Below are 72,089 nucleotides of genomic sequence, written 5' to 3'. Positions count from 1 at the left end.
TCATTCATTTCTTGATATCTGAATATGGCAATTTCGTAGTTTGTCAAGTTTTGTGGCTGTTTAAAGTGGGAGAAAGAGTTCTGTGGGAATTATGCCTTCATAGGTAGTAGCTAAAACAGATACCTTTGAAGCAAGTAGCAGGAAATTCCAGTTCCATATTTAATACATGAAGAGACTTTTTGTTTGATTCCATTAGTTAGGAGGGGGTGATCTGATGACTCAACTCATCACTCAACCCAAGGCTTCCATCTTCCCTGTGCTTGGTGAGCTCCTATGTCCTGAGAAATTTCTCATACAGCAGGGACCATGAGAAAATGAGGGGCATCTTCTTCTGAGATGATACCCTTTACCAACCATGAAACACTCAAATAACAATGTGCACCATGCTTGCACAGCTGTGATCCTCATCTTTCCCATTTTCAGATGAACCATACCAAATGAAATTTTGGGCCCATGTGGTTGCCACATTCAAAGACATTCAGTTCAGCATTGTTTTTACTGTCTTCGTAGAAGAATGTCTTCATTCATTATAATAATAACCTTTTCAGAGGATGTGACCACTGGTAGATTTTCCATGCTCAAGTGAATGGCTCCATATCCGTACACGTTTGAGCCATGCTAATTGAGCTCAAAGGGTTATTAAAGCAAAAACAAAAACAAAACATGAAGTTAGGAGGGGTATTTTGGAGGGGACATTGGAGAATAGTTGCTTAGGAAGGACTGTGAGCACAGAAAGCCTGCCAGTGGCCACATCCTCAAAAAAGAATGATTCTCCCTTGCCTAGCAACTACTGATGGCCAGCAGCTACTCAGCATTGTCTACCCCATATGCTTATTTTGGCTTGCTTGATCTTGTGTAGGTAAACACAGCTATTTTGAGTTCACGAGTGTGGCAGTAACATCATGTCCAGGTGACAGGATTACAGAACTTCTCCTTGTCCTTTGGTTCTTAAATTCTTTGTAATTTTTAAAAATGTATATGTGCATTGGTATTTTGGCCCACATGTGTATCTGTGTGAGGATGTCAGATCACAGTTGGGAGATGCTATGTAGGTGTTGAGAATTGAACCCAGGTCTTCTGGAAGAGCAGCCAATGCTCTTAACTGCTGAGCTATCTCTCTATGGTTCTTATATTCCTTCTGCCTTTTCTTCCTTCATGTTTCCTGAGTCTAAGTGATTGTGGGATTAATATAGATGCCCCATTTAAGGCTAAGCATTCAGCACATTGACTATTTATGTATCTCTCCAGTGACTGCTGTCTGCTGCAAGTTTCTCTGACCAGGGTTGAGAGCTGCCCATGTCTAAGGGTATAAGCATAAATATTTAGAAGACAATTTGATTGCATGACCATTCACCAAAATAACAATGGCAGGTTTATCTTAAGGCCTATCTATTCCCCAGCCATAGGCTTTTGCTTTTTTTAACATACCAGGCAAGAAATGCTCTACTAGCCTGAAGATAGACCTTAAAAAGTAATCCCACACTAGCTCAGAATTGAGTATAATAAAGGGTTATTTATTTAGGGGTAGACTCACAGACCACAGTCCTCTGAATGAGTGGGGAACAGGAACTGAATCCAGCAGCCGGAAGAGAACACGCTCAAGCTTTATGGCTGCATTTACAATATAAGAGACCATGCCCTATTGGCAGAAGGAGTTCCCACAGCTCCTCCCCCTTTTGTCTAAATAAGAGAATCCTAAACCTAGTACAAAACTATATACAATAAGAAGAAATATCGAGTATAAAAATTAAAATCGTAACCAGCATAAACAATATCAAGCAAGAAACATGCTAAATGTCTCAATAATTATTCTATCATAAGGAGTCTAAGTCTTGTATTAGAAATAACTTAGGTCATGAGAGAAAAGTAACAATGACTATCTAATCTTCAACCCCATCAAAGACCTGAGAAGGGAAATAATATTACTTGAGCAAACAGGAAGTACAACTAAACAAGTTCCAAAATGTGTAATAAATGACAGAGACAACTGGCTACCTGGGCAATCAGCCAAAGTCTCTTTTGCAACATTGGAGCAACCAACTTTGGCTAAAGCCTAGAGTAACTGACAGACATTTTCAGAGGCAGGAAAATTTTCAAAACCATCTTACCCTGTCTTGGCAAGGTTTGATAGTCTTTTATTTTTGTATCCTGCTTGTCCTGTTCAGACATTGTGCATTTTGTCAGTGGTCAAGGTATGAGCAGTTCCTTGCCCAAAGGCCAGTTTTGCCAAGAGGAAAATAAGTGGAGTGTCTTCGGTGTTCAACATTCTCTTGGGAATATATCAGTGCTGCTAGGAGCAATTGTGTCTCACATCAACAGAACCCTAATTTATTTAAATGCCATGTTCTACAGTTCTTTGAAGTAGTTGAAGATTATCTATCTATGTAGAATACAATCTCTATGTATCTAAAGAATCTGTTTAGTCTAACTATAAGTATAACAAACATAGATGACTATTGATTATAATTCTTAATACCTATATAACCTAAGGACTAAGATTTCATATTAGAATATTATACCATAAACAACTGTGTAACAAATGAGGACAATGGCCTCAAAATGTAAGCAATGTATAAGTGGTATAGGAGGTCCTTCTGTTTATGTATTGCTTTCATTGGTTAACGAATAAAGAAACTACCTTGGCCTTTTGATAGGGCAGTACTTGGGTAGGCGGGGAAGACAGAGCTGAATGCTGGGAGGAAGAAAGCAGAGTGAGAGACATCATGGATCCTCCACCTGAGATGGACACTGGTTAGAATCTTTCCTGGTAAGCAACTGCTACGTGGAGATATACAGATTAATGGAAATGGGTTAAATTAACATGTGAGAGTTAGCCAAAAAGAGGCTAGAGATAATGGGTCAAGCAGTGATTTAATTAATACAATTTCTGTGTGGTTATTTAGGGGCTAAGCAAGCCGGGCAGCTGGGGTGAACAAGCAGCCCCTCTCCTTGCAACATATAAGTCTCTTGATTAGGGATAGAAATATACAGTGAAATATGATAAATATATCCTAAAATTATATCAATATACAAAATGTCTTAAGCAGAGGTAGAAGCATGCATGCATGCATACAATAAGATAGAATAACTTTGCCGAGGTGTACAAATATTTTATTTATTTTTTATTTTTTTTTGTTTTTTTTCTTGTACAAATATTTTAAATAGAAATAGGAACATATTCAATACAATTTGAATTTGAATCAATATATAAGAATCTATACCTGTTGGTAGAGGCTGCTTATTTGTTTCTGGGCTGCCCAGACTCCCAAAATAATCACACAGAAACTATATTATTTGCAATACTTTCTGAAAAATAGCTTGAGTGTATTGCCAGTTAGCTCTTAAATCTAGAATTAACCCATTTCCATTATTTTATATTTTACCATGAGGTTCATGGCCTACCAGCAAGGTTCCCGCTGGCAGCTCTCATCCTTCCCCTCTGGAGGATTCATGGTGTCTCTCATTCCACCTACACTATATATCTCTTCCAGCCTGGCTATGTTCTGTTAAGCCATTGGCTGAGAGCAGCTTCTTTATTCATTAACCAATAAAAGCAACACATATAGAGAAGGACTTCCCACAACATCTCCCCTTTTCTGTTAAAATAAAAAAGGAAGGTTTTAACTTTAACATAGAAAAGTTACATATACCAAAACAGGTATCAAGCAAGAATTATAGTTACAATATTTATATTATCTTTTATCATAACTAAGAAAAACTATAATTATAACTATCTATTCTTCAACTTCATCAAAGACTCCAGAATGATATATTACCTAAGTAAACAGGAAGTGCATTGTAAACAACTTCCAGAACTCTAGAATGGACAGAGACATCTCACTACCCAGACAGTCATCCAAAGTTCTTCTGTATCATTGGAGCATCCATATTCAGCCTACAGGCCCATAGTATCTAGCAGACTTTTCCACAAAGCAGGAAATTTCAATGACAGTTCTGCCTACATTGGCAGTTTGTCAGTCACTTTCTTCCACATCCTGCAGAATGTCTGGCAGACTCTTTCATAAAGCAGGAACACTAAAGGACTGTCTCACCTTCTTTAGGCAACTTCAGCAGTCACTTTCCTGTGAGTTCTTCATGTCCAGTTCATACAGTATACCATCAAGCTGTCCATCCAAGAGCAGTTTCTTGCCCAAATGGCTAGCAAACTCCAAGAGGAGTCTCTTCAATGCACATCATCCTTTTGAAGTAGATTGGTCCTGCCAGGAACAGATGTGTCTCATTGTCATGAAAAGTCCTAAGCTCTTAAAATATTTTAAATGCCATATTCTGAAGGCCTCTGAAAGATTTGAAGAATATCTATCCAACTGAAATATATATATATATATATATATATATATATATATATATATCTTGAAAACCTAACCAACATGACTACATGCTTCACTATTATAATTGATTATCTATTAACTGTATTTCTTAATTATACATTACATTTTTAAATGAACTGCACAATAGCAGAAATATACATATAATAAAATTGACCTAAAATTTGTATCAATAGACCAAGTTTCATACCAATGCAAATCTATATAGCCTATCGCACTTTAAATATAAACAAACATTTATAAATAATATTTTGGAATTTGGGTGTAGTTCTTTCTAAACTACTTCCTGCTTTTTGTTGGGCCAAGTAATTTTTCAGGGGGGAGGTTATGGTGACCTTTCAGGGGATCTTGGTCAATCAAACCACATTAGTCAGGAAGGATTCTATAGATTCTCATCTTCTGTGGAAACAAAAGCAGACCGTCTTTTCCAAAACAACAAATCCTTAGACCCAAATTCTGAAGTCACCTGTAAAATATATATGTTGGTTTAGCTTAGCAATCCCCAGAATCAAATATTTCCCTGAAGCCGAAAAATTCAAAGAAAACACAATAATACACAAAATACAGACTCCCTGTGTTTATTCTATCTTTATATGGCTTATTTTTCTTTCTCCTTTTAATATATGATGTTCTGTACTGTGTCTCTTTAAAGACTTTGCTTTATTTTTTAAACCATTTATTTCTTTTTATAACTATATGCTTTTTCTTCTCTCTCCCAAGGCTACATACATTTTTTTAAACACAGTGTGTCTCATTTAGAGGTCTTTTATGTCTGAATATGTTCTTATTGTATATTTGTAGTTATTTTCTGACCAGGACCACTTTTTAAAATGCTAAGTGTGCATGGCTAGGGTCAACCAAGCCCTGCCTTCTTGCTCTGCCCAGTCAATAATGGCAGAGGTCTTTTCATTGCCTCTGAACTGCCTGGAGGGAGCCGTGCTCACCACCTCAACTCTAGTAACCAGCTGTCCCATGCTGCCATCAAGTAATTTGTAGCACTCTATCCACAAACCCCATTCAAGTGATAGGCCTCCTGAAAGAGCCAGAGTTCATGCTGGCAGCATAGCCTAGGAAGCTGCCATTTAGAAACTGCACAGGTTTTTTTTTCTACTGCTGAATCAGGAAGATCTCTTCTAAAGGAGCTGCAGCCAGCAAACAGAGCTCATCTGAAAACAAATGTGGCTGAACTTTGTTTTTTAGTGTCTAGAAATCCTTTCTGAGCCCTCTCAGGTTTTATGTGGATTTAACTAGCACTAATTAGCCATTGTACATTGCCTATAAATAATTGCTCACAAGTATTGACTTTACTACTCACTATTATTATTAGTGTGAGTAAGCTCACACTAATCTATCTATTATCTTATTCTGCTGTGGGACAATGGTCTTGTCCCTGTAAAGATTTGTTTCTTGTACTTATTTAATAAAATGCTGATTGGCCAGTAGCCAGGCAGGAAGTAGAGGCAGGGCAACCAGTCAGAAAGTAGAGGCAGGTGACCAGAACAGGAGAATTCTGGGAAGAGAAAAGGCTCAGTCTGCAGTCATCACCCAGACAAAGAGGAATCAAGACAAGAAAGACTCACTGATGGAAGGTACCAAGCCATGTGACTAACACAGACAAGAATTATGAGTTAATGTAGGATGTAAGATTTAATAAGAAGCCTGCACTAAAAGCCCAACCAGTTTATAATCAATGTAAGCCAACGTGTGCTTTTTGGGGATTGAATAGCTGTGAAACCAGGCAGGACAGAACTATTGTCAACAAATGGTGCCAATGTGGACAACTGCATCCACATAAAACCTGAGAGAGTTTGGGAAATAATTCTAGACACAAAAGAACAGAGTTAAGTGTAGCTTCTTGGTAGCAGCATTTTCTAAGGTGGGCTCTGTTTGCTAGATGCAAGCACATCTTATTTAAGAGAGGCTTCCTGACTCAGCTTTAGCTGCAAAAAACCTTGCAGCCCTTTTAAGAAGATCTGTCACACAATCCTGTACAATAGAAGAACTTCTGGAGGCATCATAATCACTGACTCCAAACTCTACTACAGAGCTACAGTACTGAAAACAGCCTGGTATTGGTATAAGAACAGACAGGAGGAACAATGTAACTGAATCGAAGACCCAGATATTGATCCACATACCTTCAAACACCTGATTTTTGACAAAGAAGCAAAAAATATCAAATGGAAAAATGTAACAAGAGGGCCTGCTTGTTGAGGTCTCTGTCCTACCCAGTTCCCACAGCTGGTAAGCCCCAAAGAAATAATGTAGAAAGTGCTACATTAATGATAAACTGATTGGCCCAGGCTTCTTATTAACTCTTATAACTTATATCAACCCATTATTCTTATCTATGTTAGCCACATAGCTCAGTACCTTTTTCAGCAGGGCAGGTCACATCCTGCTTCTTCGATGTCTGGACAAGACTGCAGAGAGAGCTTCCTTCTTCCCAGAATACTCCTGTTCTCATTGCCCCACCTCTACTTCTTGTCTGGTTGTCACACCTATACTTCCTGCCTGGCTACTGGCCAATCAGTGTTATTTAAAACATAATTGCCAGAATACAGGACTGTCCCACACCAGAAAAAAAGAAAGCATATTTAACAAATGATGCTGGCATAACTGGATATCAACATGTAGAAGAATGAAAATAGACCTATATCTATCACCATGCACAAAACTCAAGTCCAAATGGATCAAAGACCTCAACATAAAGCCAGCCACACTTGATGTGGGACAATTGTCTATATTCTGTCAATTATATTTTAAATAAACGCTGATTGGCCAGTAGCCAGGCAGGAAGTATAGGTGGGACAACCAGACAGGAAGTAGAGGGGGGGGTCAATAAGAATAGGAGAATTCCTGGAAGGAGGAAGCCCATTTCTCTGCAGTCCTGTCCAAACACCGAAGAAGCAAAATGTAACTACGCCACTGAATAAAGGTACCAAGCCATGTGGCTAATATAGACAAGAATAATGGGCTAATATAAGTTATAAGAGAAAATAAGAAGCCTGAGCTAATGGGCCAATCAGTTTATAATTAATGTAGACTTCTGTGTGATTCTTTGGGACCTAACGACTGTGGAAACCAGGCAGGACAGAAATTCAGTCAACATACACCATATCTTATAGAAGAGAAAGTGGGAAGTACACTTGAAAGCATTAGCACAGGAGACCACTTCCTAAATAAAACCCCAGCAGCACAGACACTGAGAGAAACAATTAATAAATGGGACCTCCTGAAACTGAAAAGCTCTGTAAAGCAAAGGACACGGTCAACGAGGCAAAATGACAACCTACAGAATGGGAAAAGATCTTCACTAACCCCACATCAAACAGAGGTCTGATCTCCAAAATATACAAAGAACTCAGGAAATTGGTCATCAAAAGAATGACTAACCCAATAAAAAGAATGAAGTACAGACCTAAACAGAGAACTCTCAACAGAGGAATCTAAAATGGCTGAAAGGAAATGTTCAACATCCTTAGTCATCAGAGAAATGCAAATCAAAACAACTCTGAGATTGCATCTTACGCCTGTAAGAATGGCCAAGATAAAAAACACTGATGACAGCTTATGCTGGAGAGGTTGTGGGGAAAAGGGAACACTCCTGCATTGCTGGTGGGAATGCAAGATGGTACAGCCCCTTTGGATGTCAGTGTGGCGATTTCTCAGAAAATTAGGAAACAACCTTCCTCAAGACCCAGTAATACCAGTTTTGGGTATATATCCAAAGGATGCTCAATCGTGCCACAGGGACATGCTCAACTATGTTCATAGCAGCATTATTTGTCATAGCCAGAAACTGGAAACAAACTAAATGCCCCTCGACCAAAGAATGGATGAGGAAAATGTGGTACATTTACACAATGGTGTACTGACTGGTTCTTCCTCCATTGTAGTGTATGATAAATTTTGTAGGGTTTTTTTTGGTTTTGGTTTTGGTTTTTCAAGACAGTATCTCAGGTTTCAGTTACTGTGAAGAGACACTATGACCACAGCAACTCTTATAAAGAAAAACATTTAATTCATGCTGGCTTACACTTTAGAGGTTTAGTCCATTATCATCATGATGGGAAGTATAATGGCATGCACACAGACATGGTGCTGGAGAAGGAGCTGAGTGTTCTTACGTCTTGATATGCAGGCAGCAGGAAGTGCCTGAGCCAATAGACCTGGCTTGAGCTTCTGAGACTTCAAAGCTTACCCCAGGGGCCTATGGGGGATGTTTTCATTCAAACACCACAGTCTCCATGTGAGTCTGACTTCCAAGTTCTTAAGTTTGAACTTTGTTTCTTCTTCCAGACTTACTTTGTTTTTCCAGACAGAGTTCTCACTATGTATCATGATGGCTTGAACTCACAAAGATTCACCTGTCTCTGCCTCCCTGTTCTAGGATGAAAGGCATGTGCCACCATGCCCAGCAACTCAAAATCATTTATTTCTGGTGTTTTGAAGTTTTGTGAGGATGTATCTTGATGTGGATATCTTGAGGTTTTTCTTTAGCACTGACTGGCATTTCCAACATGAAAACATGTCTTCTAGATATGAAAAGTTTTCTTAAATTACTTCTTTGGTGATTTTCTTCTCTTTGTTTAAATAATTCTCTTTTCCTATAATTTCTATGTTTGGATGCCAGCACACTTTTTAAAATCTAATTGCTTTGTATTTTGTTTTCCCAGTCTCTTTGTGTTCCATCATTTTAGAAATGTCATCTGTTGTAGAATATTATTTTAAGATGCTTTACATTTGTTTGTGCTAGGGCACATTTGTTTTACTGATACAAAAATGATGACAGAAGTTACAAGATAATCCCACACTGGTTCAGAATTATGTATAATAAAGGGTTATTTATTTAGGGGTAGACTCACAGATCACAGTCCTATATTACAGTCCTGTGCATGAACGAGGAACAGGAACTAAATCTAGCACTCAGAAGTGAGAGAGAGCCAGCCCCATGTTTTACATATGCATTTATAATATAAGAGACCATGCCCAAACAAGCTGGTATTTTAAAGGCTATTAACTGAAGGAGCTCCCACAGCACCTCTCTTTTTTCTTTAACTGAAGGTGCGTGGTTGATCGGCAGTTATGATTCACCAGACTAGCTTTAATATATATAATTCAGTTTTAATAAAGGAAAGGAAAGGTTCCAGCGAGGAGCGCAGGAAAACAAAGAGCAGGTGGGCTGCAGGCCCGCAAGATTTTATAAGTCAATATTAGCCTAAGGGGGACACGCCTTTAGCCAAAGGGGGACACGCCTTTAGCCAAAGGGGGACACGCCTTACAAAATAAGGTTTTTGGCTAGGCTTCCCCTTCATCTCCCCCTTTTGTCTAAATAAGACAGAACCAAACCAAACACAACTATATTCAATAGGAACAAATGATAAATATAAAATTACAAACAACAAATAATATTAAGAAGAAACATATAACAAAAGTTTTACTAAACATTCTATTTCAAGGAGTCTAAATAATGTAGAGGGTAACTACAATTATCTAATCTTCAACCCCATCAAAGATCTGAGAAGGGAAGTAATATTACTTAAGCAACCAGGAAGTACAAACAAGAAACTTCCAAAATGTGCAACAAATGACAGAGACAACTAACTACCTGGGCAGTCACCCAAAGTTTCGTTTTGCAATGTTGAGGCAACCAACTTTGGCTAAGGCCTAACACAACTGACATAACATTTTTCAAAGGCAAGGAACTTTTTGTAGAACTGTCCTACCCTGTCTTGGCAAGATAAGACAATCCTGTTTTATCCACTTATGGATATTCTGTATCTTTGTCAGTAGTTGAGGTATGGGCTTTTCTTTGCCCAAAGGCCAGTCCCAGGCAGAGAAGGCTGTTGGTCTTAGAGCGGTGGCCTGAGCAGTGGTGGTGGCCCATGTGGTGGCAGGCAGTGGGCTCTGGGAGCAGCCAGCCCCAGGCAGAGATGGCTGCCGGTCCCTGAGCAGTGGCTGGTCCCAGGCAGGGAGACACATGGTGGGCTGGCAGAAGACAGAGACATGGTGAGGTTGAATATTTATTCAGGGGAGTTATGAAGGGGGAAGGAGGAGAGAGGGGGGGGACAGAGACAGAGACAGAGAGAGAGACAGAGAGACAGAGAGAGACAGAGAAGGGGAAGCAGGGAAGTGGGGAGAGAGGCAGAAGCGTAGCTGCCTCTCCGAGAGGAAGATGGAAAAGAGAGCAAGCTCAGGCATGGGGGAAATGGGCGTGGCTTGTCTCTTAAAGGGACAGGGACCAAAACCATAACACCCTACACTTCAAATAGCATCATAGATTTTGAAGTCTGAACTATTTTCAACAAAAACACTTTAAAACTTACTGTGTGTTTCACCGGCATTCAAGTGTTCATTCGGGTCTTCAAACATGATAACTCCATAAGTCTAGAAGTCATTTCACATATTTTTTATGGAACCCACCATTCTCAACCAGCAGGTTCTGGGTACTATGTGTTGATTTTACTTAGAAGGAAAATTCAATAGGAAATGACTGCCCTGATTATCAGAAAGACATCTTTCCAACCCTTTAACATATCCATAGTCTAACTTCAACTTCAACTTACTTATGTATTTTGAGTGCTCCATTGTTAACAGAGATTTCTGCCCCACCAGGTCCCACATCCATTGAATCCCAAATAAACACACAGAGGCCTACATTAATTATAAACTGACTGGCCCAGTAGCTCAGGTTTCTTATTAACTCTTATAACTTATATTAGCCCATAATTCTTGTCTGTGTTAGCCACATGGCTTGGTACCGTTTTCAGCGAAGCAGTCACATCTTGCTTGCTCTGTGTCTCACTTTCTATGTGTCTGGGTCAGGACAGCAGACTGACTCTTTCTCTTCCCAAAATTCCCCTGTTTTCATTACCCTGCCTCTACTTCCTGCCTGGTTGTCCCACCTATACTTCCTGCCTGGCTACTGGCCAATCAGCATTTTATTAAACAAGTACAAGAAACAAATCTTTACAGGGTAAAACCATTGTTCCACAGTGCTCCATCAAGTGCTCTACCAAAGATCCTGAAGAAAGGAAATTAGTTTACTTCCTTGAATGAAGTTTCATTAGTTCACTAGAAACCAGAAAGTCCCAACTGGAATGCACCTTAATCAATTTGGTCTATTAATAATTGGATTTTTCAGGAGCTTATATTAAAAGATTATGTTGATCTCAAGGCCATCTGTCTTACAAGTGGCTAAAGAAGTGTTCTCTTGATTGCAGAGAACACGGAATGAAAACTAAAGAAATGAATGAAATCTATTGCGGTATTGTAATCAAGAAGGAGAAGCATGTGCTATGGCTTCTTGCTACAAGTCCAAGAGTGCCCTGAGTGTGCACGGCCCCATTGAGGGCCATCAAGACTCAATCCTTAAACTTTTTGCAGGATGGAAGTTAATAATTTAAGGAAATCGTCACTGAAGGAAAGTGCTAACTGCATGTTAAGTCTTTGTGAAAAGCACCCTTTGATAGTTTCTTCTGCTGGGTGTTGTGTCTTTGTTAGGGTTCTGTTGCTGCAATAAAACACCATGCCCTGACCAAAAGCAGCTTGGGGAGGGAAGGGTGTATTGCATCTTATAACACAGGTTACCCTCCATCACTGAGGAAAAGCAGGGCAGGAACTAAAAGCAGGAACTCAATCAGAAGCCATGGAGAAACTGGCTTGTTTTCCATAGCATGCTTACTCTGTTTTATTATACAAATCAGGACTCCCTACCCAGGGGTGGCACTGCCCCAGAGGGCTATGCTCTTTTCTGCATGAGTCATTAAGCAAGAAAATGTTCTACAGACTTGCCTAAAGGGAATCTGATGGAAGTGTTTTCTTAATTGAGGTTTCTCTTCCCAGATAACACTACTTTGTGTCAAGCTGATAAAAAAAAAAAACAGGAAAATTGATCTCTTATGACCCTGACACACAAATACTTTACTATTACTAATAAACCATAGTACTTCCCTTCCTTTGTTTATCCCCAAGATCTTGTGTTAATATCTACACCACAATATAAAACATAAATAAAAAGTCCCATGAATTTAAATTTTTCAACCCTTTAAAAGTCCAAATTCTCTTTAAAAACACAATGTCTCTTTTAAAAGTCCAAAGTCTCTCAACTGTGGCTCCTATGAAATCAAAACAGGTTAAATATTTTCTTACTCCAAGAGGGAAAACCAGGGCACAGTTACATTCAAATCAAAGTGAAACTGAAGTCCAAGAGCGCTCATGAGCTGGGACTCATGATCTTCTGGGCCCTAAAGGACTCTCTGGCTGTGGCATCCACAGCACACATAGCACATGTCACAGGCGCAGGCTGGCTACGTTCTGCATCTGCTGGTGTCCTTGAAGGCCTATGGTACTGACATCTCCAAAACTGGGGTCTCTGCTGGAACTGGACCAACTTTCATCTGTGTCCTCTCCTGGACTCTCACAGTGCTAAGCCTCAGCTGTTTCCCATAACTCCTTCATGGTTTCAAAACCATTACCACCCGGAAGACACTTACACACAACCAAATTTAGCTGCCAGTACAAGGTACAGACCTGGCTATAGCTGGACCACAGCTTCTGGGTGCTGACACTGATGGACACTTCCCAGATGATGTTGCCTCAGTGATGCTGGACTATATGTGCTTCCCTGATGCTCTAGAAAGTCAGAAGAGGACAGCAGATCTCCTGGGACTAGAATTATAGATGGTTGTGAGCTGCCCTGTGGGTACCAGGGATCAAACGTAGGTCCCTTTTTTTTAAATAGTAACAAGTGCTCTTCTCTAGCTCCTAGATTCTTAATTCAAAATATGGAATGGCCCTGATAGTGCCTTTAAAAGACTCTCAAACTTCCCTCCGAACTTCAAAAGCCAGAGTTTCATTATCTGCATCGTTCTCAGTATTATCTTCTATGTTCCCACAACATCTCAGTAAGCTCTGAACACTCAATGGCTCTTCTAGTCCAAAGTCCCAAAGTCTTTCCACGATCATTCATCAAACGTGGCCAGGTCTGTCACAGCAATATCCCATGAACCTTGTACCAATTTCTATCTTAGTTAGTATTTCCATTACTATGATAAAACACCATGACCAAAAGCAACTTGGAGAGGGAAGTCATATATTTATTTAGCGTATATATCCTGGGTCACTGTCCATTGAAGGAAGTCAAGGGAAGAACTGAATCAGAAGCCACGGAAGAATGCTGCTTACAGGCTTGCTTTCTGTGGCTTGTTCAGATTGCTTTATTATACAACTTAGGACACTCTGCCAATGATGACACTGTCCCCAGTAGGCTGGGCCCTCCCACACGGAATCATTGATCAAGAAAATACCCTACAGAGTTGCCTACAGGCAATCTGATGGAAGTATTTTCTCAGTTGAGGTTTATCTTTCCAGATAACTCTAGCTTGTGTCAGGCTGGCAAAAATCCAACCAAAACATGCTGGATAGTTTGGTTTCTAGACTGACAAGTGCCATCAGGCCATAGTAGAAATTGTCTGAGAGACTGAGTATAGTGGTTTGAATGAGAATGTCCCCCACAGGCTCAAATATTGAATAATCGGTCCTTGGTTGGTAACAGTTTGGGTAGGTTTGGAAGATGTGACTTTATGTCACTGGGAGGGTGATGGACTTTGAGTTTTAAAACCTGAACTATTTTTCTCTTCACTTCTTCTGCTTCCTGCATGGGGTTGGAGATGTGAACTCAGCTGCCCTGATGCCACACTTCCACACCAGGAAGTTTATCGAAGCCGTAGAAAATTAGCTAAGATACTGAGAAACTAATCCAAGATTGAGAGATCGAGGCTGAATTGGGACTGTCTCTCATTGTACTATATCCACTATTCCCAAGTCTGCTACAACTGTGAATGATATTGTTGCCACTCCTGAAGGACTGTGAGGGTGGTGGCAATTGCAACTTGGGTCTCACAATTTCTGGAGACTTGCGAGTTGTCAATCAAGCAGGAACTATAAACCAAGCAGTTGCTAATGATGTAGGAGGGTCTTCTATCTATCTGTTGCTTTCATTGGTTAATTAATAAAGAAAACTGCTTGGCCTGATAGGTCAGAACATAGGTAGGCAGGGAAGACAGAACAGGATTGTGGGAGAAAGAAAGCAGAGACAGGCAGACGCCATGCTTCTCCTACCCAAGACAGATGGTGGTTAGACTCATGCCTGTAAGCTAGTCAAGTGGCAATATACATTAATAGAAATGGGTTAATCAAGATGTGAGAGTTAGCCAATAAGAGGCTGGAGCTAATGGGCCAGGCAGTGTTTAAATGAATACAATTTTTGTGTTGTTATTTTGGGTGTAAAGCTAGCCGTGTGGGAGCCGGGCGGGACTAAAAGCAGGCCTGCTCGTCTCATTACAGCGATTGGCGGCCCAACATGGCCAATTAAATCCACTTAAAAAACCTGAGAGAGCTTAATTTTAAATGCAGAAAAAAAAAACAGAGTTTAACACAGCTTTTTGTTGTTTGCTAGGTCGTGCTGTAGAGAGATTTTCTGATTCAACAAAAGCAATAGAAAAAAATCTGTGCCATTTTAAAACGCGGCTTCCTGGGCCCTGCTGCTGGTGCAAACTCCAGCTATGGAGCATTTCTGGGCTGAGACTTTATGTGCCCACTTGGGGTCAGGAATAAATTAGCTGAGACCATGCCCGTGGCTCAGCTCTTCCTGCCTGAGTAGGCAGCGGGATCAGATCTACTACAAAGTGGCGGTTTTGAAATGCCAGTTTCTGGGTTGTGCTGCCATTGTGATCTCTGTCTGGCTCCTGCGGGAGACAGAGCTTTTGAATTTGGAGTAAAAGTGCTATGCATTTGTTTGATGGCAGCTAGACTCGCTGTGTGCCTAAAAGGGGGACATTGCCTGCTGTGGCCCAGAGGCACAAGCAGCTCCATGCTAGTGGTGCAATGTGCATGGCTCAGAGGCACGAGCAGCTCCGCCATGTTGGACTGGGCGGGGCAAGCCCACAATACCTGTTTTTGACCTAGGAATGTCACAGCTTAGATTCTTAAATGCTTAGCAATTTAAAAGCACAAAACAAAAATGTTTCTGGATGGTAAAAAAATTATAGACAATGCAAGAGGATAGATTCAGACATTAAAGGCCTCTAAATGGGTCATAGTGTTAGACATACGTAGGCTTGGGGGAGAGAAGAAAAAGAATATAGAGAATAAAGTTAATGTGTTAAAAAGGGGTAAAGTCTTTAAAGAGACAGAGTATAGACAGTTATAGATTAAAAGAAATAAAGAAAAATAAGACACCTAAAAATGGAAAATTCAGAGAGTTTGGATTCTATATATTGTATTTTGTTTGAATGTTTTGACTGTGAAGGAGCTAAATTCAGAGAGACATTTTATTATGTGGGCTGCTAAGCTGATCCAACATGTATGTTCTAAAGGTATCATGATTTCCAAATTTGGGTCTAAGGATATGATGCTTTGGTCTTCTTTTGTTTTCACAGAGGATGAAACCCTATGGATTGCTTCTATCCCAATATGGTATGATAGACCACGCCCTCCTGAAAGGTTGCTGTGAACACCTTCAGAAAATTACTTCACTCAACTGCCGACTGAGATGAACCTGGCACACTGGTTATACCATAAAAGACCTGATTAACAGTGCCCCTATACAGCAGGAAGAAGTTTGGAGAGAAATAACTATGTCCATATTCCCAAATGTTGTTTATAAATGTTCTTTTACATTTAAAGGAGGATATGATATAGATATGAATAATTTATATTGGTATAAATTTTATTATACATATATGTATTTCTGATCTTGATTAAGGTATTGTGATTGTATAGTTCATTTAAAAATGTAATGTATAATTACGAAATATAGGTTGTTAATGGATAATCATCAATAATAATCAAGCTTGAAGTCATGTCAGTTATATTTTCTAGATATATAGAGATATATTTCAGTTAAATAGGCATCCTTCTTATCTTTCAAAGACTACAGAATATGGCATTTAATGTTTTAATAATTTAGGGCTTTTCATGACAATGAAACATGTTTGCTCCTGGCAGCATCAATCTACTTCAAGAGGAAGATGGGCATTGAAGAGGCTCCTTATGGAGTTTGATAGTCATTTGGGCAAGAAACTGCTCTTGCCTGAACTGTTGCATAAACTGGATACAAAGAACCCACAGAGAGAGGACTGCTGAACTTGCCTAAAGGTGAGATAATCCTTTGGGGTTCCTGTTTCATGAAAGAGTCTGCGAGACATTCTGAAGGACATAGTAGAAAGTGACTGAAGTGTCTTTGAAATTTCCTGCTTCATGGAAATGTCTGCTGGATGCTATGAGCCTGTAGGCTGAAGATGGATGCCCCAACGGTACAAAAGAACTTTAGGTGACTGTCCACACAGTGAGATGTCTCTGTCATTTCTAGAGTTTGGAAGTTGTTTATTTCTTGTTTCCTTAAGTAATATTATATCCTTCTGGAGTCTTTGATGGAGTTGAAGAATAGATAGTTATAGTTTTCCTTAGTTATGATAAAAGATAAAATAGATATAAATAATGCAACTGTAATTCTTACTTGATAACCGTTTTGTTATATATAATTTTACTATGTTAAAGTTAAAGTCTTCCTTTTTGTTTAAACAGAAAAAGGGGAAATGATGTAGGAGGGTCTTCTATCTATTTGTTGCTTTCATTGGTTAATTAATAAAGAAAACTGCTTGGCCTGATAGGTTAGAACATAGGTAGGCAGGGAAGACAGAATAGGATTGTGGGAGAAGAAAGCAGAGACAGGCAGACGCCATGCTTCTCCTACCCAAGACAGATGGTGGTTAGACTCATGCCTGTAAGCCACAGTCAAGTGGCGATATACATTAATAGAAATGGATTAATCAAGATGTGAGAGTTAGCCAATAAGAGGCTGGAGCTCTTGGGCCAAGCAGTGTTTAAATGAATACAATTTGTGTGTTGTTATATCGGATGTAAAGCTAGCCATGCAAGAGCTGGGCGGGACTAAAAGCATGCCTGCTCTCCTCATTACAACACTGGAGGTCCCTCTGGCTGTCCTCAAGGCAACTGCAACTATGTCCAGAGATGACTTCATGTCAGCTGTGGATGCTCCAAAGAGACTTTATTTCAGTCAGAGAAACCACTGCAATTAACCACAGCCTCTGCTGTAGCATTGGCTTAGGAAACTATGCTTTGACATGACACCTTGATGTGAGCCTTAGATGACCTTACTCAGTTACTCCAGACTTCATGACAGTATACAGGAGATGTCTTTACTGCAAGCTGGCCCTGTGCAGTCAAACTCCAGGTGTTTTGTTTTGTTTTCAAGACAGGGTTTCTCTGTAGCTTTGGAGCCTGTCCTGGAACTAGCTCTTGTAGACCAGGCTGGCTTCAAACTCAAAGATCCGCCTGCCTCTGCCTCCAGAGGTATGGGATTAAAGGCGTGCACCACCACCACAGCCCGGCCCTCCAGGTGGTTTTAAGGTCTACTTGTAGTCTTTTATCATGGGTAGGGTGGGCTGAGTTGGTTGCATGAAAAGATGAGTCCAGAGCTGCTAGCTCAGGGCACAGCACCCCGCAGAAGGTAGAGGGCTGTCAGAGACCACGGGGAGCTGAGACTGTGAAGGGCGGAAGTGTTGGGAAAGTATGATATAGAGAAGAACAGAACGCGCATAAGGTAAAAACACGATAGAATGCTGAGACTGGAAAAACTGCAAGCTGCAGCTGCTGCTGGAGTCCCGAAAATCACTGAGTTGCTATCTCTGGCTGCTGAGGAAGCACCCATGAGCTGAAAGCCCGGACACCATAAAGCCAACACACAAGCAGCTGGGAGTGTTGACTCAACAGCTATTAAAGCCAAAGCTGTAACCTTGAGATCCAAGGGTTCTCAACTGGTGGCTACCGACACAAAGGAACACATTTTGCCTATTCCACACAGCCTGAAGGTGGCCCACACCACAAGGCTGGCCACCCTAAACTCTACCCAATAAAGTGACGGGCATCATTGCCTGGGACCACTCTGCCCTCGGCGCTCGGGTGTCCAAGCTGCACCATCCTTCAGTACTGGTATTCCCAGGAAAATTCAAGACCAGACCAGTATCCTCACAGCCTCCTACTCTTGGAAGGGATACAAGTTGGTCTAGACAGTATTCTCCGCGGCCTGTCTGCATGCACTGCGGGAGCAGGGTAAAGGTGCTAATGCTGGCAACCGCTGGATCCTCAAGATGCAGTCTTTGGGACACCCAGGGGTGGGCGGGCCTCCGTGGCTAGTCCCCGGTTGCCGGGTAACGGGTTGACGCTTCCATCTCCCCCACCCCACCCACCACCCCGCACCACCCACCTCGCGGCCCGCTCTGGCGCCTGCGTACTACATCCCTTTCGCCCCACCGTCCCTCTACTCCCGGTTACGTAAGCTTAAGCTTCACCACGTCCAGCAAGGCACATCTGCGGGCGGAAGTGCATATTGCGGAAGCGGAAGTGAGCTTGCAGGAGACTGCGGATCTGGAATTTCGTTGACGCGTCTGCAGCTACTGCAGTGATCCACTAGGTAGGCCGTGCTGGGGGACTCGGCCCTCGGTCTCGGCTGTCGCACCTCCCCAGCCCGGGACTCCTCCCTGCATCCAGTCCACGCCCCTCCGCGCCCTTCGCCCTGACTGCTCGGCCCTGTCTGCTCCTGCAACCCCGGCTGGTGCGGTCTGGGAGGAGGGGCCAGGCAGCCGCCCTCCTGCAGGTGGAGCGGGGAGGCAGCTCTTCCCGAACCCAGCGCCGATCGCCGAGGACCAGCGAGGCAGAGTCTCAGGTTCGGGGGAAGGAGGAGCTGGTACCTGCAAACCCGCGGTAGGGGAGCTGTGGGGTGCGAGGTGATGGCGAGGCGAAGGGGCTGGGCCTCAGCTGTGTTGCGTTCCTCTAGGGAGGGGGTCATCCTTTAGGTTTAGGCTTTTTCTAGATGAGCTCTCAGACCTGTTACCCACGGCAACGTCCTTCAAGAAGCCTCTCACTGTTTTCCCCATCTCCCATCCATTAGTGGGTAATCCCTGACCTTGATTGACGTTAGTATAGTGTGGGAGCCCTGGCTACCCTTTCCTTAGCCGTTTTTTGAAAGGCACCACCAACAGATGCATATTTTTTCTTGCCATCTTCCCAGTTTAAAAGAAAAAAAAATAATTTTGTTCAGCCAATCTTCCAAACGTTGGTATCTGTGAACATCTTTGGCTCGAGAAAGCATACATGGATAACATTTGAGGTCATTTGTTTTCATCTTTCAGAGAGTCTATCTCTCTCCAAAATGAAATCTGGGAATATTTATAGACCTGATAATGAAAAGTTCACGAATTCAGGTTTTGGGATCTCTTTGCTTACATGGGCAGCTTTCATGGCACTGGGAACGCAATAACTCTCTGTTCATAATTGACATTCTTTTAAAAAAAAGTGTCTTCAAACTATATATCATAGACCCCTTACAACTTGGAATTTGCCTTTTCTTGCTGCTTTGCAAACATTCTTGTCCTTTTCTTTCCCTCCCCATTTCCTCTGCCTTCAAAGCAGTGCTTGATTTTTTGAAGGTAGGGGTTGGTCATTGGGTAGAACATTGTAACTTCTGTATTGCAGGTATCAGATTAATTTAATTTCTCAGTTGACCCTACCTTGGTAAAAAGAATATATTCCACATAATGCTATCAGCTGTTGTTATAGAACTTAATGTCAAGTATAAATATTTTTCATTTTATTAGACATTATTTCTCTACTTTTCTCTCTTCAGCTATTATGGGAATCTGTAAACTGTGAATGGGTTCTTCAGCTTACTTTATACACCTGCCCTTGGTTTGATTAATTTATTTTTTTCAGATAGGCATTGGTCCTAACATATGGGAGACGTTATGGAGTCTGTTGTGATGTGACAGACGGTGATGTCATTGTCTCAAAAGGCTCTCCCTATTGGTAGTGATTCTCAGACCGTCTCAGACTGTATTTTGAGCCATGGTCCTTCTGTCTAGTAAGAGTAGGAGTGAGCTGTCCTCGTCTCCACATTTATTTACCGCTTATGTACCTGAGAACACTTTCCCATTATATAGCTGTAAAATTTCCCCCGTTTATTTGTACACTTTTTTTATCCAGTCATCCTGTAATAACTTCTTTAGGAAACTAAGATCCTCCTCGCATGGTCTTAACAATAAGGAAAAACAATAATAATTTAAACAATATCCATTGCTGTCTTTTTTCCTTATGCTTTATATTAAAATGTACAATCTGTGTGTTGTGTGTGAGACACTTTCTGAAAAAGTGTAAACAAATGCCTGTTGAGGTTCCTTACAGAAACATGGGTGACCAAAGGCAGCTCTGTAACCAAAAGCCAGCCCACTCCAGCACGAGTAATGACTCAGGAAAACTGCGTCCGTGAAACTCGTTCCACAATTGTAGGCACCTGGGCTGTTTGGACAGTATCTTCCCCTGAGCAGTAACTGCTTTCGTAACTTTGGGACAGGTCCTTGTGGATGTTGTAAGACTGGGGAGCTTCCCGAGTCTTCCCTCTTCCTTTCAGGAAGGAATTGGGTTCTACGAATATTTAGCAGTTGACGAACCTTTAAATGTCAAAAGATGTATTCTAATGCCATAGGTCCCCATTCCTTTTTCTAAGTGTGTGCGTCTGTGTTGATGTGTGTATGTGTATGTATGTGTGTATGTATGTGTGTATATATGTGTGTATGTGTTGTATGTGTATGTATATCTGTGCATGTGTATGCATGTGTATATGTCTATGTATGTGTATATATGTATATATCTGTGTATGTGTGTATATGTTTGTATGTGTGGGTGTATGTGTATGTATGTGTGTATCTATGTATGTGTGTATATGTATGTATATGTGTATGTATGTGTGTATGTCTAGGTATGTGTATGTATCTGTGTATGTGTATATCTGTGTGTGTGAGGGGGGGGGTCACTTTCCCCAGGTAGTTTGTGACACACAGTGTGAGAAACGCCCGGTGGGAAAACTAGGAAGGGGTGAAGCGGTACCTGCCCTGTTAAACAGCAGGCTTTCCGTCATAGGCTAAGGAAGGAGCAGAAACATGTGAATAGAACCAAAGCAGTGTACTGACCCCAGCGTCCTGGAAAATAAGGATAATATTTCAAGGAATTCGTTGTTGTCTTAGCTGCTTTAGTAGAAAACACTCGAAACAAACAAGGAACAACAAAACTCCCTCTTACTGGCAGTGGACGTCAGTCCAGAAAAGGATGGAGGATTCGTGTTGTTCCTCTCACTCTGTCTTCACGTGTGTTGTTTGCTGTGTTATGAGTGATGCTGAAGGCTTCTGTAGTAGCTGGCTATGGACCGTGTGGCTGTTACTTGTGTCTTAATGGATGAGTCTCTTGGGTCCTAGCTCCCAGTGAAGAGCAGGTGAGAAGGGGCATTTTCTCACTACACAGAAATGTGGTCTCTGAATGGGTAAGATTTAGATCTGTCTGTTCATCCCCAGTAAGCTGTGAGAGGCCTTCTCCTCCAGAGCTAGGTGTAGACCAATGGTCTAGGGTTTGCGAAGTGTGTCTGTGTGCTGCTATCTTTCTCTTCTGACTGTTGTCTGCATATATTCCTTTCACAAAACCTTATCTTCTTCATACTGTGCTGGATAATATTAAGGCAAAAACCACCCTTTTCCAGAAATGAATGTAAGTTGTCAGGGGTTGAGATGTAATTCAGTGGCAGGACGTCTACCTACGTAGGTGAGACCCAGAACTACACCAACATGGCAACAACAACAGGAAGTACAACCTTCCTGAATGTGGGACCAGACGCAGGGGTCGAAGAGATACCCTGATAGTTGAGATAATCGTGTCACCGGGTTCAGTAGACCTACTGCTGTAGCTCAGATGCTGTCATTACAGTGTGAGGATAGATCCTTGACGTGCGTGTGCATGTGTGTGCATGCATGTGTGTGCGTGTGTATGCATGTGTGTGTGCATGTGTGTGTGTGTGTGTGTGTGTGAGAATGCCCAACTCTGGCTGGCTGGTGAGTGCACTAAGATGAGATCGTCTCTCTGTCCTAGATCTTCAAGAGGCATTATTCTGTGTTGCTTTTTGTATATTAAGGATTTGTTGTTGTTAATATTTTATCAAAGGACTTAGTGGCTTGATGCCATGTTTAAACAAAAAATAGGAAAAATATATTAAGATCCAAGATTTTTTGTGGAATTTTTTCTACTCTTGATGAATGTCTTTCATTTATATATAAAGACATGTATAAGTACATCTTACTCTGGTGGTACTTTCTTAGATTTTGAGTTCTGACCCTTAAACTACATTGTATCTATATTTCATTTCTTTCATATTCATTATCTCAAATGATGCAACTGTTTAGCATTGTACCTTTTTATGCAGCTTCTTTTAACGCCGTTATTGAGGGTACTTGACAGGTATACCTGCATAGTTTGAAATGTTTTAACATTTGTGTTAAATGTGTATACCATCATAGTGATAGTAGTATCCGTACCTGAAATTTCCGAAGTATATCCTCAGGGCATGCCTCCTTCTCGTCTGCCTCCATCAGACACACTGTGAGATCACAGACCCACCACATGCCTGGTCAACTAGAAGGGAGCTCAGCCCCTTAAGCCAATCCTTCAGAAAACCTTGAGTAATAATTTTACTTTTATTTAGTGCCTTTATGTCTTATGACTCCTGGAAAGTAGGCTAGGTCACATATGGAACTAACCCCCCAAAACAAACAAACAACAAAACCAGAAACAACATTACAATTAGAAACTCCCTTTGTTTCTTTTAGACGATTAAATATTGTCTGTGTCTGCTTTGATGAGTGTCACATGTCTATAAATAATGTCATAGTTACTAATTATGGATTTCTTTTTCTTTTTTTTTTTCAGATTCATAAAACCAATTATGGGGGTGAGAGGTTTGCAGGGTTTTGTGGGAAGTACCTGCCCACATATATGTACGGTAGTAAATATCCAAGAGATGGCAGAGCGCCACCGAACCAAGTACCCTGGGTGTACCCCTACCATCGTGGTGGATGCCATGTGCTGCCTCCGATACTGGTACACACCGGAGTCTTGGATCTGTGGTGGTCAGTGGCGAGAATACTTTTCGGCTTTGAGAGATTTTGTCGCAGCCTTCACATCTGCCGGCATCAAGTTGATATTCTTCTTCGATGGCATGGTGGAGCCGGGTAAGAGAGATGAATGGGTAAAGAGAAGACTTAAGAACAATAGGGAGATATCCAAGATTTTCCACTATATCAAGTCAAAACGAGAGCAACCAGGCAGAAACATGTTCTTCATTCCCTCCGGGCTGGCCATATTTACACGGTTTGCTCTGAAGACACTGGGCCAGGAAACTTTCTGTTCGTTACAGGAGGCAGACTATGAGGTGGCTTCTTATGGTCTCCAGCACAACTGTCTTGGGATCCTCGGGGAAGACACCGATTACTTAATTTATGACACTTGCCCCTACTTTTCAATTGGCGATCTCTGCCTGGAGACTCTGGAAACCATCATGCTGTGCCGTGAGAAACTCTGTGAGAGTCTCGGCCTCCGTGTGTCAGACCTCCCTCTGCTAGCCTGTCTGCTCGGCAACGACATCACCCCGGAGAGCATGTTCGAAAGCTTCCGGTACAAGTGCCTGTCCTCCTATGCTTCTGTGACAGAGAATGCTGGCAAGAAGGGAAATATTATCCTAGCTGTCTCAGACTATATCTCCAGAGTTCTTCACTTGTGTCAGGGCGAGAAAAAGATAGAAGACATGTTACCCTTGGGGCCAAACAAAGCTCTTTTTTATAAGGGGATCGCAGCGTATCTCTTGCCAGGGCAAAAATCTCCATGGTTAGTTCTAAAACCCAAAGGCATGATAACAGACAAGCAAGTGGTGAACCCTGAATCTAAGCAAGAAGTTCCTATGTGTTTAGATCCTGAATCCAAACAAGAAGTTCCCGTGCATACTAATCCTGAGTCCATGCAAGAAGTTCCCATGTGCCCAGATCCTGAATCCAACCAAGAAGCTTCCATGTGTGCAGATCCCGAATCCAACCAAGAAGCTTCCATGTGTGCAGATCCCGAATCCAACCAAGAAGCTTCCATGTGCACAGATCCTGAATCCAAACAAGAAGTTCCCGTGTGTACAGATCCTGAATCCAAGCAAGAAGTTTCCATATATACATACCCAGAGGTCAAGCAAAAATTACCTTTAGAAACAGGGCCTGAATTTAATTCAGAAGTACTCGTGTGTACACACCCTGAAGCTAAACAAGAAGATGACAGGGATATGGAGCCTGAAATAAAACAAGTGACCATGGATTCTGACTCCGAAATCTTAAAGGTACGTGGACGGGCTTCCCCCACCTTCAGTTGCAGTGTCCCTGTTTGAAAGTTTGCCTACCAATGGGCTTGCTCCTGAGAGTTTATTGATTATCTGCAGAGGACTGTAGGAAGATCCAGACGAGAAACCTTGAGTCTAGTTAGGAGGATGTCACTATATACATGAAGTCATAGTGTAAGTACGCTTGAGATTGTCTCTTAAATCTGCTAGGGAAGAGCTGTTGGAATTCTAAGGAAGGAATGCTGTGGGTTAAGGTATAAAGAGGTTTCCCAGTGGAGTCAGGCCTTCAGGAAGACGACATTTGCTTTGAATAAATCAAATGTGGGGTTGTGAGAACCCTACAGATGTAGTGATTAAATAAGTGTCACTTTGAGTTATGCTGGTAAACTGTCCAGGCAAGAGCCTAGGGCTTGGGGAGAGGGAAACTTGGAAAAGGTAGAGTGTGATCATACAGTAAAAGTAGTTAAATGCCAGGAGTCTGGGCTGATTCCAGGCTAACATTCTGTAGGCTTTGGAGAGTTCTTTTTGGTGGACAGTCACTGTTCAATCTATGCAAGGTTCGTGCTAGGCACAGGGTTTATCTCATGATGTCATCCCCAGCCCCACCATCATGGCTTCACTCTTCCTAAGCTTGTGCTCACCCTTGAGTTACATCTCCAGTCCTGTTACCTTGATTGTACTAATAAGGTAGATGCCCACAAGAATGTCCACAGATTGCAAGCTCAGAACCAAGGATAATTTTATCCACAGCTTTGAGTACTACATTGCATTACCACCGTCCAAGCTCCAGACCTAGGAATCCTGTCTCACTTTTGAGACAGGGTCCCACTGGATAGCCCTGGCTGTCCTGGAACTGTGTAGACCAGGCTGCCTTTGAACTCACAGAAATCCACCTGCCTCTGTCTTCCAGGCTCTAGGATTAAAGTCACTCACCACCATGTTTGGCTTTCTCACTTTTCATAACCAGTCCTTCTCAGTCTTGTTATATCTGTTAAATGAGTTTTCAGTGTGTGCAGGATCCACTTCTTCCAGCTTCCTTTTCCTAGTTCCAGCTACCGCTTGTGGAAATTGCTATCTTAATTGTCAAGAAATCCCCCCGAGCAGACTTTTGCCCTTTGTAGTTCATTTGTCATGCTGTGTGAAGAAATAAAGCCTCAGATTTCTCAGTCTATAAGGGTTCTTGTTTGTTGAAAGCAGTGCTCATATTCACACAGGTCTGTGGAGGTGGAGGCTCTTGGCTCCCTTCTGACCTGAGGGCAGAGGTGCCCAAGGCCCATGACATCCGGTACTGAGGCCAGGATGGAGCCTCTGGATCTGACCCCAAGCTCACGTTCACATCCATCTTTGCTGGCCACTTGGAGATGAAGTGTAGTCAGGAGGTCCAGGAGCACAGAAGTGAATAGTACCCCATTAGCTGCTCTTTCTGGTCTCGTGTGCCATTTGAGGTGTCCCGGAGGGAGGTCACAGTGGCTTGGTTACCGATTCTGCAGCCACTCAGCTCTCTTATGTCTAGTTTGTCCCTGCTCATTCTCTGTCTTTCGTTGCCACTGTCTGGGTCCTGTATGTGTTCTCTGTGACTCAGGGTCAGTTTGTGAGGGCCCTTCTGCCTCCCTCCAAGCTCACAGCCTGGGTAACCCTCTAGTTCCTGCAGGTGGGATGGTCTGACAGCCTAGGTTTAGACCACACAAGGAACCTCATTCATTAGGAAAAAACTTAGTGCTTGATTTCAGTACCTAGTGAAGTAGTACTGTATATTTTTAAATAATATGTGATGGGATTGGATGTTTGCTTTTGAAAGCCTGGTTATATACTCTAAAGAATGAATTTAAACTCACTACTGCAAAATCTCAAGTAAGAAAACCTTGGGCAAATGAGCTAGAATCCAGAAATGTCGGCTGGAGAAGCAGCTCCATCATACTTTTTGATTTGGGGGTTTCTCACCCTAGTTTAAGAACTAAAATACCCTGCCATTAGGTAGTTAGTGGCAGCTCTGCGATCCAAAGGTCTGACCTCAGATGGGATGTAGCTCAGCAGTACAGCATACACTTAGTAAGGCCTTAGATCTAAACCCTGACCAAGAAAAATATATAAAGATCTGATGTCGAGATTTGAATTTATGTTTTCAGTGCAAAGAAAAAAATACGGAAAAGAACTTGGGTTCAGAAGTGATCATGACTTATTTCTGTTAGAATTTTCAATCTTTCTACCTGAGCCTCCCAAGTGCTAGCCTTGCAGGCGTGTGCTGCTGTGATTGGCTTGCACCTGTTTGCAAAGTGAGTCATCCTGGTACAGTACAGCAGCTAAGGGAGGCGAAGGGCCACGTGCAGGAAGGTGATTAACTGAATTCCACTGTAGAGCAGTATAGTGTCGCCCCTATGACATGTGCACACAGTGAGATATGGACCTGAAGTTCCGTTCCCAGTAGGAAAGAGACAATTAGAAGCCATTCTCTTTTTATACGTCTTAGAAGCCTTCAGTAGAAGAATATGTAGGATGAAGGCTTAAATACTCCACCGAGAGACAGAGAATAGGTGAACATGTTTCCCTTCCAAGAGGGGAAAGTGATCAGGAATGTGAATCCTATAGAGGTCAAGAAATAGAGCCTGGTCTCTGCCGAGCCCGCCAGACTGTGATAGCCAGCTCTAATCCCAGTCTTGCACATGGCCCTGCTTAATCATGGGGGGAGTCATAAAATAAACAGGCATGAAGGCACAAGAGATATTTGTGGAGAGTGGAGTTTGGGCAGGGGTGGTATGGAGGTAGGAAGTGAAACCATGTAAGCTGCATATGTCGAGGTATAAAACATGTATTAAAGATCTTTGTTTTGAAAAGGGCTTGGGCCGTGCATCTTTGGTGATTAGGGACAGTTGCTACAGCACAGGTGTAGGTAGGATCTGCAAAGGGACAGTAGGGAAGAGGGGTCAAAAAACCTCACAGGCAAAGACAAATGATCTACCAGTGTGGTAGATCTTGTGTTATATTTAATGATGGACTTAATTATGTTGCCCTTGTAGTGAAGTCTTGCAAACCTGTCTAACAGGCATCTAGAATTCCAGTTTGTAGGATTTAACCACATGTTGCTAAATAAAACTTTTGGTGGAAAGGCTTGATGTGGAACAGTGGCAGGCATGGCCACAACTACAGGTACACGCCTCTGTCAGAAGTCTAGAAATCAGACTGAACCTTGTGTACTTTTCATTGTACTGGATAACCACAGTACATAGCAGGCAAGGTGAAAACAAAGAGCATGTAGGTGGTATTACTATGACTGATTTAAGAATCATAAGTACATAACTGGAAACATGACACCTTCAGGAGGGGGTGTTATATCTCAAAGTACACACAGTTGCCAAAATTAGCAATTTACTGGAAGAATATGTAATTCATTATTATTTCTTAGGCAAATTTGTAAAAAAAAATATAAATCTCTCTGAATTAAAGGCTGGGGATGTTGGCACATGCATTTAATCCTATGATCTCTGTAAAAAGTCAGCTGTCAATGCTCTGAATCGCTGAGCTGTCTTTCCACCCCTGAGCTTCTCATTTTCAAGGAAGAACACACCAATTGGTTGTCCAGTGCCAAACTGTCTCCCAGAAAACATATATAAGAACATTTTGTGAACTCGATAGGTTATATTTAAGAATATATATGTATATACAAATACATATAGGCATACAATAGAAGTTAATGAAGAAAGAGGCCTTATATTTGAAGACAAGTGGGGAAGGGTATATAGGGGTTTTGGAGGGAAGGAAGAGAAAAGAGAAACTTTGTAATTAAATTACAGTCACAAACAAAAACAACTAAAATCTGGTAGTAGGATTGCCTTGATTTAAAGAAATACAGCAGCAGAGTAAGCATCATGTTGAGTGTCAGGAAAAAGAGCAGGTAGTTGCTTAGCCCAGAGTAAACATTTGATGTTTACTGACACTGTAAGCAGGCAGCTTGGTTAGGCACAGTCTGTGTATCTGCTCATTTAAACTGCACAATGATCAGTGGCTTTTTAAATAAAACTTGTGTTATGAATAAATCAATGAGTAGGGTGATTCAGACTCAGGTCTCAACAGTGAATCTATATAACTGGTTCTAGTTAGGTGCATATAAATTAGATCTGAAAATTGATAGCCCAAGTTATAATAAAACATTTTAAATGCTTTTTGGTAGACACTTTGGATTTAAAATTTTGAATAATATTGTTGACAGAGCCTAGACTTTATTCCCACAATAAAGAGATGTGTTCTCTATAGGGAAAAAAGTCTACATTGTAGGTGATTATAGACCTTTGATCTAAACTGCATATTTAATGAGAAAATAGAGTTTAAATCACATCTTATGGCTTGCCGTGTAATGTGCAAAGGACAAATTCAGTTATTGAAGCCAGGAGCAATGGAACATAAGAAAAAATGAGAGAGGGAGAAAAGTTGAACAAACAAATGAATACATACAGTTTCGAACACCAAGGTGTTTTATCTGAGAAGTAAGAGTTGAGTCCCGTGAGCAAAGGGTGGTTAGTTGTAGGTGGGAAGGAGGAATGGGTTTGTAAAGAAGGGAGGTCGTGATGGAGGTAAGCTCAGGAGGGTTAGGAAGCCATACTCAGAAGGACGAGGGATTTGTGCTTCTGGAGACAGCGGTGTCCCCTGAGACGAGTAATTGCAGTTCCTATAAGAGCAAAATGGTGTGCACGGAGATAAAGGACCAGGCGTGTCACGGGAAAGGTTGTGGTAGCCATTCAGATGTCTTACACAGAGAGAAGACAACATGATGGCCATCTGAATGAGTTGCTGGTAAGAGGAGAAGCTGTGCTGTGGACTCACTTAGGAGCCCGTCCTCACAACCCTAGCAGAAAACAGTGAGCATGTTTATGGGGACACCTCAAGTAGACATAATAATAATACGGTAAGTGTAAGATTGGTAGATTGGAGGCCACAGGAGAAGGGTAACAAATAAACTTTTGGATTTGTTACTACAAAAGAGAGAAAACATAAATACCCCTTGATGTCGTATGTTTGAATGATAGTTTCTCACTTGAGTATCTTAGATAAACTGATAACTGGTATGGACTGTTTCTGTTTGAAAGTTTGTGTGTTTTAAGGAGAAGTCTGTTTGTTTAATCTTGAGCAGGTTGCCAGGATGCATCACGTCCACTCAGAGAGCTACCTGGTGTACAACATCATGAGCACTGGGGAGATAGAGTGCAGCAACACCCTGGAGGATGAGCTGGACCAAGCCCTGCCCAGCCAAGCCTTCACCTACCGCCCTATCCGGCAGCGAGTGTACGCACTTCTGCTTGGGAACTGGAAAGGTGAGCGCCGGCTGGCCCTTTAGAGTGATTCCGTTCCAGTCGGATTCTGAGAAATGGAGACAGATGTGTTCTTGTGTAGGAGGTCCTTCTGTATTTGTATTGCATTTATTGGTTGAATAAAGAAACTGCCTTGGCCTTTTGATAGGGCAGACTTAGATAGGTGGAGTAGACAGAACAGAATGCTGGGAAGAAGGGCAGTGTGGCAGACACCATGATTCTCCTACCCTAGAGGGATGCTGGTTAGACTCATGTCAGTAAGCCACAGTCAAATGGCGATACAGATTATTAGAAATGGGTTGAATCAAGAGGTGAGAGTTAGCCAATAAGAGGCTAGAGCTTATGGGCCAAGCAGTAATTTAATTAATACAATTTCTGTGTGATTATTTCGGGGTTAAGCTAGCTGGGGGGCCAGGAAGAACAAGCAGCCTACTCCTTGTACAACAGAGTTCTCAAAGGACAAGCCAACAACAGGTTTTGTTTGTAAAATCTGTACTTGAGAATGCTGTCAAAGATTAATGCTACAATACATTACTATCCAATTAGCACAGTCATTAGTGGGAATCACACTGTCACTATGAAATGTCATGTTATATAGCTTAGAAGGATTTGTGCTTTTGACAAAATGAAAACCCTTTCCTGCTGTGTGGTGTGTTTTTATGGTACTATCTATATACCCCACGAATAAGATTTTCATAAAACGATTATATAAAATTTAATATTTTTAAAAATATAAACAGATGTCCTTTAGCATTTTATAATATGTTTACATTTTTCCTAAAGTATTTTATATTGTGAACATAGCAGAAACAGTAGCTAAGGACCATGGATGACCAGAGCAGTAAAAATGAGAAGATCTTAAACAGCAGGGTTTTTGTAACTCACAAAAGGGTGTCTGTGTCTATTTCTCTGAACACCATTATTTCCAGATAACAGTATTGTTAATATTTCTTCAAGAAAATAAACCTGACATAATTTAAAGATGGGGTACAAATATCACATTGAAAAGTCAATGTTCTTTTCGGGGTAGATGAGTATAGCAGTTTCTATGAAAGCAGAACGGTATACAAAGAACAAAGACAATTCAAGAGTTCCTAGGAAAACCAGAAGTGTCATGGTGAAGGCTGTGGAAGCCATTCAGATGTCTTACACAGGGAAGCAGATCCATGTGTTTCCAGGAAGAGAATATAGTGGTCGTAAGAATGAGGAGTTGTAAAGGGGAGTGTGTTTGGTAGATTAATACCACTTTGTGTGTTTCAGAGTCTTCAAATTCCAGGCCTTCAAACTTCACCAGTGTAGGTGGAGTTTTCCTGTCCCAAACAGCCGTTCCCGAATAACCAATTATAAATATTTGGTCAATAGCTCAGGCTTATTACTAACTAGCTCTTACAACTTAAGTTAACCCATTTCTATTAATCTATGTATTACCCTGTGGCTCGTAGCCTGTCCTCCAGCATGTCTTGCTTCCTCTGTGTCTCCTGGAATCTCCACTGACTCCACACTCTTCCTCCCAGTGTTCTCAATTTGACTGTCCTGCCTATACTTCCTGCCTGGCTATCAGCCAGTCAGTTCTTTATAAGTCAATGAGAGTGGTATATATTCACAGTGTACAGAGGGGTTAATCCACAACACACCACTTCCGGGATGGCAAGTATGTGCCACCATTTCTCCTGACCTAATACCTCTCTTTTTAATTGAAATGTTTTTGGCTAATTGCATTTAATGTACTTGTTATTAACTTTATTATTTTACAGTATACCTTTGGAATTTTAGGACTCCCCCTCCTTTTTAAAAATGTATATGGGTGTTTTATATGTATTACATTGTGCCTGGGGTCTGTGGAGGGCAATAAGGGCATTGGATCCTCTCGAACTGGATTTACAGACAGTTGTGAGCAGCCATGTGGGGGCTGGGAATCAAAACTGGGTGCTCTGGAAGGGCAGCCAGTGTTCTAACCACTGAGCACCTCCCCAGCCCCTCCCCCTTTCTGTGTGTGTGTGTGTGTGTGTGTGTGTGTATTGTCTGTCTTTCCCATACAGTTTTACCTTCAGTTAATACCAGGCCATTTTTTGTGTAGCCTAAAAGCTTTTCATTACTCAGTACTTTTGCTGTTGTTTATGGCTTCTGTATATGTTCTAGCACTGCTGAATTTGAAATGCAGATTCATATAATGGCACAGCAAAAGATTTCTGTGACCTTCACCCAGCATCCCCCAAAGATGGCATTATATGTGACTTTAGGGTAACATAGAAACCAGGAAACTAATGCTAGTATAGTTAACTAAGCATCAGATTTTCATTCTAAACTACCTTACCTGGGCCAAAGCAATGTCTTAGTGACTTGTTCTGCACTGGTGTAAATCCAGTGATAACTGTGTGTGCTTTGAATGTATGTTTATCTTTCCTGGAATGTTGGCATTTCTTAGCATTTCTTAGAGAAAGTAGCCATAATGGTTGAACTGCTTGCTCAGGTGGGAGATTTGGATTCTTAGTATCAGTAGGTGAGCGTCAATGGCCACATTAGCTTGCCTGTCTTGAAGAGCCCATCCATGTACCATGCAGATTGGAGGATGGGGGCCAGCACTAGAGCCCAGCTTATACTTTCCCAGCCTTTGGCCAGAGGATCTGAAGCCACACACACTGAATTTGTGTGAGGTGTTTATTACCCTTCATGGCCTCCTGGGAACACTAGGGTGTCTGGCTGTTCCAGGGGGAGCTTCCCCAGGAAGTATAGACTGGTTTTGCTTTATGTGTACTTATGCAGTGTTCACACTACTCCCTCTGACCATTCTTTGCTCTGATTCCCTCTCTTTCTTTTTTCTCCCTAATAGCAATCATAACATAAATAAGAATATCTTAAACAATTTTTACTCATGACCCCTTTTCATGAGAATTTTTCCCATGACCCCGAGTATATAAAAATGTGTACACATGAAGGGTTTGATATTAATAATAAATTTACTTTAAAACAATTCTTGGCACACATGTAATCTTAACCTTTGTTAACACAGCACATAGCACTGACATGCTAATTTGATATGTATATACTGAGAAGTGGCAGTAAGAAAATATTAAAAGTCTTGGTTTTCCACAGTTAAACCGTTGTGTTTCTGTGGCACCAGAAAACTCTGTGTGCACAGTGAACACACTGCTGTTCATGACATACAGTAGTCTTGAATCTCAGCTGATGTGTTTTGAGGAGTATTGTTGGCATCGCATGGTATAAAGGCATGTGTGTGTGTGGTACAAAATACACACGTCTTGTGTTCAAGGTTACACTGAAGTCATACTGTGCAACATGGGAATGCTCCAGAAACACCCCAGATTTATACTGTATTTGGTTTTTAATTAATTTTGGTTCTTGAGTATATGGTGGTTAGTGTTCATTGTCAACAGAATCTGAAGTCACCTGGGAGGCAGGACTCTGACCATGTCTGTGGGGACCATTGTGGGGGGGAACTCTGACCATGTCTGTGGGGACCATTGTGGGGGGGGAGAGACTCTGACCATGTCTGTGGGGACCGCTATGGGGGGAACTCTGACCATGTCTGTGGGGACCATTGTGGGGGAGGCGGGACTCTGAACATGTCTGTGGGGACCGTTATGGGGGGGAGGGACTCTGACCATGTCTGTGGGGACCATTGTGGGGGGGAACTCTGACCATGTCTGTGGGGACCTTTGTGGGGGGGAGGGACTCTGACCATGTCTGTGGGGACCTTTGTGGGGGGGAGGGACTCTGACCATGTCTGTGGGGACCATTATGGGGGGGGGACTCTGACCATGTCTGTGGGGACCGTTAGGGGGGAGGGACTCTGACCATGTCTGTGGGGACCATTGTGGGGGAGGCGGGACTCTGAACATGTCTGTGGGGACCGTTATGGGGGGGAGGGACTCTGACCATGTCTGTGGGGACCGTTAGGGGGGAGGGACTCTGACCATGTCTGTGGGGACCATTGTATGAGGGAGGACTCTGACCATGTCTGTGGGGACCATTGTGGGGGGGAGGGACTCTGACCATGTCTGTGGGGACCAGTGTGTGGGGGAGGACTCTGAACATGTCTGTGGGGACCATTATGTGGGGGAGGACTCTGACCATGTCTGTGGGGACCATTGTTGGGGGGGGGGACTCTGACCATGTCTGTGGGGACCGTTGTTGGGGGGGGGACTCTGACCATGTCTGTGGGGACCAGTGTGGGGGAGGCGGGACTCTGACCATGTCTGTGGGAACTATTGTGGGGAGGCGGGACTCTGATCATGTCTGTGGGGACTGTTGTTGGGGGGGGGGGGGCTCTGACCGTGTCCATGCAGACTGTTGTGATGACTTCAGTTGATGTAGGAAGACCTGTTGACTGTCAGTGAAGCAATCCCCAGGGTCGTGTGTGAGCACATCCTACCCTGCCTTCCCACTTTGCTCCCCCTCTACTTTCCACTGTTGTGGAAATGTTTAGTAAGAGCTGCTGCGTTAGGAGAGTCCTTTTTGGTCTCAAATATTTTTTATGTATCAAAGATGTATTTGTATGTATGATCTTGGCACCATGTATATGCCTGGTGTCTGTCTGTGGAGGTCACAAGAAGGGTTGGATCCCCTGAAAATGGAGTCGTAGGTGTTTGAGAGTGGCCATGTGAGTGCTGGGAATTGAACCCAGGTTCTCTGTAAGAACAAGTGCCTTTCGAGACAGGGTTTCTCTGTAGCTTTAAAGCCTGTCCTGGAACTCACTCTGTAGACCAGGCTGGCCTCCAACTCACAGAGATCTGCCTGCCTCTGCCTCCTGAGTGCTGGGATTAACGGCATGTGCCACTACTACCCGGCAGAACAAGTGCTTTTAACCACCAACCCATCTCTCCAGTCCACTCCTGGGCTTGAAGTCAGTATTTGAAATCACTTTGAAAACTTACATTAGACTTTTCAAAAGCAAAAGTTCTTCTGTATGTTTGGTGAGTAATTATTGTAAAATTTCATTTGGCTCAGGTTTTTCTGGTTTTATTTTCTCCTTTTTAGCAAAGCGGTGTGAAAGAAATGGATGGGCCATGTTAAACTGGAGCAACATAGATGTTGGTGATATCATCACTTCCATGGGGGCGGGGTGAAAGGAGACATTCATGAGGCAGATGGGTATGCAGGGGCTTTGCTGTCCTCATGCACCTACTGACCCCTTGTCTTTACTCAGATGGAGCCAGCACCGGCCCGGTGGTCAAGGAGTGGTTTGTATACCCTGGGAACTCCCTGAAGCACCCAGACCATGTTCAGCCTCTGCAGGTGACTCTTAAAGGTATGTGCGGCACAGCTGACACTTTCTGTGGGACACCAAGCAGCTCACAAATAATGACACAGAGACTTTTTTCTAATTATGAAAGCTTGGCCTTAGCTTAGGTTTGTCCCACTAGCTCTTATAACTTAGTTTAATCTGTTTCTCTTTATCTATGTTTTGCTTTGGAGGTTTTAACCTTTCTTTAATTCGGTATGTCCTGCTTTCCTGCTTCCTCCGTGCCTGGCTGGTTAACCCCTGGCCTGACTGAGCTGGCTGGCCCCTGCTGGCTGCCCACTCCCCCACCCCCTCGCTGGCTGGTCCTTGGCCGGCTAGCCCCCATTGGCTGGCCTGTGACTGACAAGCCAGCTCCCACTTTCTCTCTGCCCATTAACCCTGCCTTTTCCTTCTCTGCCTAGCTATTGGCCACTCAACTTTTTCTTTGACCAATCAGGTACCTTAGGCAGGCAAGGCAAAACAGCAACACATCTTTACATAACAGTTAAACAACTGCAGCATAAAACAAAAACAACACACATTTACACTAATAAATCCAACATAAACAAATGCATACTTGTTTAGATAGCTAGACAGATGTTCTATTCCACAACAGTACAGCCTTAAGCTGTCCATCTTAGGGTGTCAGCTCAAGAAAGAACACACTAAGTGGATGTCTGTTTGCAGAATTACATGTTACCTGATACAGGTTTCAATTCCTATACCCCAAAGACTCCAGAGATAAAGAGCTCATAACTGATAGACTTTGGGGTGGAATGGGAGTATAGGTCCCCATTAAGGATCTTTCAGTCCACTTTGATTTTCTTTTTAGACCAGACTGGCCTGGAACTCACAGAGATCCACCTGCTTCTGCCTTCTGATAAAAGGGATAAAAGGCGTGTACCACCGCCACCCAGCTTGATTCTATTTTTTAGAGATAGTCAGTCTCTCACTGAACTTGGAACTCATTGATTTGGCTAGACTTACTGACCAGTGAGTGTTCTAGAGGACCGAAATCAGGTCCTCATGCTTTTGTAGGTGTTTTACCTACTTAGTCCTATCTCCAGCCACCTGATAGGCTTTTTGTGACTGGATCATGAAGGTACTGACCTAATCAATGGCCCAATCCATCGATGGAGTCAAAATGTGATGGTATTATGGGGAATTTAGGAGGTGGGCCTATTTAGGGTAGGTGGGAACCTGGGTTGTGCCTTTGGAAGCATTCTCACCCACAAAGCCTGTGAGACAGTGAGGTCCTGTCAGCCGTCTCCTCGGTGGTCATAGGAAGGGCTCACAGGGACTCTGTTGCAGCCCTGAGTGTCCTATCCCAGAGGTAACTGTCACTGGTTCCTCACAGTACCCCACTCTTCAGTGAGCCTTCTCTCTGCTCTTCTCTGTAAAGGCTTTTCCAAGACTATACTCCAGGGATCATTTCTGTAGTTTGTTAAAGGCCGTTCCCTCTTACAGTGCATGTGGTGATGTTTGCTTGCTTGGCTAGGAGAATAAAGAAGAAACTAGATATTTCCAACATAGGGAGGTAGAGGATTGCAGAAAAAAAAATAAAAAGAGATTCCCTAAAAATTCGTAAGGAAAGTTGGATGTAGTGGCATATGCTATAACCTCAGCAAGGGTCCAGGGGAGGAGGGGCCCAGATTCAAGCCAGCTTGGGCTGCACAGTGAGATACTGTCTCAAAAAGGAGTAAACAGGAGGTAGCTCAGAAAAGGAGGGAGGGGAGAAAAAAGGAAGGGGAAGGAATTAAAAGTTAGTCAGCAAGGAAACAGAAAAAGAAGTAATAATGTCCTCCACATTTATGTATTGAAAACCGAGCAGGAATGTGGTAGTTTTAGACAGGTGGGGACCTTCGGGAAGTGGCTGATGATCAGGTGGGAGCTGTGCCCTTATAAAAGGGACACCGCAGGACCTTCTCTTGCTCTTTCCCCCGTGAGGACACAGTGTCTGTGCACCAGAAAATGCGCCTTCCCTAGACACTGGTCTAAGGCTTCCAGACTCTTGAGGGACAGCTTTGCTGCCATAGCCCAGTGTGTGGGTCAGAGGCACTGGTCTGCTGTATTCAGAGAGCTGCCATATTCTCCAGTTTCTGCCCTATCTCATTGATGGTCTTGTATCCTGTGGGTTGAGTCTGAAATAACCATGCCTGACTGCAGAACTAGACAGTCTTTGGGTGAAAATAGGTGATTTCTTCTCAGTGTTGTTTTTGAGTCATTTTAAGTAAACCTTTATCTCAGGAGTCCAGGGAAGCTGACTGAGTGCACTTGTTTTCTTGGTTGTTTCTATTGAATAACTGTCAAGTGTTGTTCAGCACATAAGAAAACAAGGACATCTGGCTTACCATGGGCTTAGAGCAGAGCATCTCCAAAGACTCTCATGAAAGCTGTATTTGACTCTTTCTGATCCTGATCTCTTGTTTTAGCTCCTCCTGCCCTGACACAATATACCTAGGTCAGGAAAGATTTCTGTGTCCTGAACGTATGTGACCATGAGGGAAGTCTCCTGCCCCTGCAGCTTGTGGACCACCTTTAAAAACAGTTTGAAACCGTGAAGTGAGTGTCACAGGCATGTATTATAAGGTAGTGGCTGCCATTTACACGTCACTTCTTAGTAGCCATTATGACTGTTTTGAGTTCACCAGATAGAAACAGGGTAGCAAGCAAACATGAAAGTAGATAGCTTAGCCACCTGTGGATAGAATTCAGTGTTCTAGTGCAATCTACTTCATTTATGTATGAAAATTTTTTTATGAGAAATAGCCAATTGAAATATATTCAGATGAGAGTCGCTTGTATGTGAGCATTCAGGGGTTTTGTCTATTGTTTATCTGTTAGCTTCACGTTTCTTATCCTGAGCAGACACAAGCCAGACAGTTCTGTTTGCTGGAGGTTTTTATTTGTTTGTTTTATTTTAGTTACATTTCTCACTTTAGAAATAGATAAGGAGAAAACCCTTGGCGTTTAATTTGGTTATTTTCATATGAAGAGCACATGCAGGTGCCGGCTTCACACCTTCTGTAGTGGGGAGCTGTGGGCCGGCTTCCCGCCGCCCGGCTCCCAGCCGCCCGGCTCCTGCACGGCTAGCTTTACACGCAAAATAATAACACACAAATTGTATTCTTTTAAACACTGCCTGGCCTATTACTCACATCTTGACTAACCCATATCTAATAATCTATGTAACACCACGAGTGGTGTCTTACCGGGAAAGATTCAGCATGTCTAACCTGGTAGCTGGCTCCATCGCATTTGTCTCCCTGAGGAGAGGCACGGAGGTCTGTCCTAGAGAATAGAGGCGTGGCAACTGTCTGAGCCATCTACCTCACTTCCTTTTTCCTGTTCTGTCTACTCCTCCTATCTAAATCTTGCCCTATCAAAAAGCCAAGGCAGTTTGTTTATTAGCCAATGAGAATCCTCCATCAACCTTCCGTGTTTACCATTGCATCTTATGCATTCATTGGTGTTTATAGCTGTGGAAACACAAGTTCAGCATTGCTCGTACTTACTTGGGGAACCCCACTGTAGTCCTCCAGATGTGTCTTGCAGGTTTCAGCAGCATCTGCCCCTGGCTTGGCTTCTGGGACTCCACTGTTCCAAAAGGATATAGGGCTGCCTACCTGTGCACATGACTTTCACCACATTGTAATTAGGTCCCTGCTGTGGTCTGGAGATCAGAGTGTATACTCTGGCCTCTGAATTCTGGCTGTAAACACCTCAGCTCCCATTTCTTGCACAGGAAATTTAGGAGTCCCAGAGTCTAGATGAGACAATGTGTGCAAGTATGTGAATTGAGAGAGAATGACTATCTGAGAATGTGCATGTTTATGTGTGTCACAGTGTGAATGCGTCTGAGTGCATGTGAATGAAAGTGTGTGTGTGTGTACACGTGTGCATGTATGTGTGTGCATGTGTGTCTGTGCATTTGTGATTGTGCCCCATGTGCATGTCTGTGTGTACATGAGAATGTATATAGAATATATAGTTCTTTCTTAAGCTAGCTGATCTCCTGAACTGATCACGTTATGTAGGCAGAGACTGCTTGTGCATTTCCCGGCCACCCAGACTTGAATAATGACACAAAAACCTTATTAATTACAACACTGTTTAGCCTGTTAGCTCAGGCTTCTTATTAACTAACTCTAACATCCTAAATTTACCCATTTCTACTAGTCTGTGTATCACCACAAGGCTGTGGCTTACCAGTAAATGTCCATGGTGTCTACTTGACTCCACCTACTCTCTCTATCTCTGTTCAGATTTCCCACCTAGATTTACTCTGCTAAGCCATTGGCCAAAACAGCTTCTTTATTAAATGATGGTATTGAAGCATATAGCATGCAGAGGGGAATCCCACATCAATGTTATAATTCTGCTAAGCATACTTTTTGTTGGGGCTGGAGAGATGGCTCGGCAGTTAAGAGCACTGGCTACTCTTCCAGAGGTCCTGAGTTCAATTCCCAGCACCCACTTGGCAGCTTACAATCTGATGTTCTCTTCTGATCTGCAGGCATACAGGCAGACAAAGCACCTCTGTATATAAAAATAATATATATGTCATTGTCTATATAAATATTATATAAATATTTCAATGACAATTTTTTAAATGTACTTTTTATAAAATACAGTTATTTAACTAAAAAATCTCATTTTGGGGCATCCTCGGCAACCAATTGGTCATTTTTCTTAAATCTTACTGTTAAAAAGAATTAACCTAGGTATCCTTCAAAACACACCCTACCCTACCCTGGTAAAAATGATGCTAGAGACCTATGGAAGAAGGAAGAGAAAAGTCCTGTAACAAAAGCCTTTGTGTAGATGCATTGGAGGTCACATGTTCTGGAGTATTCCTTTATGATGCCCGAAGATAAAACCTTGGTGTGTGCCATGTGCCATAAAAGACCACAACTCCAGAAGTCCACAGAGGTGCTTTGTCGCCTACTCTCAGTGTGCATGGACATTTGGTGTTTCCTGACTAAACAAGTTATTGATTGCGTTTGGAAATAAAATTCTCTGACATTAGGGGATGGGGCTCTTTCCCACTCTACCAAGATGCTAGAAGAAAAGACTGAGGGGAAGAAGGAGACCCCAGCGACCTCTGCTGTGAAGAAGCAGGAGGCCAAAAGGATGGTGGATCCTATTTGAGAAAAGGCCCAAGAACTTTGACCTTAGATAAGACATCTGGCCCCAAACAGATCTCACCCCAATCCATTCAGCTGCAGCAGCAAAAAGCTACAAATGTGTTGTCGGGGGTTTCTGTCCTGCCTGGTTCCCACAATCCTTAAGTCCCAAAGAAATCACACAGAGGTCTACATTAGTTATAAACTGATTGGCCCATTAGCTCAGGCTTCATATTAACTCTTATAATTTATATTAGCCCATTATTCTTGTCTATGTTAGCTACATGGCTTGGTACCTTTTTGGTGAGGCAGTCACATCTTGCTTCTTCTGTGGCAGGATCACAAAGGTGCACCAGGCTTTCCTCTTCCCAGAATTCTCCTGTTCTCATTGACCCACCTCTACTTCCTGTCTGGTTGTCCCACCTATACTTCCTGCCTGGCTACTGACCAATCAGATTTTATTTAAAATATAGTTGACAGAATAGAGACAATTGTCCCACACCACAAATGGCTTTAAGTACCTCCTGCAATTCACCCAGGCCCTGGACCATCAAACATCTGCCCAGCTTCCTAAGCTTGTGCACAAGTACAGGCCAAAGACTTAGCAAGAGAAGCAGAAGAATCGATTGACTCATGCCAAGAAGAAAGCTGCCAGCTAAGGGGGCAACCGCACTGAGAGACTACCTGTCCTTTGAGTAGGGGTCAGTACCATCACTCCTTGGTGGGGACCAGGAAGTCTCAGCTGCCAGTGTCACTCTTGATGTAGACCCCATTGTGTTGCTGGTCTTTTGCCTGTTCTATGTTGCAAGATAGTGTCCCCTACTGGATCACCAAGGAGAAAGCCAGACTGGGCACTGGTCCACAGGAAGACATGCACCATCATTGCCTTCACACAGGTTAACTCTGGCTATACTGTGGAAGCTACCAGGACTAATTACAATGGCAGATATAAATAGATCTTCTGAGAGGCAACATTCAAGGTCCAAGAATCTGTGCCTTTCATTGCCAAGCTGGAAAAGATACAGACCAAAGACCTCTCTACCAAACCAGGCTAAATGTACACTGCTGAGTTTTCTGTTGAACATAAATATAATAAAATTTACCCTTCAAAAGAGAGATTTTTAGGTCAGGGGAGATGGCCTGGCAGATAACAGCACTCTTCCAAAGGGCCTGTCTGTGGCTCCCAGCACCCACATGGCAGCCAACAATAGTCTGTAACTTCAGTTCCTGGGGATCTGATGGGCTCCTTCGTGCACATCACACAAGCACACAGATACACACACACGCACACACACACACACACACACACATTAAATTTTGAAAGAGATTTGGGGTGTGGTTTTTTACTCTAGTGGCTCTCTGTAATCTCTTCATTTCTAAGCCCTGGTAAGAATACCTTACGCTGTAAAGGACCCAAAGGATGCTGGGTGGTATTCAGACTTTGCAAGTGTCAGAATCTCTTGGCCCAAATGCAAAGCACAATTGCTGGCTGACTCCTAAGATTTTCTAATTGGGTACAGTCAGGTGGGCCCAGGACTGTACTTCTGAGTTACCAGGTTATACTGTGGTTGCTACTCTTAGGAAAAGACACTGAGTTGAGAGACTGGAGCATGCTAGTTCCGTATTTGCTTTTATTCCCTGCTGACATGTCACCACTGTGTCCGTCTGTCACCCCTGTGTCTGACTGTCGCCCCTGTGTCCGACTGTCGTCCCTGTGTCCGTCTGTCACCCCTGTGTCTGACTGTTGCCCCTGTGTCCGTCTGTCACCCCTGTCTCCGTCTGTTACCACTGTGTCCGTCTGTCACCCCTGTGTCTGACTGTCACCCCTGTGTCCGTCTGTCGCCCCTGTATCCGTCTGTCGCCCCGTATCTGTCTGTCGCCCCTGTGTCTATCTGTCACCCTGTGTCCGTCTGTCACCCCCGTGTCCGTCTGTCACCCCTGTGTCCTACTGTCGCCCCTGTGTCCGACTGTCGCCCCTGTGTCCGTCTGTCGCCCCGTGTCCGTCTGTCGCCCCTGTGTGCGACTGCCGCCCCATGTCCGTCTGTCGCCCCTGTGTCCGTCTGTCGCCCCTGTGTTTGACTGCCGCCCTGTGTCCGTCTGTCGCCCCTGTGTTTGACTGTCACCCCTGTGTCCCTCTGTCACCACTGTGTCCAACTGTCACCACTGTATCCATCTGTCACCACTGTGTCCGTCTGTCACCCCGGGTCCGACTGTCACCCTTCTGTCCGACTGTTACCCCTGTGCCTGACTGTCACCCTTGTGTCCAACTGTTACCCCTCTGTGTCCGGCTGTCACCACTGTGTCCGACTGTCACCCCTGTGTCTGACTGTCACCACTGTGTACGTCTGTCACCCCTGTGTCTCTTAGGATTGGCCTGCCCACTCCCATTCCCCTTTGAGGTTTCCCGTCAGCTCCCATTTCAACCGGGTCCTCTTTTATACATGTGGTCACAGCTTCCCTTTGTGCTCACCTCCACTTTATTTCCAGGCTCCATCCTAAAGGCCTGAGACATTTCCCATCTCTGAGTGTCTCTCCACACTAGCTGATCCTTTCTTCAGTCTTAGCTCACGTCTAACTTCTTCACAGAGCTCTGTTGTAGCTGTGTTCATGCCATCATTTGGTTAGTTCCGGCTGTGAGCTGGGCCTGTCTTGTTCCCAGTTGGGCCTTTGGTACCCACCATTGTGCCACATTATTCAGAAGCCGATGTCATGTGGAAGAGTCTCCACTTAACTCTGAACTGTCCCACAAACTCGTTCGTATCTTCAACAGTTGGTCCGGGATAGTGGTGCTGTGGACACTTTAGGAGGTACCATCTGCCTGGAGCAGTGGGTCACTAAAAGTGGGCCTTACCTGCTTCAGATTATAGCCTGTGTCTACAGCTCATGGGCAGCAGTATGAGTAGCTGCCGCTCCGGCCGCCATCAGGATTGCGATGTTCTGAAATCCTCTGACACCTTGAGCTGAAATAACCCTTTTGTTCTTTCAGTTGCCTGTCAGGCAGCTAATGTGGTGTTCGACTTCTGTGTGTAAACAAAGGGAACACCAGGTAAAATCTCACCATCTGTCAATATACTCTCAGCTGTACTGATCTTGATACTCGGTTGGAGGGGAAGATGAGAAAGAAGAGAAGCTTGGCACATGCTCATTGCTGCCTGCTTGCAGTTCCAGAAGCATTCTTCCAACAGCATTCAGGCCACGTGTCCCGCATAGCGGGACACGAATCGGGAGCCCAGGCCCTGAAGGGGAGGAATGGAAGGGACAAGAGTCACAAAAAACGGGCAGCAAGTCTGTATTCTGATCAAGCTGCCAACTTTATTTTTTTCTCAGGAGCATTATATAGCAAAAAGGGCAGGGGGTGGGTAGGTTGCTGTACAGATGTTCTAACTGGAATATCAGGTCTGGAGACGGCCCTAGCTGATAGGAAGAGATAGGAAACACTGAGGGTCTGTAGATGTTTACTAACGGGGAATGCTAATTATTTCTGGGGCCTGAAGGTCTGCAGGCCTACTTAGCTCACAGGGAGAGATAAAAAGATACTGGGTTATTTCCTGGGCCTGGAACTTGCCCTACAGAGGTGAACATCTTACCTAATCTGTAGACTAAGATGGCTGGACTATAACCAATTACAGGTCTTTAATCCCAGCAGCCACATGTGCCTGTCCCTTCTCCATGAAAACCTCCTTAGAACCCCTTCCTAGGTTCTCTTGTTTTTCCATTTGCCCTTCAGTAATTTTGTGGTAAAATCTTTGCATTTCTTTTACAGAGCTGGGATTTAAACCCAGGGACTTCTGTGTGCTAGGCATCTATCTGCCAGAAAGCTAAATACCAGCTCTTAGTCTTTGCACTCTTAAATCTCGGTTTGCTGGCATGATCTTTTTCCTTTCTTGAGACAGGATCTCTCTAAGTAGACCAAGCTGACCTTGAACTCACAGAGATATACCTGACTCTGCCTCCCAAGTGCTGGGATTAAAGGTGTGTGTCACTACACTTGATGCATAATCTTTTTACTGCAAGTTCTTCCAAGGCAGTAGGTGGCCGACTTTTACGTGGGTCTGCTCCGTATAAACTGACCTGGATTATAGACATCAGTACTGGGGTGATCAGAAACCTCTGACAAGGAATGTAAAGAGGGGTTGTTGACCTGTGCTGATTGCCGTTGGTAGCTGAGGATTAAACGTAGCTGCTCACGTAGCTGCTCGGTCAGCTCTCCCACAGGGTGCCCCTAGGACTCTCTCCTTTGTTGGACAAATGCTTCCGATCTTCACCTCACTGTCTAAAGCTGTCTCTTAGAGTTAAGCCTCCAAACAAATGAAGGCCACGAGTGAGCAATGTCACTACTTGTTCAGTCAGGGAGTTCCTCATTCACAACTTGCAGTGTCTATGATTCTGGATATATTTTGCAAATCTCCAAATTTTTTTTTTAACATTAAGCTTTTATGTATCCAGACGTATCATTTTCTTGAAGAAATGGTCTTTACTGTCTGGAACAGCTAGGGAACTCCACCCTTCACTCACTGTGGTGGGGCAATGACAGTCTTCGTACTGTCTTATCTCTGTGTTTTAAAATAATAGAATGTCTGCATAGGAAAGTGTAGGGTATATTGCTTTTCTTACATTTTTTTATTTCTTAAAAATTTGCAACATCTGACTTTTATAGTGAAAAAACTTTTTAAAATACTTTTGAAATAACTATAGTGGTAGAAATTCATCATTTCCTTTTTGTCAGAGGTTAGCAAGCCTTTTACATCTAATGTCTCATAGTAACCGTGGTCGGCTTTGTAGGCCCAGTGACTCTCTCTTACTTGTAACCTGTGTCATCAAAGTGGAAGAAGTCATAGACAGCGTGTGCACAGGGGAGCACAGCAACTTCCCACTGAAACTGATGAACTTTGAATTGATATTGGGGTTCTATATTTGCTATGCTAGGAAGTTTTCTTTTTCTCTCAACCATTTAAAGCAAAGCAGTTCTTAGTCCAGAGGCTCACGGCAGCAGCCCTCATAAACGCTGGGAGTCACGCCCAACGGATTCTCAGACACCCTTCGTGACCTTGGAGTGTGATCTCTTAGTACCAGTCTCTTGGGTGACAATTACATTTTCTTTCTCCCAAAGAAAATGTTCTTCTTCCTAAAATATTAACAAAAAATGCTTTTGGTAAATAAACACTTTAGCCTTTTCAGCACTACACGTGACTTGCTGCCTTGTTTGGCTCCTGATGGTGGGAAATTCACTACTGGGAAGAGTTAATGATTGTGTTTGAAACAAAGGAAAAAGAATTCCCTTCGAATCACTGGCTGCTGATACCATTTGGTTAGCTGCTCTGTTCTCATGGTGAACGTGTGAGACATTCCACCCTAGTTACTCTGGAGTTTGGCACAGGCTTTCGGTCAGTGCCCAGCAGAGAGCCACAGCTGCCAGAGAGGTGCTGCCACCGTGGTTGTTAGACCAGCACCTCCGTGTTTGTGTAGACGCACTGTCTGCCGCCTGTATTCACAGCAGTCTGTCCTTGTCTTTGTATCTGCATAGTGTAGAAATGGACCACTAAAAATTACCTTTTAGGGATTTGTGCTCCGTGGTTTGTATCCACGGATCTCATGCTGAGTTCACACGCACCTCACCTCTGCGCTCAGCAGGTCTGTGTGTATCCACGGATCTCATGCTGAGTTCACACGCACCTCACCTCTCCGCTCTGCAGGTCTGTGTGTATCCACGGATCTCATGCTGAGTTCACACGCACCTCACCTCTGCGCTCTGCAGGTCTGTGTGTATCCACGGATCTCATGCTGAGTTCACACGCACCTCACCTCTCCCGCTCGGCAGGTCTGTGTGTATCCACGGATCTCATGCTGAGTTCACACGCACCTCACCTCTGCGCTCGGCAGGTCTGTGTGTATCCCAGAAAGTCTCTGCAGCTGATTCTTTGGTACATAAAAGTTAAAACCACCAATTTGGAGGGGTTAGAGCCAACGGAAGGGGTGGGCAGATGGCATTCCTCAGAGCCTGCCATCCTGTTACTGGATCCCTGAACAGAAGGTTGTCTCTTCTGGAAAAGAGCGTGAATGTAAGTGGACGCTCCTTTCCCTACAAACCTACTTACTGGAAAGGGTAGGTCAGCGAGTGTGTGCCGGCCCTGTGGGTTTGTTTTCATTGAAATCAGGAAGCTATACCCACATTTGCTCTCTGGTTCTATTAAGTTAAGCCTTGATGTCCCAAGTAAATCAGATAGGGGAGAGATGAATCATTCTTCATTGTACTTCCAGAAGCCTATTGGGACCATGTTATATGAATGTCTTTTTTAGGGGGAACACCTAGTTTGGAAGTTCTGTGGCTGAGCCAAGAGCCAGCAGTGCAGGCCCAGCGCCTGGACACGTTGCTAGCCTGCTTCAACCTCTCCTCCTCGAGAGAAGACCTGCAGGCGGTTGAGAGCCCATTGAGAGCTCTGTGCTGCCTCCTAATCTACATCTTCGTCCAGGTAAACTCTGAGCTCACGGTTCTCATATATAATAAATATATAGGTGCTACAGCTGCCACACAGTCTGGCCTCACCTTCCTGGAGCACTGTGAGTGTTTCTGTGGGCCAGTTCCCATGACCTCTTTCCACAGAACACAACTAATCCTTCAGGATCCTCGTGAAGAGGTTAAGTCAGAAAGTTAGTATATCAGCAAGTCAGTGGTGGTGTGTGTTTATTCTCAGGGTTGGCTGTCCTCTCAGAATATTGTAGTAGACCTATAAGGATAGATAAATCATAAAATATCATGGTTTTATATAGTTGAGCTTAAATTAACTTTTTAAAACTATTTATTTCATTTTATGTGTATGAGTGTCTTGTTCCACCCATTCCATGTATGCATGTGTGACCTTGTATGCCTGGTGCCCATGGAGGTTAGAAGAGGGCATTGAATTCCCCTGGGACTGGAGATATGGGTGGTTGTGAGCCACCATGTGAGTACTGGGAACAGAGTCCCGATCCTTTGCAAGAACATCAAGTGCCCTTAACCACTGGCCAGGTTTCCTGAATTAGCCCTTTTTGGTTGCAGCATGGAGTAAAATTGCATATCATTCATTATATGAAAATTGAGTTGAAACTAGTTTGATTTACTCCAATCTATTTAACAAGACTTAAGTCTGATTTGAGGAAATCTTGGAAAAGCATTTGTAATAGTTTCTGTGGTTATTGCTACAGTAAAATTCCTGGCCAAAGAGACTTAGGAAGAGCTCTTTGGCTCACAGTTTGAGGGAACAGTCTGTCCTGAGGGCGCTCACGGAGGCAGGGGCACAAGGCAGTTGTTTTGGTTGTGCTTGTCATTCAGCCTGGGGTCTCTGCCCCCATTTGCCATTCTTCCCCGTCAGTTAACCCAGTCTGGAAACTCCCCACAGGCCACCAGAGGCGTCTTTTCACAGGGAATTTTAAACCCCATCAAATTAACAGTCATGCCTAGTTACCTGTGAGAAAGACACTTGAGAGTTAGACCGTCCCCTAGGTGTGTTTCAGTTTGTTTGTTTGGTTGTTTGGTTGGTTGGTTGGTTTTGTTTTTTCAAGACAGGATTCCTCTGTAGCTTTGGAGCCTGTCCTAGAACTCACTCTGTAGATCAGACTGACCTCAAACTCACAGAGATCCGCCTGCCTCTGCCCTCCAAGTGCTGGGATTAAAGGCGTGTGCCACCGCCACCCGGCTAGGCGGGTGTTTTAAGAACAGCCTCCACAAACCTAATTCTGGATAGAATTAAATAGTAATGAACCTCAGTCTAAGCAGAGATAGCTGTTTATGGATTTTAAAATCTGTATGTGTGCCTGACTTTGTCACAAATCCTACATTTGCAGGATAATGGTGATGCCTCTTTTGGAATAGACATGGAAGAGGGTAGTTAACAGGTCAGCGTGTCCATGTGTCTTCACTTGAGTGGTAGTGTGTGCCTAGGTCAAGTGCTGGACTGCATCTTTCCAGGAGAGTTTCGGGGTTAAGGTGGCATAAAGCCTGTGTTCTTTCTGGTTTGGGGGGGCCATTTTATCTGAAGGAGGTATACAAGAATTTTATTTTCCAGGTGCTATTGGTTAAATTTCTCCGATGGATTTGTCATTGTCCTGTTTCTTTCCCCATAGTTTTTGCTGCCACAAAAAGAACTCTTGTGTAAGAGTAGCATTACTTCATAAGTAGTTGACATGTTGCTTCTACTTGATTACACGTGTGGTTATTGTGCTAGCTACTTTTATGTGAATTTAACACAAGCTAGAGTCTTTTGGGAAGAGGGAACCTTGACTGAGAAAATGCCCCACCAAACTGACCTGTGGGCAAGCCTGTGGGACCTGCTGTTGACTGATGATTGTGGGAGGGTCCAGCTCCCTGTTGGTGATGCCATCCCTGGGCTGGGAGTTGTGGGTTCTTTATGAAGCCTGCAGAGCAAGCCATGGGAAGCAGGCTAATTAAGCAGCTCCCCCCATGGCTTCTGTTTCAGTTCCTGCCACCAGATGCTCTGACTTCCTTTGATGATGTGCTGTGATTTGGAAGTTTAAGCACAATACCCCCCTCCAAGCTGCTTCTGGCCATACTGTTTTATCACAGTCCTAGAGAGCTGACAGTGTTGTTAGTTGCTTTTCTCATTGCTGTGTCAAATACCTGACAGAAGCACCTAAGTGAGGAAGGGTTTGTTTACAGTTCATCATGGCGAGAAGGCACATTGCTTTCATAGTCAGGAAGCAAAGAAAAGCAAACGCTGATGCTTGGCTTACTCTTTTTTGGTTTTTCAAGACACAGGGTTTCTCTGTGTTACCTTGGCTATCCTGGGACTCATGCTATAGACCAGGCTGACTTTGAACTCTCAGCCATATCAGTCCAGGACCTCCACCCATGGGATGGTATCCCCATATTCATCACGGATCCTTTCTCCAAGGGTAAAGGAGTGTGCTTCTGTGGCGATAATGGAGTCCAGTAGAAATGGCATTGAAGATTTACTGTCGTAGTGGCTCAGCTCAGACAGCGTCGGCCTCAGGAGTGTGTGAGATTGAGTAGGCAGAGACACCATGTCTTTGGGTCACATAACTTATTTTAGAGGCTATGCTAATCCCTCCCTGTCTGTGTGTCTCCCTTTGTTTTTCTCCCACTTTTTGATTCCAGAGAACGGAAGGGCCTCATCCTCTGGGACCCTTATTTATGTAGCTGGGATCCTGGAACAATGGTGACGTCCAGGATTGTTGAAGTTGGCTGCTCCCCCAGTCCTGGCCACCCCACCTCAGCCTCTGAGTCATCCGTTTTTGACATTTTATGCAGAAGGGATTGCACTGTTACCCTGTGGAGAGCTTTGTGTCGTAGAGTTGTGGATGATGAGAGTAGAGGCTGTGCTTGTTCATTCACTGTGCATGTGTGTGCTCATGTATGTTTTCCTATGTGTGCACCTCTCTCTGTGTTTGTGTGTATATGTGTGTTGTACATTTATAACAAATGTTGTTCATGTTCAGTAGGCTCACACTGGCCCTTTTCTGTGCTCTTCAGGTGGACACTCTTTCCCTGGAAGATCTGCATGCATTTATTGCTCAGGCCTTGTGCCTCCAAGGAAAATCGACCTCACAGCTCATGAACTTACAGGTATAGTCATTCATCACAGCCATGGCAGCAACCACGCTGTGGTCACAGGGTCAGCATTCTTTCTAGCCTTTTCATGATGTAGTTGACACTTCATAGGAAGTGCAAGGCAGGCATGTTTCCTCAAGGAAACGGATGGTCATCCTCCGTCGGCAGCTCCCAGATGGGTATCATTTCCGACCCTGACAACCGCTGCATCCTTGCTCAGGACCCCAGGTTGTTCCAGGGCCTGACCTGGTCTTCTCAGTTTGAAGAAAAGCATTTGTCGTCCTCTTTGGCATCAGAGAAACAATGCCTTCCCTGGTCCAAGCTCACCTGTCATATCCCTTTGTGCACAGCAGGGTGGAGCCAGGCTCCTCTTTCTGTGTCCTCACCAAGCACATAGTAAGTGTGCATGCATTTATTAAAACTTGGATCTGTGTACATATTTCTATACTTACTTTCTCTCTGTAGCCATAGGTTCCCCAACTAATCATAAATTGGAAATACTTTTTTTTAAACTGCATCTATATTGGACATGACAGTCAAACTCTTTGTCAACCCAATCACAGTGACATATATTCACATGGTGTAAAGGAATATCCCACCATACAGCATAACAACTATTCAGGTATTATTTATATTTTTGTTCTTAAAAAATGTTAGCGGTGCAGCTGTCAGCCCAGCAGAGACGGTTGTGGGTCCCTACAAGATCCCCGGGCGGTAGCAGGCGGGGCGGTGGCCCATCCCAGGCGGGCGGGTGGCCCCGGTTGTGGGTCCCTGCAAGATCCCTGGCCCCACCATGCAGCAAGCGGGCAGCCAAGCGGCAGCAGGTTCCCATTGGCAGGTGGGCACATGTGAACAGGTGGCGGCGGCAGCTTAAAGGCACATAAACACAAAAAATAGGCATAAAGCTTTATTAAAGGAGAGAGAGAGAGGGAGAGAGAGAGAGAGAGAGAGAGAGAGAGAGAGAGAGAAGAGGAGGAGGAGGAGAAGAGAAGGAAGAAGGGAGAGAGAAGTGGGGAAGCGTGGTCTCCAGGAAGAGAAGAGAGCAAGAGAAAGAATTCAGGATGACGTGGAGAGATCAGAGGTCACTGGGAGTGGGCGTGGAAAGGGGCGGGGACCAAAAGAATAACATATATTACACTGGGTATAATTATTAGAGGTGACATGAAGTATATAGGAGCAGTCGGCAGGGTATGTGTAAATCCTGGATCATTTTGTTTGGAGGTTCTAGCAGGGGACATATTTCGGTCAGTTGTTCTCTGAGACTGTGTATAGCTTCAGAAGGGATACCCACCTAGCCAGGCAGCTCAGCTGAATCAACCCTTGTAATCAGTGGGGCGATAGATGTTATGGATAGAGTACCCTCACATTCCTAGTTCATTTTGAAATTATTTTCTTACTAACATCTTTGTAATCAAAATAGCAATCTCTTGATTTCAAGACTCTAATAATCTTTAAATTTTTTGTGAACTTCTGTACTTAGATGACTTAGGTTGTAGAGATTCCAGGAGCTCTTGTTAGCTCTGAAGCCTTTGGGATGGCCCTAGACCCAGCCCTTATACCTCTCTCTTGTTTTCATCTTCATACTTCCTCTCTTTAGCTTAGTCTTTTCTCCTGGTTCTGCCTTCTGGCTGGCAAGCTCAGTGTCTCTCAGCTTAGAAGGTTCCCCTAGAGCAGAGATTCTTGTCTGTCAGTTATGACCCTTGCTGAGCTGTGACACAGCAGGTTCCGTATTGCTGGACTCTGTCTCCTCCATTCCCTCTCCAATGAGAATTCTCCAACACTACACAAAATTGCTGAGACTGAGTTGAAAACATGCTACGTGTTATGTCCAGTGTACTCACAGAAATGTGGCGGATTCAGAGCATTCCAAACTTTGTTCTATGTATGTGTATATGGATAGACACGCAGATGCAAATGGTTCCAGGCCATTCACAACCCTTAGTGTGTCGTCTGTCTGACAGATTGTGAAGGGATTTCAGCCATTCCTAGTACCTTCTTCATGCTGCCTCTCACTTGGGAAACAGTGAGAATCTGTGACCCAGACAGTAGATTAGTGTTTGGAGAAGATTTTACTTTCTTAATAACTATATGGAACCAGAACCATGCTGTCCTTTTTCTCCTTAAATGTAGACATAATGTTGCAGCTGTAGTGGCCTGACTCCACAATGAGAAAATGTTAACTCTTTAGAGGCAAGACAGGAGGAACTGTGGGTCTAGGCTAATACTAACCCTAAGGTCACCAAACCCTGCTTTTCTGTTGACTGAGCAGTAACTGTTACCAATCCCGCCACTGTTAGCTTGTAGCACCCACACAGCTAGCATCCACTCAGGCTGTTGTGCTGGTACATCTCCAAGCCAGGTCACATGTAGTCGATCAAGAGGAACGTGGCAGTCATGCCATAGTTCTTTGAGTCCCTGCCCCCAGCTGAACTTTGGATAAGTTTTAGGAGCAACTCAGGTGATGAGTTCGGAGCCTCTGAGGGTAGACGTGACGGATGGAAGAGTGAGCAGTTGGATGGGTTTGAATACTCCTTACTCCCCTTTGTTTTTACCTTTGTCCTCCTTCTTTTTTACTTCATCTTTTCTGATGGCTCTACCTTCTAGTTAGAAAACTTGTCTCTTAATTTAGGAAAAAAATTCCATCTGTCCTGACCTCATGCTGGGATGGCTTTCTGTAGGCAAGTCCCCATCAAAGAAGGGGAGTTATACCTAGGTGAAACCAGAGCCATGACTCTTGGAGACCCCAGGAATGCCCTGCACAGTGAGAGCCCTGACTTGTGAAAGCGGAAGCAGCCACCACAGGATGAGATGACTGAGCAACAGCAGAAGAGGCAGAAACTTGAGTGTGTTCGTTTTTAGAGCTGTGGATCCCCAGGAGACCTGTCAGCGATGTCCCTAGGAAGCTCAGTTGCCTCTCTTTTATGTCAGTTCCTTATCTGTGATCTTTATATTTTGCTATACTTACTTGTGAGTCCTATTGATTATGTATTCTAAGCCCTAGAGAGAGGAAATGCGAACAGATGGTGGTCAGTGCTAAGGAACTCCGCGAATATGAAGAAGATTTATGTTTCATTGAAAACCGTATAGCGCCTGCTTATGTACAAAGACCTGGGTTCTGTGGGTTGTCTCCAGCACCAAACCCAGTAAACATGGAGTAAAGAATATCACAGCCTAGGGAGGATGAAGTGTTTCAGAGAAGGCTGGCAAACTTTTGTTGAGCAGAAGGCATGTCCTTCTTCACAGATGAGTCACAGCCGCTGGAAAGGTTGCTGATCTAGAACAGAGGGAACAAAAGAGTGGATGACTGCTTCGCGCGTGAGAACTGAAAGTGACCACAGCCACGCTTGCGTGTGGGGAGGCCTGAGGGAGACTCAGCTGCCTGATGTCTTCATCTCGTTGATTCTGTGTTTGGTCTCTGCTGCTTCTATTTCATCAATTCAGCCCTGGTTTTTCTTTCTTCCCATCTGCTGTTTCGGGGTTTTGTTTAGTTTTGTTTCAGAACTTCCAAGTCTGTCCAGTACTGACTCGAGATCACTCAGTTTTGTTTTTTTTTGTTTTTTTTTTTTTTTTTTGATGTGGATGCTTAGGTCTATGAATTGCCTCCTCTTGGAACTTCATTGAGTTCCATGGGTTTGAGTATATTATTGTGTTTTTATTTTTATTTAATTCTAAAAAAGGTTTTAATTTTCTTCTTAGTGATCTGTCTGTTGGTGAGAGGGCAGCACTGAAGTCACCTGCTGTCCGTGTGAGGGTAAATGTGTTATTTTAGCCATAATAATATTTGTTTTATGAACTTTGGTGCTCTTGCATTTGGTGCATAAATGTTTATATATGTAACATCCTCATGCTGGAGTTTTCCATTAACACAAATGTTGTGTCCTTCCCTATCTCTTCTGATTAGTTTTTGGTTTGAAGTCTTATTTTGTCAGATATTAAAATGGCTATATCAGCTTGATTTTTAGGTCCATTCACTTAGAATACTTTTTCCAAACTTTTATCCACAGGTGGTATGTGTCCTTGATGGTGAAATGTGCTTCGTGGCTGCAGGAGAAAGATGAATCCCAGTTCCTAATCCAGTCTGTTAGTCTGTGTCTTCTTACTGGGGAATTGAGACCATTAGTGTGGAGAGTTACCAGTGGGCCATGTTCGCTGATTTCTGCTATTTTGTTATTGTGTAGGTGGTTTTATCCCTCTTTTGATTTATTGTTCTGGGATTATTGATTCCTTGTGTCCTTCTTCTAGTTAACCTCTTGAGATGGAGGTTTTCCTTTTAGTACCTTTTGTAGACCTAAACAGGTAGATAGAAATTGCTTGATTTTGGTTTTATTATTGAATATTTCTCTCTGTTGATTATGATTGATAGTTTTGCTGTGTTTAGTAGTCTGGACTGACATCCATGGTCTCTCGGAGTTTGTAGAACATTCACCCAGGCTCCTCCGGCCTTCAGAGCCTCCACTGGAAAGCCAGGTGTTACTCCAACGGGCCTGCCTTTATATTATGACTTTCCCCTTGCAGCTCTTAATACCCTTTCTTTGCTCTGTGCATTTAGTCTCATGCTTACTGTGTCATGGGGAATTTCTTTCCTTTCTGGTCCTATATATTTGGTGTTCTTTGTGCTTCTTGTACCTTTGATAGGCATCTTTTTCTTTAGATTAGGGAAATTTTCTAATATAATTTTTGTTAAAAATATTTTCTGTGCCTTTGACCTGGGTTTCTTCTCCTTTCATATCTATCACTTGTGTGTTTGGTCTATTTATAGTGTCTCAGATTTCCTGAATGCTTGTGTCTGTATTTTTTTTTTAAGATTTAGCATTTTATTTGACTGAGCTATCCATTTCTTCTACCTTGTTTTTAAGACCTGAAATTCTTTCTTTTTTGTCTTTAGTGAGGCTTACCTATGTGGTTTTTGTGTGATGTCCTAAATTTTTCACTTTCAATTGTATTTTAGTTTGATTTTTTCTTTAGTAATTCTGTTTCTTTGTTAAATTCTACTTTCATATCTGAAATGTTTTCATTATTTTGTTGAACTGCTTGCCTCTGTTTTTATACTCTTCATTAAGGCATTTATTTAGACCCTCTTTAAGGCCCCTGAACATATTCATAATTGCTATTGTGAAGTCCTTGTCTTGTTCTTGAGCCAAGTTGCTTTTCTTAATGCTTACTGCAGTAGGGTTGCTGCATTCTGAAGGAGACATAATGTCTTCACTATTCATGTTTCTGTTTGGTTGAGGTGTTTGAAGTGTTTCTTGTTGTTGAATCTCGTCTAGGCTCTGTTGCATGGATGTTCCTTTCTTTAGTTTTTTGTTGCCTACTTTGGACCCTAGCCAAGTGTGGTGACCTTAGGGTCCCTGTTAGAAAGTGTTTCTGGGGGTCAGACGGTGTCACCGAGGAATGGAGATGGGAAAGAACTAGGGGACCCCGGGCCCACACCAAGGAAGGAAGTGGGCTGAGAGGAGAGACTTGTGCTGGGAGCTTCAGCAGAACTAAGGAGTAACTCTGGAGAGCCTGGACCGGATGACAATAAAGCTTGCCTGCTAGGTTGTAGACTAATGTAGCCACTGGGGGTCCCTGGTAGAAAATGGGTGCAAGGGTCTGTGAGTGTCACAGAGGAGTGGATGGGGCTAGAAGGAAGGGTTTGAAGGGGCAGCAGAACCTCATCTGCAGAGAAACTTCTAGGACAGCTAGGGCTACACAGAGAAACCCTGTCTCGAGGAAAGGGAGGGAAGGAGGGAAGGATGGATGGAGGGAGGGAAGGAGGGAGGGAGGCAGAGAAAGGACCCTAGGTTCACACCAGAAAACAGAGTTCATACCCCTATAGTCTGTGTCCACATGATCCATTCTGTTGGTGAACTGTCCCCTGGATTTTTATTTGACCTATTGTTCTTTTCATTCCCATCATTGTTTTGGTTTAGGTTTTCTTCAATATTTATCTCTTTACTCTCTTTTTATGTTGTGGATTGGCTTCTTTATTTCATTCAGCAGACTGTTTGTGTTCTTGTAGAAAATAGTGGAGTCTTCCTTATAATGTTACCATATTTATAATCATTCTCTTCAATCCTGACGTCCAGAATTTCATCTACATAATACTAGTTAGGAGTTATTAGAAGGGGGTTGGTGATTTTAGAGGAAATAAGTTGTCTTGTTTTTTTTTTATGTTACTTATGTTTTGCACTGAGATTTGCTCATCTGGGGTTAGAATATAGGTTAAGATTTGCTGTTCTTTTAATTCATATTGCCTTTCTTCTTTAAGTGGATATGTTTACAATGTTTACAGGCGACTGTGATATAGTTATGATGGTGTCATCTGTTAGACTGTTGTTCTAGGCACCAGGCTCTATCTACTCTCTGCCCCTGTGGGCTGAGTACCAGCCGCAGCTCCAGTAATTAAAGTACTTCAGTAATGTCATTGCCGGTGACCACAGGACACCTATTAGTAAGGGTTAATTTAGAAAGTAAATGGACCTCAGTAGTACTGTGAACACTAACAATGCTAGCGTGAATGCAAAGAAGACATAAACAATCAATCCCTGTGAAACTGGCAATAAGCATGAGGTTGTTAGATGGGAAGCAGAGGCGAGGGGTATACATGGGAGTGATAATCATTAAGGCAAACGGGAAATGGGGTGGATATGTGGGATCTGGTTTAGTTGTAGACTAAAAAGAAGCAAATATATACTTAGTGATTAAACCAAGACAGTCGTGCACTTTGGAAGATGCAACGCCAAGTGGAATAAATTTCTAGGAGTCAAGAAAGAGAAAGGAAGAGAGTAGGAGTGTGTGATACGAACAGTAGGTGACAGTGTTGGCCTGTTGTAGTGTCCTCCTGTACTATGTAGACAAGAAATGGCTGTCATGGGGACCGAAAGCTGGGAACATCTAAGAAAAAGTGAGTATGAGCCTGAATGTGGTTCCCTGAGCTGCTCTGTGGCTTCGCCTCCTCGGTCTTGGTGTAGGTTGTGTTCCCTGTTGCTTTTAAATGGTCTCATCTCCCACCACAATGGCTTTCAGCTCCCTTTGTGCAGAGCGTTTTCTTGGCTGTTTTGGTGGCTGTGGAGAGCTGAGGGTCCCGCGAGGCTGCTGCCCTCCCACAGGGTCGTCCGGAGCTGCTGGTTTCTCTCCCTCGGAAGTTTTGTCTTTCCTCATTTGGGTGTTGGTGGTATATACTTGGGAGCAGTCACTGGAAAGCCTATGTGAAATTCCTGCCACTGCCTTTCTGTAGATTTCTTTTAGCCCGGTTTGCTTGGGGGAAGCAGCTTTGGGAGGGGTAGCTGCTGAGTGGCGGCAGCAAATCCATTCATGGGTCCTGTGGCAGAAGAGACTTGTTGAGGTGTTGATCAGATCTATTTCAGGACTTGGAAAAGTAGCAGATGGAGTGATAAAATATTCATATTCCCTTTAATTCCCAAACGGTAATCAGCGACTCCGTCCAATGTGGCTTCTGTTCTGCCATCTTATCCAGAAGTCCTCCAAAAGAAAAGTCTCAAGGGAATTACAAAACCAAAACAAAACAGTAAACTCCAAGCAAGAGTTAAACTTGAGGATGAAAGAGCCACATGCAGAATTCAGTTACATTCCCTGTATTATCAGTGAACACATGGGAACTGAATTATGAGAACAGTGCCATTCATAATTTTTTTTTACTAAATTGAATTGCCTAGGTACAAATTAAACATACATAAGATTTGTAGGTCCAAATTTGCAGTCTTGCTGGATGTGGTGGTGCATGCCTTTAATCCCACTCTTGGGAGGGAGTCAAAGGCAGGACCTACATAGTGAATTCCAGGACAGCCAGGGCTACATAGAGAACCCCACTCTCCAAAAAATTATAATCTCGATTAAGCAAGTGAAAGAAAAGCTCCTGATGTGAAGGCCAGAGGACTTCACTCATACAATAAGTGGGAAAAAAAAGGGTTGTGTTAATGGACTTTAGAAGTATTTTATGAAATTCAGTTCTGCTCATGGTAGATTTCCAGACGTAGAAATTTTATGTTAATGAAGAGCTTCTACAGACCCTACAAAGAATTCCTGTGTCTCTTTCTAAAGAATGACAACTTCCAGAGTCACAAGCAGTTGGTGCAGTTCAACCCCTTCAGGATAAATGTTAAATCTGCAGTGATCCAAGTCCATGATAAACAGCTTTTTAGTTAATGAGGCAGGGTCTCCCACACTGTATCCCTGCTGGCCTGAAACTCACTGTGTAGAGCAGGGTGGTCCTGAACTTGAGATAGTCAGGCTCTGCCTCCTCATTTCTGCCTCTATAGCCGTGTGCCAGCTTGTGCTTCAGGTCTGAAAACAATTGTCAGATTCATGTAGGTGAGGCCTTGTCTATGAATGGCTGAAACACCTGCCGCTTTCTCTGACTTTTTTCATCCCTATTTACTGTGTTAGATGTGTAATAGTGTTTAAGGTAACATTGGTCAGTGTGGGCAAAGTGATTCCCAGAAGGTGATTGGCTCACTGGTACTCTGGTTTCCATGGGGTTTCTTAGACATTTGTAGTGTTGGTGCCGGCAGTGGGTTCAGCTTTCCAGATCCATGGTGAATACGTAGCCGATTGTGGGATTGTGGGATTTATGCTTTGTAGCATAAAGGATGGATTCCTCCATCAAGAACAGAAGAAAGCTGAACATAAAAGTCTATTTAACAAAGAAAAGAAGTAGTTTGTATTAGCAAGAGACTTTTTTCTTGAGATTTTATTTATTTTTATTTTATGTGTATGAGTATTTCACCTGCGTGTATGTCTGTGCACCGTGTGCACCCCTGTACTCTACATGCAGAGGCTAGAAGTGGGCATTGGGTCCCCTGGAGCTGGAGTTACAGACAGTCACTGTGTGAGTGCTAGAAATCAAACCCAGGTCCTCTGGAAGAGCAGCTCTTAACCACCAAACCATCTCACAGAGCTGATATTCTTAATTTATAAAAACTCAGGCACCAGCCTTTTGAGATTACATCGTGTGCCATTTTATTCTTAAATGGTATTCAGTTGAAATGAGATTAAGTATGGCTTTTAGAAAACATGGGGAGTGGCTCTCCCTTTGCCTTTGAAAAAAAGTTTTTCAGGGGAACAAAGCCAACAATTATCTTGTAAGTTCTACCTAGTGCCCACAACCTGTGTTGGCCCAGATTTTCCTCGAACAGTGTCTTAATTACTGATCTGTTTCTGTGACAAGACATCGTGACCAAGCAGGCAAGTTTAACTGGGAGAGAGCATCTACAAACCCAAGGCAGACACACGCACGTGCACGCGCGCGCACACACACACACACACACACACACATACAGAAACAGAGAGGGGTAGGGAGACCTGGGAATGGTATGGTGTAGGCTATTGAAACTACACAGTACCACCCCCAGGTCCACACTTCCTCCAAGGCCATGCCTCCACCAACAACACCAACACCTCCTAATCATTTCCATACAGTTTCACCAACTGAGGACCAAGCATTCAAACATATGAGCCCATGAGAGCCATTTTAATTCAAACCAGGATTTAATTCAAACCATTTTAATTCATAACCAAGCAGGATGGTTATGTTCTAAATCTGTATAAGGAGAGAACCCAAGTGAGTACCCACTGCCCTAGTGGATGGAGGGAGAACAAGGGCATGTACCTGGACAGGGTTTCCATCCTGCTTCTCTGGCCAGCTTCTTTGCCAGGCCTCTTCCAGTCAGACTTGCTCAGGAGGCCAGTGTCATGTTCAGGGTTTGGCAAACGCCTGTCCTGAAGACCACATCGTGGGGCTGACCCCTCAAGTCATCATTTGCTGCGTCCCTCTAACGTCTGCTTGGAGCTCCCTGTCTTGAGCTTGCTGTGCACGTCTGTCTCCACAGCCGGATTACATTAACTCCAGAGCTGTGCAGCTGGGGTCCCTCCTCGTCCGTGGCCTCACCATGTTGGTACTGGTCAACAGCGCATGTGGCTTCCCCTGGACAACAAGCGAATTCATGCCCTGGAATGTCTTTGACGGCAAACTTTTCCATCAGAAGTACCTGCAGTCTGAAAAGGGATATGCTGTGGAGGTTCTTCTGGAACAAAATGTGAGTTCTGGTTACTGTATATTGGAATAACGAGTAGGTGTGAAGTCAGTGACTAGTGTACCTGGAAAGTCTGCCCGTCCCATTGGCCAGGTTCTCCAGAGTCATCCCCATCACCTCACAGAGGGGCAAGAACTGTGCTTACGTTTCTGTAACTCATGTCCACACATGAGGATGGCCTGGTTTAGCGGCATCCATTGGTGTCCATGTAGCTAATTGCTTCTGTAGGAAGAATGAGCTAAAAGGGGCTTGCAGTGTCTGCAGAGGGTTCCCCAGACAGCAGACTGGCTGGGCAGACTCTCCTGCTACAAAGGCTGCCCGTGTCCTGGGGCTGTTGACTGCTGCCCTGGGGTCCCCCAGACAGCACACTGGCTGGGCAGATAGCCTTCTACTACAAAAGACTGCCCACGTCCTGGGGACACTGACTGCTGTCCCAGCTTTCTAAGTACAATTACTTCATGATTCCTGGAAGATTTCCAAATGAGGCTTCCCGCCAAGCTCATTTGGAATGTTTTATTACCCACAGGGATGAGAAGGCGGTGTGGTTGTGAGAGAACATGCTGATCTGTTAGATAAAACACTCCAAGTTTTCACACCAAAGGGAAAACATTTGGCAATGTGTTGCTGTCACCATTTCTCACCAAAGTTCCAGGGTGTTGCAGGATTTGTGAGTGTTCAGAACTTAGAGGAGCAGAAAGGAAACCCTTTCTCAGCTTTGGACATTGCTCCAGCGGGGACTGAAGGGGACGCAGACCTGGGGCACAGCTGCCAGTTATCCTTATGTGTTCCTCCCTGAGTACCTCAGACCCACTAGAAGAATCATCGAGGATGAAGTATTGACCCATAATTCAAGAGGCTATGAGAACAGTGCTGTTTACCCCATCTGCTGCTGTGTTCTTGGATTATCACAAGAGTAGATTTTTAGTCACGACTCTGTAGTCTACACAGGATAGAAGCAGACATCATAGGTATTTGCTGCTGTTTCCAGGGGTCTCAGGAGGGGAACAATCATCAAGACCCTCTTGGGGTCATGCTAATGGAGAGTTGCCACTGCCTTCACTTGGTGCAGACCATGCAGCTACGCTGGCTGATGTCCTGGGGACAGAGACCACTAGTAGGTCCCCCATCCCCCACCTCACACCCTACTCTCTCACAGAGCATGCGGCCAGCCTGCATTTTCATCTGATCTGTTTTCAGAGATCGTGGCTCACCAAGTTCCACAACCTGAAGGCCGTGGTCTGCAAGGCCTGCTCGAAGGAGAACCGGCGCATCGTAGGGAGAGCACACTGGAACTCTCACTACACAGGTGGGCAGGGTTGGTGCACCCCTTACCTGTCGCTTAACATGCTGGGGCCCTGGGTAGACTTGCCTGCCTTCTTGTGATTTACTGATTAAAGAACGATAAAATTATGACAGATGAGTATGACTGGGCTATACTCATAGCTTAAATGCTGTTCCCATAAGGAAGACTATCTCAAGAAGGATCCGTTTGTTAATTGAATGAAGAGCTTTCTCTAATGCATCGTCTGTTTCCCACAATTCCCTTTATTAAAGGCCACAGGGATAATGTGTGTCTACCTTACAAAACTTGAGGTTTAGTTTTTCTCAAAACAAATGGACATTAGAAAAATTCAGTATGGATATGCATATATGTGTGCAGTAATGAATAGTTTTAAAAAGTGGTCTTAAATTTGAAAGGAGAGTAGAAAAGGGCAAATGGGAGGGAGGGGAGAAATGTTGCAATTAAATTATAATCTCAAAAAGAAAATCATTAAACAGGAGCTATAGAAAGACTCATGGTTCTGTGACCTAACATGGCCACTCCTGAGAGACGATGCCCTGGTGAGGGCCTTCCTGTGCTACAGCTCAAGACTCTCACCCTTCCACATAGCTTTGTCCACGTATGCAGTGGCCAGTCTTCCTCCATTACTGTCCACGTATGCAGTGGATCCTAGTCCACCAAGGGGCTCTACAGGGAGGGTGTCAGTGACAGGCATTCCCGGAAGCTGGGTGCTGGTTCCACAGTGAGGAAGCCCAGTGGTCTGGAAAAGAGTGGCTGTAGATTCAAGTGATTACAGCAGGAGGAAAGTCAGTAGGAGTTGGGTATAGAATCCTTCTTAATACTAAACTTAAGAGAGTTGATGTTTGTATCCATTACAAATTGAGGAACTTTGAAAGGTTTTGAAGTGTTGTTATCAGAACTGCACTCTTAGGGTAGCAGCTACTTTGGTAGTAGAGGGAAATGGGATCAGGAGATGGCTGGCCCAGGGGTTGTCCTGGGCCCCAGGCAAGAGGTGACCCTGGGGGAAGCGCCTGCTCCTTTAGAGGGTCTCGGGCATCACAAAAGTTGTACTTTGATCTTTTACCCTCACTGGTGGGTGAATCACTGGGGTGCTTGTCCTGTGTGTCCAAGTGGCTCCAGACAGAAGGGGAGCTTGGTCTCTGAAGGGCCTGACATTCTTGTGTTTTACCTGGGGTCCTGGCCAAATGCCACACTGCCTAGCAGACACACCCCAGAGCCTGTGGAGCATGTGAAATAAAGATACCTTAAAAAGTATAAGATAGTACATAGTTAGTGGGAGTTAGTGATACAAGGAAGACATCAGAGTATAAAAAGAATGTATTAATGCATTTGTGGGAAACATGGAGGAGCTCACCACATCCCAGGAATATGCCCAAGGGGAAATCATCCATATGGTTGTGTTACCTGAAGAGAGGCTGGAGGCGGGCCTCCCAGTTGGAGGAAATAGCTTTTGCAGTAGTTACATCTCTGGCAGAGTCTGGGTAAGCACCAAGACTCCATTTTAAAGACACATGGTGAGATATTTCTTAGCACTGATCATAGGCCACCATTTGGCTTCCGTTCCGCTGCTGTGTGCACACTGAAGGTTTGCTGGCGGGTGTCACTTGGACACTGTTACAAGTGAGATAATGAGTGGTGGTGGCTGATGTGTTGACCATGTTCCCACAGGGAGGCTGGGGAGACAGGGCTCCAGCTCCCACAGGACAGGCTCCACACGTGGCCATCCTGGGCAAGGGCAGCCATGGAGAGATCAGGGTCCAGGTAAGAGGCTACCCCACCAGCCTTCAATTGCTCATAGGCACTGCTGCCTTCCTTTGTGCTGTGTTTGTGCTGAAGCTTGCTACATTTCCTGTGTTTGAAAACCAGTTATATATTTATAATTAGAAAACAGATCAGTGCGTTGGCATACCTAATTCTTTGTTTAATGGAATAGAGACAAATTATAATAATCTTGCCTGATGGTGATATGACCGCTTTTTACTACTGAAACTGTGAACCCTACAAAGAGTTGCTTTATCCACAGATCCCTGCCCCATGCTGAGTGCCCAGGAAGAATGTCTCAAGAATTGGGTCATTCTCACCCCTAGTGTGATGACAGAAGTTACAGGGATATGTTTCAAATGCACTAGGTGAACCAATTCTTACTTGGGTTGTTGTTGGTCATGGGGGTGTTGATTTCTTCACGTTCTTTTAGCAGAGTACTGAGCATGTCCTCACAGAAGAGAATAGAGTGGCTCCCTAGGAGAGACGCCCTGCCAGAGAGATGTCATCCCTGGTACCCACATCACTGCACAATTCCAAGATCCCGGAGATAGCATCTCCATGGCACCAGGATGCACCCTACCTATGTGGTGGTGTCCTTGTGACCGGTGATAGGGCTAGAGGCCTTAGCCACATGCAGACAAAAGTTTAGGAGAACGAAGCAGAAGGCTGCTGAGAAAGTGGTGGGAACTTCCTGCTGGGCCCAAACCTGAGAAGGAGGAAACCACAGGTCAGGAGCTGTAGGGATTCAAGGACTGGGAGTACAGTGAAGGCTTAGTCATCAGTTGTCCCAAGGACATGTGACCCAAGGCAGTCCTTCCCAGGGTGCTCTTCCCATTCGTGTTTATAAAAACAACTGCTACCATGGGAAGCTGGAAACATACTGAAGAATTCAGGGCTGCAGCCACAGCTCTCTGGTTCTTTGTATGCGTGCCATGCTTCTCCTGATTTCCTGGTCTTACCCAGGTGGTCTACAGCTCTGTCACACACATCAGGGGTCTCAGCCGTGGCCTGGCCTGGTACCATTTGCTCTCCTTCTGGACTTTTTGCATCTTCAGGACTGGGTCCTCTCTGAACTGCAGGCTTTTATGCCCCCAGCATTCTACATGCCACTGCTTCCTGGCCTTTTGTCTGCGTACTGGGCCACAGTTCTATGGCCTAGCATTGACATCCCTTTTGGGAACTCTGGCACTCAGCAGCTTAACGAAACAGATGTGGTAAACAGTCTGGACAGGTGTGGGTATCCTGATTGCGTGCTCTCCAGTGGTTTACAGGGCATAATATTCTTCAAGTGCTAGATGATTGATTCCTCAGTCTCACTCCTGTTGACTCAGTGAGCAATGTCATGCTTCCTGGTGTTTTAGTTCTAAACTCAGTATGCATACCCATTACCACCAATTTTTGAAATCTCATTGCTGATGTATATATCTTGGAAACTATGTTTACACATATAAAGAAAATGCCAGACAAATCAAAAGCAATAAGCAGGTTGTTGTCACTGGCACAGATGTGCAAGCCCTGGGGGCACACAAGGCCCTGGACAGTCGGTCCTGTCCAGCCAGTGCCTGTGCGGCAGTGCGGGTCTCCTTACTCAGCTGACTGACTTGCTGCTCGTCCAGGCTGGAAAGTTCCAGGAGGGAGTTGGCTCTGTCTACCTACTTGGCCACAGTGAACTTGACACATTGGGAGTCTATACTGGTGTGTGTAATTTTCTAGCTTTAAGACCAGAGGAACCCATTTACCCTGTTTTTCTGGTCACTTGAAAACAGGAATATGGTACTGGTCACATGTTAAAGCCTACAAACTGCATAGACATTGTGTCCCGCTTTGAGACTTGGGACTTTGAAGGACAGCTCTATTTTATTGGGTTATAATAGAAACATAATCACAGTCTTGACTGTGAAGGTTGGGTTGGGAAGACCTGAGACCAGAAGGCCAATTTGAGCAGCCTAGTGTTGGGTCGATGTCCACTTGAAAGGCTAGAGGTGCATCTGGGAGCAGCTAGGGGCAGAATGTGAGCAAGGACAAGGGCTTCATTGGCGCCTTGCCCATGCGGAAGAAAGTCCGCAGGCCACTCGCTGCTGCTGCTGCTGCTGCCGCTCCTGCTCCTGCTGCTCCTGCTGCTGCTGCTGCTCCTGCTCCTGCTGCTGCTGCTGCTCCTGCTGCATTTGTGCTTTTCGGTGCTGTGTGCAACACCAACTCTTACATAGCTGGTCCTTAGTTGGAATTGTTGTTATTTTAAAGATCAGGCAATCTACTTTTTCTGTGAAATTACTGAGGTTGTGTTTTGGACCAGTACATTTTTATAGTGGGTTTTCCCCTGGCTTAAATATTTTTGTATATTTTTGTGTTTCTTCAACATATAAAGTAGAAAGTTGTTACTGTTTCAAGATTAGAAAAAATAGACAACATTCTTCATGTTTAAAAAAAGGCTCGAAATGCTTTATGTTCAAAATGGCAGTGATCCCTTTTGTCATAGTTGACACATTTTCAGAGTCTGGACCTAACTGCATAAACACAGGCCCTGTGGGAGCTGAGGTCTCGGGGTCACTACAGTGACTGCAGCCTGGCAGATAGGCGTAGGTGCACCCCAGAAGTGGTCATCATCAGAGTCTGAGCCCCACCCATCCCAGCCACCCTGTGACCAAATGGCTACCCGACTTGAAGTTTTGACTTCTCCCTTGCTATTCTTAGCCCAGCTGGAGAGGGAAAAATGTGTTAAATTCCATTAAGGAGCTGTAAACTTAGGTGGGATTCTTCACTTTGCCCCTTCTCAGGGTGCACACTGGGAGGCTACAGGACTGGGAGTGGAGAAGACAGGGTGGTGAGCTCGTATTGATCTGGACACCTGTTAGGGCCATCACCTCACACTTTAGGGTCATTAGGCAGGGCGTGTTAAAGCCATTGCTTTCAAGTGCCAAAGAAAGCCAAGAGCAAGACTTGCAGAGAAGTGTGTTGTTGAGAAAGAGCCTCACTGTGTGTCGTTATCCTGCCTGTAACTCAGAGATCCGCCTGCCCTGCATCCTGAGAACCACCATGCCCAACCAAAAAGTGTTATCTTTAAGATGTGGAAACAGTTTTCTTCAAGGCTAGCTCTGCTCCAAGCCCCTTCCCAACATAAGTGTCTGTCAGAGGCAGGAAGTGGCCAGCTACACTGTGGGGTTGGGGGGCTTGTGTGCTCAGCCCTGGAAAAGCCACACGTGGCTTTTTCTGTGCTTGGCAGGAAGTCCTCTCAGCCATCTGCATATGAATTTCCATTTCCAAAGTCATTAGCAGTAATAAACATCTAGATGTCCTGCAGATGGTTAGAACTGGCACCAGGAGAAACAATTTTGACAGTTTCCTTCTACTAATAGCACTACCTCCTAATTAATTGCTTCCACTTTAATGAAATAATTATGGAACAAAATTTAATGACAGGTGGTCACAACTGAAAGATGTTCTGTCTTCCAGTACAACTCAGCAGTCTGTCTTTATGCATACTTAGAACAGAGCTACTTCCTTGAGCTACTGTTTGGGGACAGTGCTTCTTACTTGGTTTTATTTCTGTTTGGTGCAGGAGGCAGACATGAGCATGACCAGTGGAGAAGATACTAGACGTCTCACAGGTGGAGTCCTCGCCAGTATCTTAAAATGAATCAGTAGGTTAATGTGTCACATGTGCAGCTTCCCAACTGGGGTCCACCGACTTAATTCAAGGAGTGTTTGCTTCTTCCAGGAAGTGTGGAAAGACAGTGCAGTGCCCAGACTCTGCTCTCTTCAGAGTGATGCCACCCGGTTGTACCAGCAAGGAGGTGGCAACTGGGACCACACTGTACAAGAAGGAACAATTCCTTCTTTTCAGAGGTTTCTCCCACATGCTCTGTAAAAAATGACCATTGGTTTGGTTTCAGAGGCTGCTCCTGACCCCGTGACCCTGAGCACGTATCACTAGCATCCCTGATCTTAGCAGGACTCTGATTCCCTCACACCTTTTCTTATTAGATTGTGAAAATGTTTTCCCAAATCGTTAGTCCTTGATATCATGGAGTCTTAGCTATTTTTGATACTGTGAAAAGAGACCATAACCAGAGCAGCTTACAAAAGAAAGCACTTAATGTGAGGCCCGAGTTTCCATCATGTCAGGGAGCCAGGCAGCAGGCAGGCTGAGGAAGACTCACTAACTGGGAAAGCTCCGCACCCATTGACACGCCTCCTCCAGCACGGCCACGCCTCCTCCAGCACGACCACACCTAATCCTTTCTACCAACTGCAGACCAGGCATTCAGACATATTAGCCTAGGGGGGTCATTTTCATTCAGACCATCACACATGGTATCTAATAGCCATATAATCTGTCAGAAATTATTTTTTCATTAGAAATCCTAACAGAAGTCAATTGTCCCACAATTTCTTTTCTTGATCCTCAGAAGTGTTTGGATAGAACAAAAAAAAAAAAATCTAGATTCTTGCTTGTTTGTGGGAAAGTTGGTTCTGCTTGGAGGTGAAATGGCTCAGTAGTGAAGAACATTGGCTGATCTTCCAGAGAGCCTGGGTGTGATTCCCAGCACCCACACAATAGCTCACACCCAATGCGTCTTCTGGCCTCTGTGGACTCCAGACGCACAAGTGATGCACAGACGTACATGCAGACAAAACACCCATCAAGGTGAAAAACGAGTAATGTTTTTAAGCAGCACAGTGAGTCAGACTGAGAAATAAGGTCCTCTTTGGCCTTTGCGGTTACTCCCTGTCTCCACTGGGAACATGAGAGTAGCAGTGCCCAGGGCCCTGACAGCCATGCTTGTCTCTAGGGACACTTGGTTCACTGGGGAGATGCACTCCTGACCCCTGAAGATGTATCCTGCCATCTCTAAATTTTTAGTAAGCCTCTAGAAATGCTCATTTTCGTCTTCACACTGACAGCTACCCAGACCACTGGCTCCAGTGTGCTGTGCAGGGCATGCATGTTCCACCTTGACGTCCTTACATTTACCAGAAAAGTCGATGGCTCCCACATTTGAACTGTTAATATTTGTTCAGCTTCTTTAGGACTTTTGCATGCTATGTCTGCAGGTCGCTGCTGTGACCTTAATGCCTTGGTGTGGAACTGGCTTTTGTGATCCTCCAGTGAGTATTTCCCTTTAATATCTACTTCCTGTCCTCATTTTTGCTTCTTTGAAACATTGCTGCCTTTAGAAGGTCTGTTTCTTTGCTGTTCACATGTGTAACTTTGGATCAAGTTTCTGATCTCTCAGATTGAAAGTATATTCCTGTGATAGCTGTTTTCCTTCACAGAATCTGTGTTCTGACTTGTCAATAAAATATGGATGCCATTCAGGAGCTCAAATAAGCCGTTGTGTTGGTGGTATGTTTGTGTCATTTAAAATACCAGTGTGCAGAGCTTTGCCAATGAGAATGTCGCTTCTGTTGTTTTCCAGTCAGGTGGTAGAGTTTCCACATATCAGTTTAAAATAAAAATACGGTTTTTTTCTCATACTTCTTTCTTTTTATGTATGTATGTGTTTGTTTGTTTATTTATTTAAGACAAGGTCCTGTTCTATTGCCCAGACAGCCTGTGAGTCCCAGGGTCTCAGTGTTATTCCCCTGCTGTACGAAGCCTCTCTCATCTTTTTGGTATGCATGTCGTATCTTTCTTTTTCTTTATAGAAAAATAACGTTAGCCCAGAATCTTACGGTCAGAAAGACCAGCGCATTTTCAGGAATCAAAATATGGCACATATATTCTCTCTAAGAGGAAATGAGTGTGCTCTAACAGAGTGGACGCCTCGTCCCTCGGAATGAGGAGCTTGTGAGACTGCTAGGCAGAGACGTGATGGAGCAGGCAGAGGCATGATGGAGCAGGCAGAGCCGTGAGTGGAGCAGGCAGAGGCGTGAGTGGAGCAGGCAGAGAGTGGAGCAGGCAGAGCTGTGAGTGGAGCAGGCAGAGCCGTGAGTGGAGCAGGCAGAGCCGTGAGTGGAGCAGGCAGAGAGTGGAGCAGGCAGAGGCGTGAGTGGAGCAGGCAGAGGCGTGAGTGGAGCAGGCAGAGGCGTGAGTGGAGCAGGCAGAGAGTGGAGCAGGCAGAGCCGTGAGTGGAGCAGGCAGAGAGTGGAGCAGGCAGAGCCGTGAGTGGAGCAGGCAGGTGTCGCTAGGCAGTTGGGAACTGACAACGGGCACAGCTCTGGGTTGTGACAGGAAAGTGACGAGCATGTCTGAGTGAGGTGAAAAGTGAAGGCATGCTTTCTTTCTTGCTTAGAAAACTATTTTTATTATATGTCAATATTTTTAGAAATATATGCTAACATGTATGTAGAACATGATATGAATTATAAAAAAACTGTAAAAAAGGAAAGTCACTTGCAGTCTACGCCGGAATCAATTCCAAAGTACAAGGAAAATGGAAAGATCAATAGAATAGCACATTTGTTTTGGAAACCAATAGATTAAGTACAACAAAAATAATGACATACATTTGAGCAGTAAATGCCTTTTTTTATATTCTTTTTGAACACATGTGGACAGTTCATAGAATCCAACTATGATTTAAACCCTTAGCAATTAGCTCACCATTCTATTTATTGAGGAAATGACTTGCAAATTTATTTTAAAATACTAATAAAGGTACTCCGTTTAATACTTATAGAAGGGAAGTGATGTCACAGAACATACATCAGAAGGCACCAGAAATCCATAATTCCAGCTCAGTAGCAATCCTACCTGCATTAACATTGAAACTGACTGTCCAAGTAAGTTAGATTGATACATTGTGGTTAATTTCCACTAATTTCAGAGGCTTAGCCAGTGACAACCCTGTGTGCATGTCTGGTTCAGGCTGCCAAGGCCAAATGAGCAGAACACCTTCCTCTCCGAATGGGTGCAGTGTGGCGGCTGCTCTTTTTGTTTCCCGAGAAACATGGGGGCTGGCTGTCATGTGTCCACTGCCCTAGCTTAAGTAACTCCCACGGGGTTTAAAGGAACACCACCTATGGGTAAAGATTAATTAGGGGCCGGAGAGCAGTTAAGAGCACTGGCTGCTCTTCGGTGACCTGCGTTTATTAACAGCACCCACAGTGGCTCACAACCACATCTCACAACACACACAGGTTGTGCATAGACAGACACACTGGCAGAACACCCATACACAAGAAATAAAAATAAATACAAATTTTTGCCATCCTGGGAGCCAGTCTTTTAATGAACAGGACTTTCAAAAGCAACCCGGTGTAAGGGCAAATTTAGCAGTCCAGCAAACATGGTCGGGGAAGGAGGAGAAGAGAGTGGAGAAGACTCCAGGCTTTCCTTTCAGGTTGACTCACAGCACCAAGAGACCATCAAGTCAACAAAAGCAAACCCTAAGTCTGATTCTCAGAAGTATAATACCATAAGACTCAACATTTTTAACTTTCATCAACAAAGTCACAAACACAAAGAAAAATCAGGAAAATGTAATATATCCAACAGCTAGAGATAACAACTCATCCCAGAGGAACTCAAGCTATCAGAGTCATTGCACAGGACTTAAAAATGCTCACAACCATAAAGGAAGGCATGAACAGCCTCTGTTAAGAAATGTATAAATAAATATAAATATATATATATAAATATGGAAACCAAAAAGCAGTGTAACAACAGAAATGAACGACACCAGAGATGCCCTAGAGTGGCATTGAGTAGACACAGCAAATTTGGAAGTTACTAAGCCTTAAAAAAATTAAAGAATAAAAGGAAAGAACTTAAGGAGCCCATGGAACCCTGCACTAGTTACTTTTCTGGTGCTGTGATGCAGTACCATGACCAGGGGAATTACAGCACAGTTTATTTAGGCTCATGGTTCCAGAGGGATGAGTCCGTGATGGCAGAGTGGAGGTGTGGAAGCTGGAACGGGAAGCCAAGGGCTCACACACTTAGCAGTAGGCACAAGGGGAACAAACTAGGAGTGGAGCCAGGCCTTACATTCTCAAAGCCCACCCACAGTAAGGACAGACCTCCTGAGCCTCCCAGACAGCATCACTAATGGGAACCAAGTGTTCAAATGTCCGAGACTATGGGGACATCTCATCCAAACCACCACAGCCACCATGCTATAAAAATGTAAAACTTAGACATAGAGAAAGGAGGAGCCCAGAAAATGTTTAAAATTCCCTCTAGCCACAAGTTCTAATGGCCCAGAGTTGGATATAGGGGAAAATGCTGAGAGATCAGAGAGATGAAGGAGCCAAACCACAGCTACTTTACCTTCTCAACTTCCCAGCCAAAAGGAGACTGAGCGCCTGTCTCCTCCCGCCTTCTCACTTCCTCTCTCCACTCGGTCATATCACTTCCTGTCTGTCTATACAGCTCTCCGGGGCTCTATGGTTAGCTAGTGAATAGCTCTGCCCTCTGGTCTTCAAGCAAACTTTATTTGTACAAACAAGATATCAGCATAGTGTCCCCAAAGAAGAATGTGTGCATCCAAGAAAACAGGACACATTTGGAAAGACAGATGTATGAGGGCTGACAACACAGAATCTTGAACATGACTTATCAAAGACACGCAACTCCTAAGATTATCACTGATTTTTTTTCAAAGCCTTGGAAGATAGAGGACACATTTATATTACTCAAAATGCAAAAGAAAGACTAGAGAGATGGGTCAGCAGTCAACACCCACGTAGGGCATCTCATAACTTCCTGTAACTCAGTTCAAAAGGGATTTGATGCCCTCTGGCCTCCATAGGAACTTCATGTACATGGTGCATATACAGACAAGCAGGCACATACACATAATTTTTTTTTTGAAAATTAATGCAAAAGAAAACTTGTCAACTGAGAGTTCTTTATCAGGCAAAGCTATCTTCCTAAAGTAAGGATGAGGTTGAGGTATTTCCAAATACCTTATATTTACCATAATAAATGGCATTCATTTACTATACTAGCCTTGTAGGAAATGCAGAATGAGGGCCAATGAGACGGCTCAGCCGTAAAGGCACCTGCTGCAAAGCCCGAAGTTCTAAGTCGATCCCTACACCCAACAAAGAATGTGTTGTCTGCAGATCTTCCCATATGCACACACAAATGCAGTCTGTTGCTGGTCTTATGGTGTGTGAGGAAATTATTTGATAAAATTCATGTTGTATTGTTATGACTTTGGGATAATAAATTAATTCCTACAGAA

At 43.8% G+C, this 72,089-nt stretch overlaps 1 protein-coding gene across 3 annotated transcripts; it reads left to right on the top strand.

Annotated features, from left to right (window-relative positions):
• The first annotated feature begins 18,718 nt into the window (after positions 1-18,718).
• Positions 18,719-68,287, top strand: Fam120b (family with sequence similarity 120B). 3 transcript variants are annotated; one of them, XM_038339078.1, is made up of 10 exons: positions 18,719-18,846; positions 23,178-24,624; positions 29,747-29,927; positions 35,092-35,193; positions 46,590-46,762; positions 49,780-49,872; positions 59,688-59,894; positions 61,089-61,197; positions 62,863-62,955; positions 66,515-68,287. In XM_038339078.1, the coding sequence occupies exons 2-10, from the start codon at positions 23,194-23,196 to the stop codon at positions 66,550-66,552; spliced, it is 2,427 nt and encodes an 808-aa protein (XP_038195006.1). In that variant the 5' UTR covers positions 18,719-18,846; positions 23,178-23,193; the 3' UTR covers positions 66,553-68,287. The 3 variants fall into 3 exon arrangements, with proteins under 3 accessions (XP_038195006.1, XP_038195004.1, XP_038195005.1); XM_038339076.1 differs by having other exon boundaries at positions 18,767-19,086; XM_038339077.1 differs by having other exon boundaries at positions 18,767-19,136.
• Positions 68,288-72,089: the final 3,802 nt, after the last annotated feature.

This window comes from Arvicola amphibius, chromosome 8 (assembly GCF_903992535.2).
Source record: "Arvicola amphibius chromosome 8, mArvAmp1.2, whole genome shotgun sequence".
Lineage (NCBI taxonomy): Eukaryota > Metazoa > Chordata > Mammalia > Rodentia > Cricetidae > Arvicola > Arvicola amphibius.
This window is presented reverse-complemented; position numbering and strand designations above follow the sequence as displayed.

Excerpts from the sequence above, each read along its gene's own strand:
- Fam120b (XM_038339078.1), top strand. The coding sequence starts at position 23,194 with ATGGGGGTGAGAGGTTTGCAGGGTTTTGTGGGAAGTACCTGCCCACAT. Across the intron at positions 49,873-59,687 it reads CACAGCTCATGAACTTACAG|CCGGATTACATTAACTCCAG; the intron begins GTATAGTCATTC and ends CTGTCTCCACAG. Across the intron at positions 59,895-61,088 it reads AGGTTCTTCTGGAACAAAAT|AGATCGTGGCTCACCAAGTT; the intron begins GTGAGTTCTGGT and ends ATCTGTTTTCAG.